This window comes from Magnolia sinica, chromosome 2 (genome assembly GCF_029962835.1).
Source record: "Magnolia sinica isolate HGM2019 chromosome 2, MsV1, whole genome shotgun sequence".
Taxonomy (NCBI): domain Eukaryota; kingdom Viridiplantae; phylum Streptophyta; class Magnoliopsida; order Magnoliales; family Magnoliaceae; genus Magnolia; species Magnolia sinica.
Window position 1 is genome coordinate 118,281,929 of NC_080574.1, and position 72,089 is coordinate 118,354,017.

Genomic DNA, 72,089 nt, shown 5'->3' on the forward strand with positions numbered 1-72,089 from the left:
AGGTCTCTGCGGGATGAGCTTCCTTGCAAACGGTCGCCTCGACTGTAGCTTTAGCAGCAACAGGGGCAGGCTTGGTAGTCATCGCCTCATCCTCAATCTCCACAATAGTGAGAGATGAAGGACCGAATCTCCCTTTGCTTTTGAAGGTCATTTTTGTCTTCTTCGTCTTCTTCTTCGACACAGTCACCTCGGGGAAAGGCGCCTTGCGCTTTGAGATGGGCTTTAGTGTGAGATGAGCTTTAGGCATTTCTACATCAATTAGAAAGAAGAGGGATTTAACTACAAACTCATAAAATTTCTAAGTCCTAAGGTTGGCCAAAGCTCTTACCTGTAAGCTCGATATCAAGACTTAACTTAAGCAGAAGCTCCGGGTGAAGAAGCCTTCTCCAAGATATGCTCTCTTCTCCTAATGACCTTACTCCATGAATTCGAGCAAGAGACTAAACCTCAAGTATGGAAGGATGTTTGGAAATGACTTCATCAAAGAAGGCATGCACAAATAATTTAAAACGCTAAAGATCAACCAATTAAACAATGATGAAAAAGAGTTAAATCCAAAGAAAGCTGACCTAGAGCAGTGAATGCGGTGGGGACCAAACCACGGCGCAAGGTTAACCCCTGCACTTCCCAACTGCTAGAAGCCCAGAACCATCTGTCCTTCCAATTTTAATTAGAGGTCAGGGCGTATGTGACCATACCCCCTCCGGTTCCCCTCAAAGCAGAAAGGTAGTACCAGCCTTCATGGAAAGGATTGGGCTTTAAGTGCTACATGTGGAGGAATTCATTGATGGTAAGCTCGAGTTGCTCAAGCTTAGACCAAAGGACGGAGTAGCCGATTAATGCCCTCCACGCATTGGGGATCAACTGCCTCGAGGCTAACTCTAGACGAGCGAGCACCTGTCTTACTATATTTTCTAGAGGGAGCCTCAGGTCGCACTAAAGGATGACCTAGAAAATAGCAACTGCTCCCTCTAGAGGATGGGTAGGAAGTTCGTCTGGTGAAGGGACTCGGAGGATCATAGACTTAGGTATATGGTATCCCAACCTAATCCGAACTAAGTCAGCTTTGTAAGTGCTTATACTCAAGCACAATTTAGTTTGTCAAATTTTGTAGTCCTGTAAGAATCACAAGCTCTCATGAAGATAAATTATCAACTCGATCAAGCATCTTAAGAAAGATTTAACATCTCAAGTCAAGATCGTTCGTGGTTCGAAGATCAGAACAGTTCGTATGAGTCAACCATCAGGTGGTATAACCCTAGATTGACCATAAGTTAGGTGTATTTCACACGCACATTATAATGATCATCTTTTATGTAAAATATACTCAAGTTAGGCCAACCCAACATTTAGTTCAGCTAGCCTTACTGACTTCGGTTAACCCTACAATATTCGGGCAAATTGACACATTAGAAAAGATTTTTCCGCCACATGTTCGGCGAGCCCGACCATGGGTTCAACCAGCAGAACATGACCATTTGGCCAGCCTGAGCTGGGTTCGGTCGAGTTTCCAGCAACAATGCTTATTCATATTTTAAGCATATTAGGCCAGCCGAACCCCTTGGTCAGCCAACTGAACCTGGATTTGGGCCAGCCGAATTTTTGAAAGATATTATCCCGCAAAATTTGAGTTTTGTTGGAATGTTATCTTTGGAATTCGGCTAGCCAAACTGACCATCAAGCCAGCCGAACTTCCAGAATCTTTGGCTATAAATATAGGATCTCTCGTACTCTTTAAAACACGAAAATTCATAGATCTATCTTGTGTTGAAAAGAGTGAAAGTCCAAGCCTCCTTAAGCTATTTGCACTGTAATTTTTATATTTATTTTAGCTAATTCTATTATCTCTCTCATGTTAGTTTAAACTATTTTAATAGAGTAATCCATACTCTACTTGAGAAATAGAGAGTCGAATTTGCAGCATTAGGGTATCATTCATTTCATTAAAATTATATTAGATCCCTTTATTCCTTTTTTGGTTGAACTCATACAAGACTTCATCTATATCCTACATTCAAGCTACAACTATGACTTCGACTCATCAATCGAAGATAAGTACTGTCTTTATATTTAATTCAGTTTGAATTTTTCTGAGATAGCCCGGAAATCTCAACGGGTTTGTTTGTGGCAATCCCGTGAAAATCACAAAGTAGGTTTAATTGTGATAGCTCGTGAAAATCGCAATATTGTATCAGGTTATTAAGGTGACCCTAGGAAAACCTTAAGATAGTGAGAGCCAAAATTGTGTGAGTAGTAATTTTGGGAGTGGAGTAGGTTGCGTTTATGCACCAAACCACTATAATTCTTTTATGCATTGTGGTGATTATTTTTTATTATTTATGTTTATTTTGTGCTTCATTTGTTCTTGCTATAGTTTGATATTTTGATTTCAAAGACGTCGTGAAATAAGGTTGTCCTGCCTAAATCCTTTAAGTGAAGGTTGTCCTACGAATTATTTAATATCAAGAATTCGATACTTTAAGCAATTGAGTTTATTTGATTTATTATTCCGCTTTGAATCGAAATTTTTAGCATAGTCCTATTCAACCCCCCCCCCCCCCCCCCCTAAAGACATTTATAACTCATCCTTTCAAGACTCCTAGAGAGTAGATCTCACGGGACCTCTCTCCTCTTCCTCTTCCTCCCCCTCAAGGGATTTGTCGAACTCCCCTTCGATAGGCAGATCGCGCTATCCCCTAATCGGTCGTTCTGTCGGGGACCTCTCTAACGCTCACGACGATTGCGACGTCTAAAAATTGGCGTCGTTCATCATCAACAATGGCGACGGTGGGCTTGACATGGGGAAAAAATTACTCACCCCACTATCGCCGCCAGATGCCCTCTCCCATGAACTTAGGCCTTGTTTGGTTTTATCGAATACCAGCATTTCGGGTGAAAAGGGTAATTATGACAATTCACACCCATTTGAATATCAACGTAATGGGCTGCATTTATCAGCGAATCCACTTTCGCTGGATTCGGCAATATTTCAGACGCCAGTCCCTGCAAATTGCAGGTACTCGATGAGAAAGCGCCTGACGCCCGTCTGAGAGAATGAAAACCATATGGTGGTCCGTGGGATACCACACAAAGGATACAAGGGGTCTCTATCACATTGTTCTTATATTTCCACAGGTAGCTTTTCATGTCTTCATCTCATTCCCACTGAGACTTGAAGTTCATTTCTACCAGTTGTCCGGTAAGATCCCACCCCATCCGATGACCTTTTCAGATATCACTATGCCAGAGATCCGGCGATTTTGTTGGAAGGTTGTCATGCATGGTTATCTTCTTATCTTCCTCAAATTATTTGGAAATGCTAACTGTCTCTCTTCCCCTCTTCTCGACAATAAAGACATGGAAAGATCTTGGTGGTAGACGATGTTTCATCTACCTTCAGCGCTGCATGATCTGTCGAGAACACGAATATCTTCTGTATTACCTCCATCCCTCTATTGAGGTTTCAGATTTTGGGTCGTCTGTACATGCACCTAAAAATATTCCACAACAGCCATCCCATATCAAAACAGGTACGCTCCGATTACTGGTATTTTACGTGCTTAAGAGGGTTTTTTGTAACTGTTTTTGAGATTTTCTGATGAATATCAGCAAATCTGGGATCTACTAAGTATATGTTTTGAAGGTGTTTTCTTCTATAATATAATGTTTGAGGTGCATCGAAGCCTCTATAGGATTTTGAGTATGACGGGCTTTTGATTGGTTGCATGGCAAGTAGTTTTTAAATAGACTTTGCCATTTGCGGACCACTTCGATAAACCGCAAAAGGCATATGATGCCAGAATGGGGTAGTCCTACGACCTCTCTCTCCTCATTACCAGTCGTGTAGATGGAATGTCTGATCGGACGTTCTGGTCCTCTGTTTACCTTCTGTCTAGCCTCTTTTTAACGAAAAGGCATATGATGCCAGCATGGGGGTGGTCCTACGTGCTCTCTTTACTCGTTACCAGTCGTGCAGATGGAATGTCCGGGCGGACGATGTAGTCCTCTGTTTACCTTCTGTCTAGCCTCTGTTTAACTTTATCTTGCAGGATGTTTATGACAGTTATTACTATAAATCCTCTCATTACCTTCTGTCGGATTTTCATCCCTAAATAGAAACATGGATGAGAGATGGCTATTTTTGGGGAGCTCGATAAGTTTTTATGGGCAGATACATATAAACAGTGGGGCCCATCTGATGACCAGCTTGCATCTCATACAGATGTTCAGTGAATATCAGATGGAATGGCATTTGTGCATGTGTTTTCCATGTATATCAGATGACAACTTCAAAACTTACGATCCATGTAAGTTTTGAACTCCCTTTATAAAAAAAATGATACTGTGGGTGGCAGCACAATACGCCAAGGAAAAGAAAAGATAGAAAATAGGCCCCACCAAAAGCTAGTGGGCCTTATTGTCATCTGCATATTACTCTACAAATGAGGAAAATAATTTCTGACTGCTGTTATTTTCATATATCTCTGTTGTGATCTTGTTTCACTATTGTGAATTATATGATATTATAATTTATTGTTTATCAGTTTCTCCATTGGTTTATGGCCACCACTGGTCAGTCCCATTGATAATTGGTGTAGATGCTGAAATTCGTTATCCACATAAACAGTAGTAACTATTAACATTGTTATATGTAATGATCGCTTCGTAAAATTGAATTTCCTGTTTGAGCATGCCCCATGCACAAGACTGATAAGTTGTTCAGTTTCGTAAAAAACTGACATGCTTGTAAAGGCATTGAGGTCCCGAACCCTTGCGACCAGTCAACACCATCAACATATTGGTATGGTTTATGAAAAAAATGGCAGCGACTCAAACGAACTTCGGAAATGTTGTGGACCAGTGTAAACAGGCAGGTGATCTTGGTTGCACTGGTAATAATCCCTTGTAAGCATCTGTATGTTTCTTTGGTCATGACTCTACAGATAGATAATGAAATTCTTTCTTCGTTTGTAATTGTTGGGTTCACTTTTGTTTTTTGCTGCGATTGTATGATGAGTTTCGACAAATGTATGATTTCTGCTACTAATGTCTGATGAATGGGTTCTGGATTAGAAGATGCAGCATGTGTTTGTTTAGTCCAGAAGGCATTGTTTTGGACCAAGTGCAAAGCGTTGACATGCTTTTCACCACTCATGGTTTGGATGAAAAATTACCAAATGATTATGTCTTCGATTCTTGAATGATTTCAATCTCACTCTTGTTTGGTTGGTTTTTCAAATGGATTGAATTACTTATGTTTCATTTCAGTGGAATAAAGACACCGTTGAGGGATGTTTCATTTCTTAGTTGTCTTGACATTTCATCTCTCGTATTATTGTGATTATTATTGTAATTTGAATTTAATAAGGTGTGAGATTTTCATAACAAGATGTTTGAATTTCATCTCTCATATTACTAATTAATATCATAGTTATTTATTTAGATTTTCAAAGCTGAAATGCATTTTGAATTATCTTAGGTATGACATTTTATATGTATTGCATATTCTACAACATGAGATTTTTTTATAAATTGGTTGTTTCATCACATCTTACAGGTAATTACTCGTAGACGCACGAGCCTGTCACAATAACTATATGTCATGTAACCTATTTAAGCATTGCCACTCCACTGAAAATGCGAGAACTGAAAAATCATGATATCTAATCATGCAGTCGGCAACACATAAATATGAAGGTTTTGGGTTGGTGTGGCCCACTGTAATTGACAACGTCCACCACCTAAAATCCTAATCCCATCATGGTGGCCCCCACAATTAGGTAGGAGAAAAAATATGAGGGCAACAGGTCATTGCACACTCAGGACATTTTCTCATATGAAGACTGTTTTCTACTAATCAGCAAACTTCAAAAATTACAAAGTAAAACATCCTTTCTCTTTTACTTCATGACAAAAACAATTAAAAAAAAAAAAACCTGACACCTTACAAAATTCAAACATCTTGTTATAAAAACCTACTAATGATCACCAATCTTCGTATTTCTATATATGTATCGTCAGCAAATGTATATATCAATACATAACACTAACTAATGTATATATCGAAGGGCATTTAATGCTACAATCACCTTTGAACACTGGTTTTTTATAACGACTCCTTAGTGCTGACTCCATTTCATTGGGTATGTTATACAAGAGAAAAATTAAAACATGGAGGGTCAAGGATGGATGGAAGAGGAAATGGCTGTCTTTGTAGCAACACTTGCTGCAGCAACTACTACTATTGGAGTAGGGGAATATTGCAGAAATATTTTATTTAAGTCATCCTCAAGATTTGGGGACGTTGAAAGAAAGAAGATAATAAATGCGATAATAAGAGCGGATGACCGCGAGTGCATAACACAACTCAGAATGAACAAGGCCACATTCTTTAACCTATACTCAGTTCTTAGGGATATAAATCTTCTTCCCGATGGGAAACATGTAAGTATGGGGGAACAATTTGTCATGTTTCTTCACACAGTAGGGCATAATGTTAGAAACCGTGTCATTGGACATAGGTTTATAAGATATAGAAAAACTGTAAGCTGATATTTTAGTAAAGCAGTCGATGCAATTGTCAGATTATATCCGGAATTTGTGACACTCCCAAGTGCAGATACGCCTAACAAGATCCTTTCCAATCCTAAATGGAGCACGTATTTTCAAGTACACTCAATTATAATCACATTAATGCAACATTCACTCTTATCCAAACTTTATAGTATATTTTGTTTTATCCTGATATTTCAAGGTGAAATTAGGACTGCATTGGTGCAATTGATGGGACCCATATACCCGCCTATGTGCCGGCATTGAAAAGTGCAACCTACCGTAACAGGAAATGGGTCCTCTCTCAGAACGTAATGGGTGCATGTACATTTGACATGAAGTTCGTATATGTGCTCGCTGGATGGGAGGGATCAACCTCTGACGCATGCGTGTTACTCGGTGCATTGACACATTCCACCGATCGCTTTACTATCCCCAAGGGTACTTCATGTATATTTGTATGATCAAACATCTTGATAACATGACTACTGAGTAAATAGATTGACAATCACTCATAATTATTTGTAGGTAAGTATTACATAGTTAATGATGGTTACGCTCATGCTCCTAGATTCATAGCTCCTTATCGCGGTGTACGGTATCACCTCGATGAGTACCGCACGGGCCGCGTTCCAACCAACATGAAAGAACTATTCAACTGTCGGCATGCTCAATTATGAAATGTTATAGAAAGAATATTTGGAGTATTGAAAGCTCGCTTTCCAATTCTCAAATCAGCTCCACTATACAACCTTCACACACAGGTGAAGATAGTCATCACATGTTGTGTGTTACACAACTTCATCCGTCTATCTGGAGGAGATGGTTTGGTAGAAGATGAAGTCTCATCTGCAGATGTAACGGAGAGTATAGACTTATCACCATGCTCAATTAATGTGACACAACGTGAGAAGGACGAATGGGCCACATTTCGAGACAATATAGCTATGAGGATGTGGAATGAATCTCATCCTGTGAGTCGTGGTGTTTGATAATCAGAGTATATTTTGTCATTTTGTAGTAGGTTATAATATCACATGATTTTACGATGATACCTACAAGCATGTCTTAGTCTCATTTTGGAAGTTTGGAAGAAGATGATCCTCACTGTCTTTTTCGTTTACCATATTCTAAATCTGTGTATTAAATCTTAGCTTTCTTCATTTTATTGCCTTCCCATGACTTATATGCAATGTTGTACTGTTAGATTAAATATGTCCATTGTAGTATTTGTAGATAATTGAAGTTAATAGTAACGAGAAAATGTCTCCAAAAAGGCGAAACAACCAGTCAACCCCCACCAAACAACCTGGCCAAGAGCAGTGTGTCACACCACGCAGGACACCGCGAAAGTATAAATCAAAATCACTCGATGAAAACGTTGTGTCTGGTGGTGTAATGCGGTGGACGGATGAAATGGATGACTGCCTCATTGATACCTTGATGGATGTTGTGGCGAATGTCCACAAGAGTGCAAACAGTTTTAAGAAGGATACCTATAAAACAGTTGTGAAAACTGTCAGGAGTGCCCTAGGGATATCAGTACAGGAAAAGCATGTTGGTAATCGCCTATGGACATTGAAACGATTGTATTTTGAGGTTCGGGACACCCTCAATGCCAGAGGGTTTGGCTAGGATGAGGACAATAAGCTAGTTACGGCCCCAGATGATGTCTGGGAGGATTGCATACGGGTGAGGTTTTTTAATTATTTTTGAACCAGTCTATTACTTTAGCACAATATTGATTTAAAGAATATCTCATCGATATTTCTGTTAGTAATACAGATTTTTCTTGGTTATTGTCAATAGTCACATCCCCATGCACAACACATTTGAGGGAAGGCGGTGCAAAGGTACGATGACCTCACCTTCCGATTTGGAAATGATCGTGCTACCAAATCACGTGCTTCCATTGGAAATATGCCTAGTACTACGTAAAAGGGAAGGTCTCGTAATTCCGATATTACGCTGGCAATATCGGTTGATCTGAACAACGATACACTCGTCTTGTCGAGTGATGAATAGGGGATAGTGGACAGAAAATCCAGAGGTCGTTTCACAGTGGTGACGGAGCTCATGCCGCCACCCGTAGTCCGAATGTCAATGGGAACAACTCGGTGAACACAGGCAGCACATCCAATTATAGGAAGAGAGCCAGACAGGATCGCCCTTGCGACGTCATTGGCAAAGAAATGAGTGATGTTGCAGAAGCTGTCAAGTCACTAGCTATAACCATACACCAAGGGAAGGATTTGGTACGTATGTCCCAGATTGTGCCTGCTCTGGAGCAAATTGAAGGCCTCATGAGTCACGAGATCGTACACGGCACGAAGATACTATCTAAAGATGAACAACAATCTGCCTTGTTCCTTTCACTCTCTGAGCATAGGAGGTTGGACTTTGTGCTGATGTTGCTTACACCAAAACAGTCATCTGACTGATTGCACTATCATCCACCTAACCGTTGATGGGTTTCTGTTTTCTTTGGCTTGTCAGCCAAGTGGTTTTTGGACAAAACTTAATTTTCTGGTCCAGGGCTAGTTTTCGTGACTAGCTGGAATAAAGTTTAATATTTTGGATGATATTTTTCTTTTTTCTTTTTTCTTTTTTGGATGTTGATGGTGCAGCTGAATGATGCCCATGTTGCATTACATATTGATGCCCATGTTGCATTATCTAATGTTTATCTCATTCATATATTGTTTGCCATATGACTATCTTGTTCATATCTGCACTTTCGATAGGAGTTGTCCAATTTTTTTCTGGTCAAGTCAGCACTTCAGGTATGTTCTCAGATTCTCAGATTTGTTACATTATCAGTTATCTATAGGTCCTGGTAAAGTATAAAACAATCATGATCGCCGAATCCGGCGCCGACAGCCTCCGTAGAACCCCATTCTCGGCTCCCAGCGCCCATTCGCCAGGTTCCGATCCTGGGATGCTACAAGGAGGATTTTCAACATCAGTTTGATTCGTAATAAGCATAACCAAAGGCATAACCCACAAACAACAACCAAAAACTCCATCACATTTCCACTATAATCAAAACTTTACAAGTACAATGAGCATAAGGGAAATACAATGAAGATAGACCAAAAGCTCCAAAAGAAGATCAGCTACGCGCCCAAGCCTCAGCGCTGCTGCGAACCAACGTCACCTGCACGCAACGGTCGTGCATAAGCTTATAGAAAGCTTAGAGGGTGGTGAAAGTGTATGCTTAAGGTGGTAATGTAGTTATGCAATATCAGAGTAATGCGGAATATGCTGATGAATGCCAGGAATACCATTGGCCGTACCAAGGCCATGTGATGCAAGAATGATGTCGGCCATACCAAGGCCATGCAATGCGAAATGCAACACAAGCATACAAATCCTCATCTAAGTCCACATGTCAATACGGCTCAAATCTGGAATATCACCGGGGTCTAGTACACTCCAAGCCAGATTGCCGCCCCATCGCGCGCAATAAGGTGAGTGGAAGAGACCTCACTATCCGCCTGCCAATATCGGGCTCGGCTCGTCGATAGCGGACCCATTCCTCGAGCTGGTCAAACTCAGCCTAGCTTTGCCCCCTCCTCTCAGGCGGGTAAGGTCGTACCCCCTTCCAACCGACTACGTCATAGTGGAAAGCGCGGCCTTCTGGTAATCGCCAATCGGTGCTCATACACCCACTCGATCTAGATGTTGGAGCAATCTCCTTGTACCATAAGGGTTTAGGAATTTTCACCCAAGGATATCTATAGCACCCCATGTAGAACAAGATTTTCGGTATTCAATCCTGCCAACCACGATACCCTGATGTCGCTAGGGCGTATAGTAATCATGTCACACGATGCGAATGCATGAATCACACTATTCAGTCATGCAGCAATCCTGCGCGTATCGTGCGCTCATGCAGGGCAACATCCCCTATACGGGAGCCCCTAAACAATCTGCCCGAAGGCATATGCGATGATCAGTCATTTCTCATATCAAGCATACGTATGATGCATATGGTCATGAATCATGGGACTAAACATGCTATATAGGATGGATGATGTGCATAACGAAGATGGGCCTAGACGGCCTACACATAACACGTACGAGCTTAACAATGGGCCCTAGGAAAAGTCATAATGCGGACATTTAACCACACTATACTTGCAATGTGGACGTCAAACCACCATTGCTCCCAAGGCATAGCCCGACGTAAGCATCATTACATAAATCATGTAGGGACTGCACATTGCAATGAACCTTAGGTATATCCCATTGGGCCCCCAATACATCAAATGGGCCGTATCATGTGGGCCTCATGTTTATCAAGTGAGTCACATCAATGGGCCACACCAATAGGCCTTATGTGCATTGCAATGGGCCATAACCCGTGGGCCTTAGAATGCATCCAATGGGTCTACTCACATGGGCCTTGTGTATATCAAATGGGCCTCGTCAATCGGGCCCCCATATGTACATCAAATGGGTCTAAACCCATAGGCCCCAAAACATTTTTAATGGGCCATAACCCATGGGCCTTAGAATGCATCCAATGGGCCTACTCACATGGGCTTTACATGCATATCAAAGTGGGCCTCAATCATGGGCCGCAAGTAACTGAGGTGGGCCTCCCACCAATATTATATTAAATATGATATAATATATAATATATATATACATAATATATATACATAATACATATGATATTATATATAATATAATATTATGTATATATGTATATATATATATATATACACACACGCACACACCACACACGCGCACACACACACACATGCACGCACCAATCCACACACGCACCCGCACACATCACAATGGGCTCCACCGTCCGCTGGACGGTGGCTTTAAAACATACACACCACTGAGGGCTCCATGTGGGGCCCACCATGATGTTTCTATGTCATCCAACCCGTTGATAAGGCCTCGTGGGCCCTGATGAAGGGTGAAAACAAATTTCACCTTGATCCCAAACTTCTGTGGGCCCAGAAAGGATTTCAAGGGTAAAGTCTAATTCACACTGTTTCCTTTGATGTGGGCCACCCGAGTCTTGGATGAACCTCAAATTTGGAGGGTGGTCCACTAACCTCGGGGTCCACCATATGAATGGATTGGATGACTCATAAACATCAAGGTGGGGCCCACGGCTACAGCCGTGGGTGGCTGTCCGCCAGCCCGTCCGCTGGACGCTGGGCGCTCCCTGACACAGCAGCGTTGCTGCTGTGTTGCCCTTTTTTTATTTTTTTTTATTTTTGGTTTTCTTATGGATTTTGCAGGTGGGGTCCACATCTTGTAAATCCACTCCGTCCAATGGCTCTCCATGGCTCAGCACGAGCAAAACAAGTCCAATATTGGACGTATTTTGGCGGATAAGAAATCAGGGAAGGTTTCAATGGTGAAAACCACCATTTGGTATGGTATGGCCCGCCCGAAGGTCTGATTAACCCCATCTTTTGGCTCAACGCCTAAAACAGATTTGGGAAAGGAATGGACGGCATGGATTTAATACATACATCAAGGTGGAGCCTACACAAGTGGGCCATCCCCAAACCAAGCTAATTTTTACATTTCCCATGAAACGTCCAGCGTCCCTGGACGCTGGACTCTGTAAATACACTAGAGGTGGGCCTTGCTTATGTGGGCCACCTCATGGAGGATGGTGTGTATACTACACACAAAGTGGGCCCTACTTATAGACGACTTGGGTAGGATGTATGCTTCAGGGTCTGATCCATCCAAGTGGGCCACACAAGCATGTCATGTTCACACACACAAAGAAAGAGAAATGGAGAGGAAGGGAGAGAGATGGAGAGTGAGACCGCGTGATGGAGGGACCCCGGCACTATGGGCCCTCCCTTGCACTAAATCATACATCAAGTGGGTCCCATTACATGTGGCCCATTAAAATAAAATCCAACGGTGGAGATCCTTTCTCCACTAAAACAAATGGTCTAGATGACCTTAAATATGCAAGAAAGTAAACATCATGATGATCCAAGTGGGCCATTGGCCACATCATACCGTCCAAAGCGAGATCCAAACCATTGATCGGTTGGCCTCACTTGGCCCATCTTAAAAACATCAAAAACTATCCTATCCAAACACCCACCACTTGATCTTCTTGCTCCTTTGGCTTCCTTAGCTCCTAGTGCTCCTCTTTGATGGAGGAAGATGGGAAATGGATGGTTGAGATGAGTGGTGAAGGGGTAGGAAATGGGCCACACTTGAAACTTGGGAGAAAATGGGAGAGGGTCTCATACGTATGGATTTTGCTATGGGAGAGTTTGAAATGAGAGAGAGACTTGTAAGGGAGAGAGAGAGAGAGAGAATGATGGGTGATGGAGTGATGGGGGATGGTTTGGGTTGAAATTTTGTAAAAAGGGGGTATGGTTGATGTTGAAAATGGGAAAAGAGGAGTGGTGAGGTGGAAAGAGGGTAGACTTTTGGAAAAGGTGGAGATGGGTTGTTGTACTTGAGGTATGGGATGCTTTAATGGTTGATTGATGGGACTAATTGTAGAGATTCCCTCGAAATCCGCAACGCGCGGTGTTTCTTCGGAATAAACGCTGATCGGCATCTTCTTGCCTGGGTAACGGATCGGTGCGCAAGTCACGGCGCTGATATCTAATCATGCATTATCTAATGTTTATCTCATTCATATATTGTTTGCCATATGACTATCTTGTTCATATCTGCACTTTCGATAGGAGTTGTCCAATTTTTTTCTGGTCAAGTCAGCACTTCAGGTATGCTCTCAGATTCTCAGATTTGTTACATTATCAGTTATCTATAGGTCCTGGTAAAGTATAAAACAATCATTGCATGTTTGTTAATGGTAATAATACATCCATCTGCAAGTTGTAATTATTGGTATTTCAATTGTCTGCAGATGGGCAAGAAAATGTATGTCGTCTTCAATGGACGTCGACCCGGACTGTATTATACTTGGGAGGAGTGCCGCCAATAGGTGGATGGATTTTCTATGGCCCGCTTCAAAGGATACAAGTCCACGTCAGAGGCATATGCTCAATGGACTGCTTTCTGTGAGTATGCGGCACAGCACAATGAATCGGTTGCCGACATCGGGAACAACCATCAAACGAGGACGTTAAACACTGAACGACCTTGCATTGGCAGTTGCAACAACCTTTTTATAGGGCACTCCCTGTCACCATCCCACTACTGTGCAAAGTGTGCTGGCATCGGCACACCGGCAGATGGCGTTGAACAAACGCCAGGGTCAATTGAGGCCCTCCTTAGGATTATCTTCGGTTGCTTGCTTTTAATCCTCACCATTTAGCTTATTGTGTGGTGCTAGTTTTTAGCTTTCTGGTTAATGGTTATTTTAAATACTGACTGTTATACAATTTCTGGAGGACTGTCGTTTGCTTTGAACAGGTTTTGTGGATGTTTAGGAATTTATGGGTTAACCTCTAGGTGGTTTTGGTAATTGCTTACTGACATGTTTTATTTACAGGAGTACAATATTATTTTCTTCAGTGGGGCCCATATTCCCTCACGTAGAGCGCTTGCTACTGACAATGGGTTACTGATCCCACACCCATCCATCAGTGGTGTGAGTACGCTGATACACTTCAATTTAAAATGTGAAGTATAACATGTACACCTTGACCTCTATATGTCTACTTTTGAATCATGTATCTATTTATCCATGTTTCTGCTGAATTTTGTATACGATCATCCATTACCCTTCAAATCCAAATTTGAAGGGACCCATGTACCCGCATTTATTCTGCCAGTATACTTGCCTACTAGATTCAATTCTTGCAATGTCTACCTCGAGACACGTCCGTTTGAAACAGGTGAACCAAATAGTACTGATATATGTTTTGGTGCATTTCGATATATGTTGTGGACTACACAATATGTCACAAAGATCATCATGTGGTCCACCACATAGTGCTGATATACGTTTTGGTGCATTTCAATATATGTTGTGGACCACACAATGTATCACAAAGTTCATCATATGGTCCACCCAAAAGTGCTGATATACGTTTTGGTGCATTTCGATATATGTTGTGGACCACACAATCTATCACAAAGATCATCATGCTGTCGGCAACACATAGTGCTAGATATCAAGTTTTACCATATGCGAAGATTGGGTCCATTGAAACCAGTCGTCCGGACGTTGACCAAATTACTGAAAGGGGAATCACGTATATTCAGTACTGCTGTAAAAATCAAACAACTGATTACAGTTGTTGTAGAGTTGAGATGGTGGACACCATACTAGGAAAAAATCAATGATGTGACTACTACACTGTCTATCCAAACAGGTTCCTATTGAATTTCCATCTACTACACCCAAAACATACCAAAAAACAAGCATGGGAAAGCAACATACAGGTATTCAAACAATCATTGCTAAGACATGTAAAGATGTAATCATGCTGCCTTTACACCCAACTACCATTGTAATTGGAAAACTAAACAGGCCCTTAAGGATTCCAACATGGCAGCAAGCTCAGACAAGCTGGAAATTAATAATAAAGAAGAAAAGCAAGGAGGGAGGGGGTGAGTTGAAGAACAGGGCTCACCAGAGGGAGAATGCCACCTTGCCGCCAGTAGCCTCATAGAAGCTAGTCGCCAGAAATCGTCGCTGCAAGCAATGACTAGAACGCGAGTGAAAGGGGGAAGAAGCAAACGGGCTTTGAAGACACGTTAGGGTTTCCTTTTATAGAGGAGCCACGTGGCTGGCATTTAAATGCTCTCATTAATGTTTTGTTGTACGGCGCTCCTTCGACTTCCCCATATCAACACATGGCACGGTTACGCATGTCGTCCGACAGTACTATCGAGAAAATGCCACGCATCCCCTTCTCATTGGCTCGGAACCGAAGAGGTGGCATGACATGTCATACAACCTCGAGTCTCGACACGCCACCTCAACATGCGCCGAATCATGATTGTGGGTACACCTCGACTCTCACGCTGGCTGCCGTACTCTGCATTTATGGTTACATAATCCGACCTAAAAACATCCGACCTACTTTCTGAGTCCGTGCTACCGACTCGAAAGCAGGGGAGGCTTACTGTTATGGGATAAAAAGGCCGATCCATAAGAGAAGGTCGGACCAGCAACCAGCACGATCCAATGGGCCAATGGCGAGGAAAGAGCCAAACCATTCAGCGAAAAATCAAGGCCATAGGTCGGCACGATCACAGGTCGGTATGACCTTCAACGAATTGTCCTGTGGAATAGCTTGGTAGGGCTATTAAGCCCCGCAAAGGCGAAGAAGCTAAGGGCATATAGAGTAAGTGATCACAAGGACATCACAAGCATGCTTTGTCGGTTTTATCACCGTAACGACGTCGACCTTCTGATAGCTCGATTAGAGTATCTCGGAGGTTTCGTTACCCATGCAATCCGACCTTACCTATAGGTCAGACGATGTTATCAACTCCCGACTGACGTCCAACCTTATTCAAGGAAACGACCAGAAGTTCTCTCCGAGGATCACAAGGGAATAAGTTCGGAATCCCAACGATCTAGGGAACCAAGGATTTCAAGAAGATCTCTGACATGTTAGCAGTTCTGATTTAACTACAACATGTACCTGCTAAACAGAAAAGATTGTTCATGATGTGATCTTCCCTCTCTTTTTTCTCTTTTTTTTTTCTTTTTTACACATGCGCACACACCCCCACACACTCACACCGTAGTGGGATTTCACCACCTATGGGTACTTGAACCCTTGACCAGGTGTTGAAACTCCTTAGAGTCTACCACCCGAGCAAGAGTAAGGAACCTCCACTATAAATAAGGAGCCCTCTAATGGTGGACGATACACACAAATAACCCTTTTTCTCTAAGACCATTTCTACAAAGACCCAAATCCCTGACTTTGGCATCGGAAGGTCCCTGTATTAGCCAGGATCTTCCTTGTTTACTTTCCATGCAGGTACACAAGGGTCTAAGAAAGGTCTACCAGAAAATTGCATCAACAAGCACAAATATTTAGTTCCACAATATTCTATTAGAAAGCTCATATTTAAGTATCTCAACAACCCAATCATCATATCCTGTAGAGTTTCATTGGGCTTTGTAGATGTTAAGTACATTTTAACTTTTTTCTAGCGAGGAAAACTTCTAATGGCGTTGCACATTGTATATAATTTACACCATTAAGCTTAGTTGATGTGATTCGAAGATTCAGAGGCTCATTTTGAATTAGATGATATTCTTAACATCACTTTTGAGATTCTAAACAAGATAGGGAACAGATCCGATACCAAGGGAAGAACTAAAACTCACCAAACAATAGCTTCAAACGACCATAGATTGATTATGAACTCCTCCAAAACCATACCAGATCATCCCCCAATTTGGGTTAGATATGCCAGATTCTACTCACACTTCCACCATACATGTATACTTAAAATTTGTCCATAGATGTATGAAGACCCACTTTGAACCTCTTTTTTTTTTCCTTTACTTTTTTTGAAAGGCCACCCTCTTTGAACAATCACAGCTTGGTTTAAGAAAACTAGGCTTCATTCACACTCACAATGAACAACACAACCCACCATAAGGTGCTAGGACAACAAACCGGTGAAAAAAGAAAAGGAAAGAAAAGAAAAAATCAGCCCCAACAAATAATGAAATTACATACATATCCTCTTAAGAATTCCCACAACCACACTAATGGTAGACACAAGCCACAATAAACATAAGAGAAACTACTACATGGACCACTCCTAACCATCTTATCATCATCCACTAATGAGATGGGCCACACACAATCATTACCATCCATCACAGTCCATCAACAATGATAACATATCTCTTGATTTATAAGGTGCATCGCATGCATCAAAAGGCAAAATATATGGCTGACACTATCTCACCATGTGCAGAATGAGGATTTATTTCTAAAGAATCCTTTTCGTTTTCCCTGGGGGTCATACATATGTCACCATCGCACTTAGGAATCCTGTTTCGCCAGTCAATCATATCTATGACTCCATCCGCGGTCTTCAATAGGTGGACTTGTGGTACTATATGCATATCAAATTTCTCTCTTCAAAATATAATGCATATTAAAATACGCGAAAACAGATTTCAAGTAACTATGGACAAAAGAACATGAACCACTTGCAACTGACACACAAGTGATCACCAGGAGTCTGAGAAACCATGGAGATGAAATTAATGACACTGATTGCCAAAAGGCTTATATCTTCAGAGAGGATCCCTTTAACAAGGAATACTCATTCATAAACAACTAAGAATTACAGTAACTCTGTAGCAATGAGTTATTAGATGTCTTAATAGCATCAAGCACCAAGTCATTATATACATAGTTCTGTATTACTTTTCTTTTCTTTTCTTTTCTTTTTTCTTTTTTCATTCCTATTATGAGCATCAATTTTGCAAGAGAGAGCCATAGAAGGAAATGAGTCAATAACAAAGTCAGGGATATGAATCAATAACAAGTCACCTGCATGTGTGACAATGCGAGTTCCTGGATATAGATTTCTGGATCCACGAGGATGATACTGAATCAGGTAGATCTTCCGAATCTGCAAAATGTAGCATGTCCTTTGCGAAAGGCAAGAATTGATAAAATAAATTTTAGGGAGATGTAAGTGACGATTTCTTTCATACTCTTTATGGATTACCTGTTGATATGGCCAAAGACTGATGAACTTTGGAGCAATTCAGTGCACAATATTAGTAAAATGGTTAAAACAATCATTAAATTACTGACCTTTCTATGTGAGAAACCCAAGTTGTAATAGTACCCAAACAGTCCATGCAAAAACAGTCTTGTGAAGATACGCATTTTCAGATACCGATGGATTATAAAAAGGACTAAATGTTACAAAGAATTTTATCTTATATAAAGCTGTTAGTGTTTCATTTACAATGAACGTGGATCAAAATACAACAAAAACTGGGCCAATGAAACCTATACAAGCCTTCCTCAACTTACACAAAATGAATGAATTTCACAATCCAATTGAATGGATACTGCTACAAGATAACTTACATGTATCAACAAACTCAGACCTGAGGACAATATATCATCCAAGTCAAACGACTGCTGTTGCATTTCCCTCTGCAAATCCACCTTCAACTGCTGTTGCATTTCCCACTGTAAATCCATCTTCCGCCTGACGACACATGCAATCTGGCATTGGAAAGGTGTATAGAGAGCCATTAGGTTTTCGCAGTTCAGTACCCTTTTCATCACTATGGTGAAGCATTTCTTCCATATGGTGCTTGAAACTATCCCATCTGCCAGAAGAAATCATGACAGCATAGTGAGATTACAATTCCCATGTACCTTTCAAATGCCAAAAGAATATTTGCAGATGATCAAAGCTTATCAAAACAATGAAGTAGAGAAATTCATAGTCAAACTACAATTCCATGTTTCTAGTAGCCATCTTATGGATTGTACTTCACAGGATATGTATGTAAATCATATTTTTCTTTGGTAGGTAAGCTGGGTAAACCTGAGACCCCAAATGTTGAAACATGGGCTGTCTACCACTGAACCACGGGCCCAAGACCCAATAATAATAATAATAATAATAATAATAATAATAAAGAAATAATAAACAAAAACTACTCTAGATAAAATATGTATAAGACTAGCAAAAACAATATAGAGAAAAATCAAAAGCTCATAAGAATTAGCAAGATACTACATACAACAAAATTGACACCATGACCAATAAATAGTGGATACTGTAGACCAGCTTCTTCTGCATATCAATTCAAAATTTGTGCATGGAACAGACCTTCCAAAACTACATCTAAATAGATACAAAACATGGCAAGCTAGAAATAACAAATTTTTTAAGGCAAAATAACAAACTTCGTGGATAATGGTCACCACCCACAAGAGCTAAGGGCCTGTTTGGAATGGAGGATTAAATGGTATGGAATTGCATTAGATGGAATTAACACCATTATTGCACAATGATTGCAGATCTGGAAATACCATCATATTTTGACCATCCAATCCCATGTTCGTGATCAAATTCTTCCTTTGAAAAAAACAGTATAAAGTGAAACCCGCGTTTGGTGGACCATGGAATTGTAATCAATGGACCAGATTTCACAACTAATGCCAGTCACCCGTATGCATATGCAACTTGAATGTCACGTGTAAAGGGCGCATATGGATGGACGGCATAGATAAAACATATGCATCAATGTGAGGCCCACAGATGTAGTGGATTTCGAAATCCAGCAGAAATCCTGCAGTATCTACTGTTGGGACTGGATGATATGATACTTGGATTATAACCCAATCCTTCCTGTCATTTCTAAACGCCAAATGGAATTTGGATGGGACCAAATGCAATTCCACAGCACCTAATCGCACCTTCCAAACAGGCCCGAAAGAAAATGTTTCAAAGCCACATACTTCTAGACCAGTGAATCGAGACCTAAATTGGAATCGCAAAAACAAGAGATGTTACGCTTCGTGTGCAGTACTAATGCAAAAGATAAAAAAGAAAATTACCTGATATTTGGGTTGTCAAACAATACTGCTAATTTCCTCTTATCAGGTTTGATTGTCTTTGAATGTCCTCTGTAGAGGTAACGCCTGTGACCCATCAGAAAGTGCGGAAAGTTGCCACCTTGAGTTGTAACAAATACTTCACTATGAAGGCAAACAGTATAATCAAGTGCAGCCAACCTGGACGAGTGACCCTACATCAGAAACTCAACTATTACACAACTTTTATCGGCTCCACATCGAGGAAAAAAATGAAAATAAATAAATAAATAACTCCATTGCTAGCACTAGAAGATGGCTTATGTTCAGAAAGAATGCAGCCAACACCACATGGATCCCACCAGACACTGTATAGTAAATGGATCTGGGAATCACCTTATGGAATTAAGCAATGTACCTGAAATGGAGCAAGTTCATCTGGTGAGGCTATAGATTCCTTCGTTTCTAAAAATGGAAACATTTGTCGAAGGGGGGCCATATATCTTTCCGCCTTGTAAATTTTTCCAGCAGCAACATAAACTGTGGTTGTATTGTCAAAACCCATGCCCCTAAGCATCATTCCCACCTGAAGAAACCAAATATATCATTCATTAAGGATTGAAAATTAGAGATATAGAACTTAAGCTTCATATAGCATGGGGAAGCATATCATGCTTTTAGAAACAACCATTGAAGTACTGAAAGAATCTTCTCTTCTTCTTTTTTGCCCTTTTTAAGGTATAAACAATCATTTTCAGCACAACTTTTCGTCTCGGGATTAGGAATCCTTTAAACCCAAAACAACAGGTCAAGATGAGGAGGCATAACATCAAGGTCTATGCTATATTAGTATGGCTTGATTTTGTTTTTGGTTTTAAATAGCACGTTTCAGTACAGCAGAGCCACCTCAGTCACAAATTCTTATAGACCACATAGGAACATCCCGTACAAAGAAAGACGCAGTACCTGGAGTCCCAGACACCTCCATAAGGTCGCTATTTCCATGTTAACACTATCCATGATGATACGTAATTGGACAAATTTATGCATAAATATAAATAAAACATACACATACGACCCATGTTGCATAAGACTTGTTTTTCAACATAAAATGACGATTGATAACTTAAAAAGGGCATTTTCATGGAAAAAGGAATTCATTGGGTTGACTAACATGTTCACATAGAGTTGGAAACTGTTGAATAAAACAATAAAAATCCGTGAATTGAAATATCAGAATTTGATCTACAAAGGATGCATAAAGGCATAAGACTTGTCAATACAAATCATAAAAATCTACTTATCTCATATTATAAGAAAACAATAAAAAAATAAAAAATAAAAAAAAAGGCTGCCCAAATATGTGCGTATGTGTGCATGTTCGTGCGGGTGCGGGTGAGGGCATGGCCATGTGTGTGTGCATGTGCACGTGTGTGTGTGGGTGTGTGTGTCGGTGTGTGTGTAAGTAAAGGCCCAACTGATTTTTAAAGTTATTTCTACTGAAATTCAATTATACCAATGGTAAACAGTGCCCATACTTTATTCTGAATAGATTATTGAGTTGCTTGGTTATCCTGCTTAACATTTGAATTTATAAAATTAAAAATTAAAAATAAATAAAAAAATAAAAAATTTACTTGTTTAGTTAATAATTCGAAGCAATTTTAAATATATAGCTTATTCGGGTCACACCAATAAGGTGATCTTACAGAATGATCAGGTCAGTCCAACTGATCATTAAATTGGACCGTCCATCACATAGGCCCCACCTTTGATGGTCCATGACTCCTAATGATCATTCTGACTAAACAATTCTAACCATCCTATAAATGGACAGAAAATGGACGGTCCAAATTGATCATATTGTAAAAGTCTGATCGTTGATCTAGACCATCCATCATGTGGGCCTATCTTTGACTTGCCCATCCCCTAAAAAACACTTTGATTGATTCTACCATAAAAATTCTTATTATTGATCTGGATTCTCCATGATGTGGACCCTACCTACCATTTTTCCTGACTCTTAGGAAATAAGAACCACTTCTATCTGAGGTTACTATCCATTAGATAAGTGGCCAGGAATCTGGATGCTCCTAATTGATCATATTGCAAATGGTCGGAGTATTGGTTTTGACCATCCACCATGTGGGCCTTCGCTCTTATGGTCCATGCATCTAAAAAATCACTTTATGGGATGATCCAGATCATCTGATGAATGTCCAAGAAAAAGGAAATAACACACTAATTATCTTGGAAAGGAACAACTATTAATTTGGATTGTCCATCATGTGGCACCCATCTTTGATTGTTTGTGCCTGCTAAGAATCACTTTGGATGATCTTAATCATCAAATAAATGGTCAGGAAATCAGATGGTCTAGAATGATTTTATTGCAGAAGGTCTAACCAACAATCTGGACCCTCAATGATGTGAGCCCACGTTTCATTGCCCATGACTCTCTAGAATAACTTTGACCAGACGACTCCAACAAGCCAACCAATAGCCAGGGAAATGAACACTCCATATTGACTATATTTGGGAAAAGTCCAATCATCAATCTAGATTGTGCATCTCATACACCCCAATTTCCATTTCCCATGCCTCTCAAGAATGTGTTAACATTACAATTCAAACCATCTAATTAACAGCAAAGAAATGGATTGTCCACATCAATTTACACAAGTCATATTTTGAAGATCCATCATCTGGGCCACTTATTTGATTGCCCACGCCCCTAAAGAAATTACAAGGCTCTCCATCATGTCATCCCCACATTTGCGAAAGGAAAAAAGTTGAATTGAAGAGAAAAAGCTTCCCATGCAATGGACTTGGATTATAATTCAAAGTAAATTTTTCTCTATTCTCTTTTTAACGAGTTTTTGGTATGACAATATGTTATATTCATAAATTTTATGACCGCGCCCTTCTGTAGGATAATTCATGAAATTATGATTTACTAAATTCCCAAGTCATTATTTGCCCTATAATAAGCTATGCAAATAGGGCTACACATCTGCAACCATTCATTGAAGAATAATCTTCACGAGTATGTCACATTGGATGCCCAAGATGCAAACGGTGTTTACAATTCAGAAAGACAGAATACAAGCACATGCATTCAAATTCTGAGAGGATCCTTCTCTAAACAATCTGTAGGACCATTTCTCCATTATTCTTTTTTTTATTATTATTTAAATCTGTTTTCCTATCCATAACCAACAACCTTTAAACCTAAACATATACTTCCTAGTAAAGTATCATACAATGATTGCCCTGAGTGTTTCCAAGGAAAGCTCAGATTTCAGTTTCTCCAAGTGACGCCAATGGGTTAGTGATACAAACAGTTCATATGATGGCTGATGCGGACATCAGTGGTGCACCCTTTAGAGTGTAGCAGAGGAGGAGGCGTCGCCGACAGAGTACCAGAGCGGGGGAGTTGATATGAATGGACGATGGGTCCATTGGACCCATTTTCTTATGCGCTAGGAGTGCAAGAGCGGCATGACCACACCCCGACCATAGATCCATGGGTCGGATTTCACACCCTACCACACGGGTGTTCACCCCGACCATAGATCCATGGGTCGGATTTCACACCCTACCACATGGGTGTTTTAGTTTTGGACTTTTTTGTTATTTTTCTTGTTTCAGGGGCTTTATTGCAACTTTCTTTATTTTTCGTCTTTTTGTTATTTTTCTTATTTCCAGGAGCTTTAGTGCACTTTTACTTTTTCCATAGCTTATATATACGTTATGAGGAACCCTATTTTCGTTATTATTGAATGAATAAGAATTCGCCTATTTTCTTAATCTTTATTCAATAGATTCGGGTTTCAGGATTGGCCCTTGGGTGTTAAGGATTCCACCCCGATTTCAGGTTTCCCTCTTTCTAAGATCTTCGAGGTGCAGGAAAAGGTAGGGGTGCACATTGAACCAGTAGAACCGTGGAACCGGACCAGAACTGACCAAACGGTCCGGTTTGGTCCAGTTCTAGAGTGCACCAGTTCCGGTTCCTGTTCCAAAAATTAAAGAACAGTTCAATTCGGTTCGGTTCCGGTTTGGGGGTATGTAGAACCGAACCGTGAATCCGAATTGTGGATCCGATTCGTGGAACCGAACTTGGAACCAAACCGTGAAACCGAACCTGGAACCGTAAGTTTACAATATATTTTAGTTGTATATTTGACTCATGATTTATGGCTTAACATGCACCCTTTGCTTGTTTTCATAAATGTATTTTTTCACACCATATACAATATCTAAATCATTCATCAAGTAGATCACAACACGAATGGACATGGGTTAAATTATAAAATAAAACATGCAATTGGGCCGGATTATAAAAAGCCCAGAACCGTGGAACCGAGCCGGAGCCGAACCGGTTTTCACGGTCTGGTTTCGGTTCGGTTCTAGGGTGCTAACGGTCCAGTTCCAATTCCAAAAATCCTGGAACCGTAAGGAACGATTCGGTTCCGGTTTCACCCCAGAACCGGACCGAACCGAGCCGTGTGCACCCCTAGGAAAAGGTAAGAATCATCCTTCTCCTTTTCTTTTGATGACAAGGGACCTATACCTTCTTCATCTCGAACCCCTCATCCTTTACCCTTTTCGTTTCTCTCTGGACACCCATTTCTAGTTTGAACGGAAAAGAAGGATGGTTAGTCAATAAAATCAGATCCAGGCTTACTCGTGGACTGACTTATGCTAGATCTGGGATATCCTCATTCCCGAGGTCCTCCATTTTTACTGTTTACGTGATCTTATGCTAAGGGGCATGATCTTGATGGAATAACCTCATCTTTGTGTTGAGATTTACCTAATCCCTTTGTTTGGAAACAGTTAGTTAATTGGTGTATTTATTTGAATATTCTTTAACCTGATTATACATGCATTTAGGGTTAGATTATCACATGTCCCTGCATCAATGGCCTTTACCAGAGATGAGTCATTCACTAAAAATCCCTTACACTGGAAGATCCTAGCCATCGAACCTGGCATTTTAAATTTTTTTCAATATGAACAGTTGAGGTATTTTCTTAAAACCGTTCCTTCCATGGCCACCAATCAAAGGGTTAGGATTTCCATCTTTGAGATTTTTGGTGCATGGACAATCCAGAATAGACCAATCAAATCAAAAGTTTGGATCACTAAATAATGGCCACTGTACAAAGTGGAAACAAAAAACTCAAGTGTGCTGTAGAAATTGTATAAACCTTAGTACTACTCAGTGGGATATTTCTCATTCCATAAAACCCAATTTGTGAAATTTTACTTACAGAGGAAAGATTCATCTAAAATGAGACTTGATTCATTATCTATCTAAAAGCAAAATATAGGAATTCTGAAGGATGAAAAAATGAATATCCAAATGCCAGGAGAACATTAGGTTATATTATGCAAAGAAATAGTTACTTGTGGCCTCCAGCATATGGATTAACTGCTTGAGCACTAAACATCAATAAGAAGAAAATAAATGAAACTGACTTTAATTATTTTCAATTTTTTAAGCAATGAATTTTCTGGCAGTAGAATTTACCTGAGTTTTCTTCTTCTTTGTTTCTTGTTTTCTTTTTTTGGCAATTAAAAATTCAGTTGCCAGAGAAATAATTGGATACAAATTTGAAAATAATTGAACTTAGATGATATTGTTGTATCCTTTTTACCTGACCCTAATTAGTTGGTATAAGGCTTAGATGATGGTGACAATTTAAATGAGCATTTGGAACAAAAATTAATATGAAAAGTAGGAAGCCACTACTTTTCACCATGATGGATAGATACACTTACCTTTCTATTTTTTGTAATACAATAGCAGAATGTTGTGCTATTGTATTATTAAAAGTAGATGAGGGTCCCTCTATCAATCAGAATGGGTGTAGATGGCAATTGCCCAAGAAATGCATCAACATATTTAATGGAAAGTACCCATCAAGATCAGATCAGGCCCCAATACCTCCAATGGAGTTAAAGGGCATTTCCCATCGCTTCGAATTGCACCAGGTCTTATCACTCGGCCAGGTTTTCTGAACTTCCCCCTCCAACTCCTTTCACGAGCCTTATCCATTTCACGTTTCTCTTCCTCACCACCATCATAAGTACAACATGAAAAGGCTACCATATCCTGCAATGAAGATAATCAGCCTCTTAGAAGAACTGGATATACTCAATAAAATGAATGAAAAAGGAGATTTATTTCCTCAAAAGTGGAGAGACAAAAGATCACCTCTTCGAAGCGGAGATGCACTGAGACATACTTCCCACCGCTATTAGTGCTATTCTTAACCATTCGATCAACCATATTTTCTGCAAGAGTTCTTATAGGTTCTGAAAACCTTAATGCTTCATAATTAGCCAAGCATCTCAAACCCTGAATATATGAGGGAACCGCATGAGCCAATCTATTGGAGAAAGGTGCAATACGTACAGCCCTGCATTGTTGAATAGGAAAACCATATGGAAGTTATGGTAAAGCTTCAAGTCTGCAGCGGTCTGTGCCTCAACCATGAGGTTGCAAGTCCAACCCAGCTTATCAACCAACAACAACAACAACAGAAAGGAAGAAGAAAAGAAGAAAGAAAGAAAGTAAAATGATATGTGAAGCAAAATAATGCAAAACTGTAAGTAGTAGAACAAAGTCAAAAGACTGCTCTAAACGTCTCAAATGGCAAAGGGACTGCCTGGATGCACCCCAAATAAGGTCTGGTAATTCACAACCATTTGGGGTGGCACAAAGCCCAAGCTCATACAGAAAGGCATGGGTTTTGATCCTTTTCTACCCCGAAACAATGGTTGATGCATTTGAAGTACTGACCATCCTTTTGGGTAGAAAGGCATCCTGTCAGCCCCACTTCCTGAGGTATATCCACACATGCTCTAGAGAGGAAACAGAATCATCATCAGCCTAGTAGTAGTTGAATAAAACTATAGAATATCTTGGAACGTTACCACACTAGATGTAAAAAATCCAATTCAGGCTATTTCTTGTATACAATTATGTGTAAGCACTAGAGCCATGACCAATATCTAGAAGTAAAAAGACAACAAGATAATAAAAGAAACTACAAGAACAGGCACACACTAAACTATACCTAAACCAATGTTTTCAGTATCAATGGCATCGGCCGATATATCCCACGATATATCTTGTATCCCACCTGTGCGATACAAAATGCACAAGCAGTGCCAATACATGCACTGTTCGAGTTGTCGGAGTCGCTACAAGTTTCATTGGCCGGAGATAAAGATCTAATATCGTTATCGCCAATAACTCAAAATTTGGGGGAAAAAAAAATACACATATTTGCATATTTAAAAATAAAAAATTACAGAAAAATGCATTACATAACTGTGGGGCCCACTGTGATGTATGTGCCTTATATCCAGACCGTCCAACAAATATGACAGCTCCTTTTAAGGCATGATCTGAAAAACGAACAAGATCCAAATCTTAAGTGGACCATACCACAAGAAACAAACCGTCATGATTAAATCCCCACCAGTGAAACTTCATGGGGTCCACCAGAATGTTTATTTGCCATCCAATCTACTGATAAGATCACAAAGACCAGGATTAAGAGACCACACAAATATCAGCTTAATCCAAAGCTTTTGTGGCCTATGAGAAGTTTTATTGGTCGATTACCACTGTTTCCAAAATTAAGGTCCACCTGCATTAGGATCTACTTATTTTTGGGAGCATGCCCTAATATGAGTTTTCAAAACAGATGGACGAAGTGGATATAAGGCACATACATCACAGTCGGCCCCATGATCAAGGATTCCACCCACCTCAATGGATCCACGGATCCACTAAAGTTGCGCCCCAAAATCCATAAAAATTGGAGGTGCAACTTGGGTGCGACCCCGGAACCAGCGATGTGGGTGGGACCCTCACCATAGGGCCCACCTTGATGCATGCAGTGTATATCCATGTCGTCCATCTGTTTTTCCACCTTAAATTAGGGTGTGGTCCCAAAAATGAAGAAGAAACAATTTCAGGTGGACCATACCACAACAAACAGTGGTCATTGAACGTCCACCATTAAAAACTTCCTAGGGTCCACCGTAATGTTTGTGGACCATCCAACCTATTAATAAGGTCAAACAGACCTGGGTGAAAGAAAAACAAATATCTACTTGATCCAAAACTTTTGTGGCCCACGGAATGTTTTTAATGGCCAATAACCACTATTTCTTGTGGTGTGGTCTACATGAGATTTATATCTGCTTCCTTTTTTAGACCGTGCCCTAATTTAATCTGGAAAAACAGATGGACGGCATGGATATACAATGCATGCATCGAGGTGTGCCCTACGGTAAGGGTCCCACCCACATCATTGGTTCAAGGGTCACACCGAAGTCCGCTCCAAAATTGGAGACAGATTGCGTGGTGTGCCGCACCACCGAACTCCTTGGTGTGTTGACGTCACCAAGTTTTGTGGGCCCCATCATGATGCATGTGTTATATCCACACTGTCCATTCATTTCATTGACCAAAAAATGAATCATATTCGAATCTCAAGTGGAGCATACCATAGAAAGCAGTGAGGACCGAACATCTACCATAGAAAACTTCTTAGGGGATTTCAGATTTGGATCTACTTAAGATTTCGCATCAATTCATAAATTGATCTGTAAAAACTGATGAACGGTGTGGATATACAAAAAACACATCAAGGTGGGCCCCACGTTAAGGGTAACACCCACTAAAGCATTGTCCACGTAACACCTAATCCACTTCCCATAATAAGGAAACAAATTGTGTACTCAGTATCTTAGAGCGTACTGAGTTAATTCTATGGGGCCCACCTTGATTTGGATGTCTTATCCAAACCGTCCATCCTTTCTAGAAGGAAATTGTATGGAATAACACCAAGAGTTAAGCATATCAAAAGCTTAGGTGGACCACACCATAGGAAACAGTGTGAATTGAACACCTACCATTGAGACTTCTTGGAGACCACAGAAATTTTGAATCAAGCTGATATTTGTGTTATCCCTTCACCCTTGCCTTTGTATCCTTATGAAAAGGTTTTGATGACAAATAAACATCACTATGGGCCCTAAGAAGGTTTCAACAGTGGAAATCATTATTCTCATTGTTTCCTTTGGTGTGGTCCACTAGAGCTTTGGATATGCTTCAATTTTGAGCTTAACCCCTAAAATGAGTTGGAAAAAGGGTAGACGAAGTGGATAAACCACATAAATTCAAGGTAGGCCCAAGAGAGTTTACTCAGTACAATAAAGCGTACTATGTATATTAGTACGCAATCCGCTTCCACCCTTCGAAGCTTAAAAAAATCATTAATGGGGGAGGGAATTTCGCCAAAGAAAGGGGGATTTTTGAAAGGGAGATTTCATTTGCACTGAAAACTCTCCCATCTTAGAAAGGGGGATTTTCGATTGAGGGTTTCAAAACCCTAAATCCAACCCAAATTGGGAAGAAATCCCCCAAAATCGCGGATTTTTCGTCAAAATCATCCATCTTGCAACATCGATCTTCCAATTGAAAGAAGAAAAGCGAAATTTTGAGATTTTTCTTACCTCTATCGAAGAGGGAGCTGTCGATTGATGCAAGATTCTGCTCTTCCGAGTTCCTATCAACCAAGTATTACCGAAATCAAAACTTTTTTGTTAACTTTTTTTCCGATTTTTACATATTTACGCAAGGCTATAGTTGATATTCTCGGCGAGAATCCAAATTATTGATGATAACGAAAATTTCGCTAATGTTTCATCGATATTCTATAGAGAAACAACAACTTGGGGTCTCGATGTCGCCAATGCAACAACACCAATATTATCAGCGATAATTCGATAATATTGCCGATAATTTAAACACTGAATACATCCCAAAGATTTGGCATAACGAGTCAGGTTGTTAGTGTTACACAACCGATTTGGCACACATTGTCTCAACCTGTCAATAATGACCCAAAGATCAACCCTCTCAAAACCGATCTCAACCTATGAACGAGGACCCTCAACATAATTTTGTACGAATTGACAAGGAAACAAATGAGTTCGAAGTCCCTCAAATCCTCCACCCCTACCTTTTCCAGATGAGCAGAGTGAAAAATGCACCCAAGTCCTTCGAAAACCTTCCTCTCATATGAAATTTAGAAATAAATTCCATAAGATAGCATTTCAAAACTTCCTAAAATTAGCAAAAGAAACTCGTCAAACCTTGGAGCTTTATCTCTACCCAGATTCAATACTATGTACTTTACCTCTTCCTCCTCGATAGGGCATTTGATGCAGGACATGAAATTCAAGTATGATATGCAAGATTTCAGGCTTTAGATCACACTAGTTCAGAAACAATTACACAAAATTCCACATCCCACACAAAAGTTCAAACACTCAATCAAGGGGAATCTTATGCGGGTCCAGGCGCCTACACATGCTAGGGCGGGATCAATCAAAATTATAGACTAAACAAGAATCAAAGGAAGGTAAATTCATCCACACATGCACAGAAATAATTCCCCCAATCCAAGGGATTCAGAAATTTCAATTCGGTAAACCCTAAGATTGAAGAAAGAGCATAAAATTGAAGATTTGAGTAATTTAGGGTTAGGTTTAGGGATTTTGGGTGAAAGAGTGAAAGAGAGGAGAGAGACGAACCAAAGAAGTACCGCACGTGTGGACAGCAGCAATGGCTCAAATGCACGTGCGTGTGATCCCGGCCGCACGTGTGAGGCCCACTATTTAGAAAAAGGTTACCTTGGCCCTGGTCGGCCAGGGACGGACTCTAAAACCCCCAAATCTCAGCTCGATCCGATGCGCGGTTTGTGCATGGTGCTCCACCAAAGTTTCAGCCCTCCTGCAGGGCCAGATTTTGGATATCTGCTGTAGAGAGAAAAAAGGCTGCAATAGAGGATGGATTTAAAGCGTAGGTGATTGTAGGAAAGGAGAAATATGGATGGAAGAAGGTGGAGGCGAATCGGGATAGGTGTGGCTTCGCACTACGGTAGTCAGCCCTTCGAGGAAGGGAGGGTTTCGCACCCAATTGAATCTCCACAACTCAAAAATTTAGAGGAACGGAAAAACGGAGCAATTTTATTAATCTTCATTGAGAATAAAAGACTACAAGGGGTGCCTATTTATAATAAAACCATATACCTCAAAACTCGAACCACGTGCGCACCATTACTTGGAGACGAAGTAATCAAAAATAATAACTAATCAAAGCAATCTAAACCGTCCATAATATTCTTAATAACAATAATAAGCAAAATCCAAAGTACAAGATAAATTAGAATAGTGGGCCACGATCATGAGAACCCATGGTGGGATTCACATGACTATTTGGTCCACTCCAACGAACCAAAACGTAATCCTTTAACTAGGAGGCCCTCCCTGGACGCCGTCATTGATCCAGATCGATGGTGGGGCCCTCCTCCTTGCATACGTGCGTAGGGGGGGCGTGCGTGTGCGTGTGATATCCCCATCGGCATCCCAGCTAGATTTGCTTCATCCTAACTAATAGGATCGAAATGAAGGTTATCAAGAGAAGGCCAACTCCCATCCTTTATACCCAACAAGTTGGAATAGACATTCACAACTTCATTACAAATATAGTTTATTTCAAAAACTCTTTTGTAGTCGACTAAACATTATGTTTTATTTCTTTTAGTATTTGCAATCAAGGATTAAAAAATGGTTATCAGTGTAACTTATTGGTCATAACTGAAACCAGTATTGTATCAATCATTACAGGGCTGATACGGCCAGTGTTTGAAGTATCAGTATCACTACAAGTTTCACAGGCCGGGGATATGGAAACAATATCAACTTCGCTAACAACCGAAAATGCGGGAAATCATAGGGAAAATGGTGGAATCTTCCAGTGAAACTTCAAGAGATGCTAAAATACACATATTTGCATATTTAGGAATTTAAAAATAATAATAATATTTTAAAAAAAATTGTGAAAAGAATGCATACATAATAAGTTCTCATTTAATGGGGGCCTAAAAGAATGTGATGTCATAAGAAATCGATCCATCCGACCATCCAACATTCCTTTCAAACGTCCATCAATATTTTAGAATAACGACAACACACGATATTTCGTTGAGAAATCATCGACAATTGGAAAGGAAATGAAAGACTATGGCCTTGATATCATCCATGTGATATCGATAATATATATTATTGTCAAGAATTTGAACATTGCATACAACCATGCGCTCATTAAAAAAAATTTGAAATGGAAAATTTTTTAATAAACTGATTTTTAGTGATATTGATACATTGGCGATATTATCAAAGTATCGGTGATACAAGTGACACCTGGAATTTACAGAGTTGAAAATAATGGCGATACATTGTTAATATAAGTGATACCTAGATTTTACACAGTTGAAAATATTGGCTGAATACATTGGTGATACTTAGCAATACATCACCGATACCGGGAACTTCTAATGTACTACCAGTGTTATCAGTATCGCTACTGGTGTTGTTGATATTGTTGAGCTAGAGATACAGATAATATCAAGGATAATTTGATAATATCAGGAATATTCCAAACAACGGATACAACCCATAGTAAACCTTTTTTTCTTAAGCCCCAAAAGAACTTCGATACTCTAGCTAAATCTGGTGGTTCATACTCATGCTCTTAAAAACTATATATGTGGCAAATATGAAATCAATATAAACCATGGAAATCATGGGTTCTAATTTACACAGGTCTTGAACCAATAAGCATTTCCTAACTAGCCGATCAATGAGCATCTAATGGATGGTTAAAAGAAACAGCCAACACTTGAATTCGACCAATGGAATTCGGAGTTTAGAAGTATCCAATCAATCTGAAAGCAATTTCATCTGGGTTACCAAAAGTAAAAATTTCTTCATGCCCATGTTTGAACCATCACACTCTTCCAGAGAATCAACTTGCCTTTTCTTTTTGCATTTATTTTTACATTATTTGATTAATTTCGGGGTATGTGGAGTAGTGGACATTAAGTTACCAAAAAAGTGTGTTGCTGAGATCCAAAAGTTTTGGCCATGACCTAATAGCTTTAGTCTCAGATGCCCATGCCCCAAAAATATCTGAAGTTGGGAATTCCAAAGCCTTCAAAATCTTTTATTTTTTATGGTTGAATTTTGATTGTTTTTGTAAATTTCTTGACCATCCATTTCTGTGGCATTGATAAAATGGCCAAGCTCTTAATTGTGTGCAGCTCTACAAGTCGAACAAATGTACATCAACCCATTGTACATGTGTCGTGATCATACCAATGCCATTGTTGGCTATCAAATGGGCATTCAAATTCAATGAACAAACATCCATCCTTATCAATCCGATTTTGCGGCTAATCTGAATTGGGTCTTGCAATTTGAACAATTTGAATTATATAATTTACAAACAAAAAAAAAAAAATCATTACAAAGATGTTATATTTGCTAATGTTAAGGCTAAGTACCCATATTTCTTCTCCTAAATTCAAGTAGTTACTCTTTACTTTTTCTTTATCTTTCCGAGTAGTGAATTTCTCTTTATAAGGAAGAAAGAACCCATTCAAGAGCCTTCCATACCCTCCCTCTATTAAAATTACTCCTCCCTCTTTCACTCTCCCCTCTAAATAGGGTTCCCATCTATCTCATCTCCATCCCACCATTCTCTTTAAATCCTCTTAAAACAAGTAAGACACCACCTGTATCGATCCAAATTAGTATAATTCAGAAAATCCGCACCTAGTTGACCAAGTCAGCGACGATTTGATCAAATTAAGCAATTCCATGAAGGAATTTTGTATTCTAATCACACTTTTTAAGCCAAAAGGCCCCAAACCTCTAGCATATTTTAACCTCTTCCTCACAAACCTCACTTTTAACTCATTTAAGGGAATCCCTATTAATGTTTTCCTCTATGGTTAAGTGGCAGGCCTTTTCTTTGTGATCGAACTCATAGGTACAAGAAGAATCGCATCTTTAACTTCTTGAGTCCCAAAATGATCTTTTTCCATCCTTTTATAAATCCCTTTATTCAGCTTAATCATTAACAAATAGCTAGCCCACCCCTCTATGACTCTCGCCAATCCTTAATCTCGACGAATTTGTCCTCCTCAAGCCACATTAGTTCAAACCAAAGCATGTCAGACCCCATGAATCCTCAACAATTTAGAACATAACCTGGCAGTGTTCAACACCGCCTTTAGCAAGCCACCATGAGGAACTCCCTAGACACGACTTTCCCAATCCATAGAGATCAAATATCTATCAAGGCAAGACATGACCAAGTTCAATTGTTACTCAACTATGTAAAATCAATGTTTTTAGTCTCGACGATATCGGCCAATATATCCCATGATATATCTTATATCATGTGCGATAAGAAACGCACAGGTAGTGTCTAAAATTTTTCATATTGCAGGATATATTGCATGGTATCACGACATATCGTAAGATATTGCAACCAGTCCCTTACAAAAAATTCTTCATATCAACGATATCTATCAATATCGAAAGATATCACATGAACGTGTGGGAAGTCTGGGTTTGAGGCCAGAAAATAAAAATAAAAATAAAAAACCATCCAAACCCATTCGATCATCGGTCAATTGGCCCCTATTTTAGAGTATTTAAAAGTGTTTGATGAAATCATCATCACATACACTCTAATTTTGGGATTTAGGGAAGGGCCAATTTGCGAAAGATTAGGGAAAACTAAATTTTTTTTCCAAAGTTTCTCAAATCGAAGAGGATGAATATCGGCGTTATGTTGGAGTGTATCTTCACTAGTATCATTCTACTATGACTCAAGCATAGTATTGTCAGTTCGTGAAGCAGCAATATTATGCCCAACCCCATCAAGATGGAGATGATGATTTTGAGCCACCGCACAGCGTTATGTATACATGCTTTCGGTGATGTTTTGACTTCTAAGTGTGTATTAAAGTCCTTTTTAACAATCCATGAAATCTCATTGAAAAATTTGACCAATTTCCCAATGTTTCCCCTTTTTTTCAACAAGAGTGATAAATTATGAGATACAACCGATATATCCCATGCGATAACTAATATGTATCCATAATTCCATATCCCAAGGGCATGATGCATTGCACGATAATGATACGGAAAACATTGTGTAAAATAGCAGCCTCTCACTGGCATATCAATAGGCTCATCCAAATCAACCCAATCAAAGAAATCGTCATACATTTCAAAAGAAATGTTGTTTCCATTCCTCTTTTCATAGGAACAAACCAAGTTGAAGTCACCACCCATACACCAAGGCTCATTCCACATTGCTTTAACTCTATTGAGCTCACTACAAAAAAAAACACCCCTTGGACTGATCACATGGTCCACAAGTAGTCATATAGATTGTATTAGAAAGCCATGAAGCAAATCCGAAACCAAAAGCAACCAAAGAGGAAGTTCAATTTTTTGGGGGGAAAAACTAGTATCCAACCAACTGTAATTCCCCTAGAAGCTACCATTGAATTTAAATAGACTAGTCAAATTAGTGAATCTCCATTCTGCATTCTTTTATTTAGGCGACCTCCCCCCCCCCCGGGTCCAGTGGATCCAACAAAAGGGTAGATTCGATCGTTACAGCAAGCCCACTGCTTCCAGAGATGAGCACTAAAAAAAAAAAAAAAAGAAGACAAACCAAGGTAGAGAACATGAGTAACCCTTTAAACATGTGACATCCTGTTGAAGGTGAGACACAAGAAGTATGAGCTGAAGCCATGACTAACCTGCATGTGCCCGACACAAAGTTGCAGGTCCAATTGGAAATTAACAGCAGGGGGTCCATGTGAACATAACACCTCTTCAGGCACCTTAGTCTCACAGGCTCACATAAGGATTTGAAATTCAAAGAACAGGAGTTGGAACCAGCTATTGAAACACCATTATTGGCCCCAATAAAATGATATAGAGTGCCCTAGCCAACTCTATGTCGTTCGATGCATCACAATCTATGGAAAATGAGCTCCTAAATAATGCCCTACTCATAGCATTGTCCTTAAACATCTAAGTTGGTTCAAATCGTGCATTCTCTTAAGCACCTTCTCACTCTTGGCATAAGACAATTTGCATGGTGCAATTCCATGTGTTTTGCCATACTATTTGAATTTTCACCAAAAATGGATATGTTTTGTAGTGTAGGAGCTCTTCAGCAAGACATCCTTAACAAACCTAAACGCCCTAGAAGAATTGCCAATAGAATTGTCATGTTCCTTTTCTCCCTTGATTAAAAAGCAACGATACTCGATCCAAAGATTCAAGAGTTTAAGACCCTACCAAGATTGCAAACCATGTAGCTTAACACATGTGAACGTCATCTCCTTCAAAGAGGTACACTACAAATCAATTTCTTCCACCATCCAATCTTCAACTTCATTAACGAAGACTACATCATTAGCAAATAAGCACCAAGGAATTAGATTCTAATTGTCCTCCTATCTCTTACAGCATGGTTCCCTTAAGCTTAGCTAGGGGAAAAAATGTTATATAGTATCCTAAAGGAGAATCAAAGCTTGTCGCCAGCCCTCACCCCAAGGATAGGGATCTATTTGCCCTAATAAGATTTAGACTACCCTTAAGCCCTTTACCTCAAAAACCTAGAATCCATGGTTTAGGACAACCCTAGAAGACAAAACCTTGTTGAAGAGTCTTGGCCCCCTCAAGGAGAAATGAGCATCAACATCTAGGAGAGCCAAGCTCCTAACCTAAGAAGACACCCCGTGAACCTTTAGTCTAACGGATTTCCCATTGAACTGGCCATGCAAGGAAGAACCCCCACTCCACCAAATCCGGATCTTCTCTTAGACACTAACACCAAACCAAATTTGACTCTCTAAGAGCATTTCTTCCCCAAACCACTATGTTGCTTTTGGAAACCACCTTTTTGACAATCCTCTTCTGATGTCATCCTAAAAGCTAAAATGTTGGATTTGCCTAAGTTCCTTTATGGGGGGATCGCAATCTCTCCCACTAAACCCACCATTTTAAATACATTTTCAAGAACCAGCAACAAAGGACTTTGCAGGAGACTGACAAATAATGTTGCCCACCAGTTCAAAGCTTGGAGGAAGAGGCAACCATTTTACCTTTCTATCTAAACTCAATCCAGTTGCCACCACCAATTGTGCCGCCAACATTCTTACCGGCAAAGTTGCAGGAAATGTTGCTAAGAGCCAATGAAGTTGTTAACAGATGTGATGTGGATACCACTATTCGGCCCACCTAGTCTTTGATACTAATCTTTTTCCTTCATTAATTAGTTGTTATGCTAGTTAAGGACATAATAGGGATTTTCTTGAGAAATTTAAAAAAAAAAAAAAAAAAACTACCAAATTAATATGGAATTTACATTCCGGTACCTTTTTCAAAAAGGGTTTTCAAAAAGCTACATTAATGGATATAATTATCATTCCACTACCTTCCATGATGGAAACCTTGAGAGCAAACAAGTGGGTGGGGTGGCTCAGGTGGGTACCACCATGATGTTCATATAAAATCCACTTGACCACTAGGCACATCACCCCATGTTAGGCTAAGAGCCCAAAAATCAACTCCATCTATGATGTAGGTGGCCCACAAGATTAGAAACAGTGTAACAGTGTACAAGGCAACATCCGCTATCCAAAATGTTTCCATTGGTGTATCCCGCGTGAATCACGAATGTGTATGATTTTCTGGACACAAGCTTAAATGTTTGTGTAGAATCTAATGATGGGAGTAGATTTCATATAATTATCATGGGGGGGAACGTAAAAATCAAGGATGGGGGTCCATCTTCCAACTGTTTCCTTTGGTGTAGCCCACCAGAATCACAGATCAACCTGATTTTATGCCTTTGGGCCTCGTATGGTACTAAATATCAAATGGTCGGAGTGGATCTTACATAAACATAAGAGTGGGCCTTGTCAAAATCAAAAGTGGAGTCAACGCAAGTGCCTTTTTTTCTTAATACTCTCTGCTCAGTTATAAAGGGATGCACGGGACTTTGATTTTTAGCAGGGCCCACCATGATGTTTATGTAACATCTACTCCAACCATTAGATGCGTAATCCTAGTTTAGGTCAAATCCAAAAAATTAGGATGATTTGTGTTTTAGGTGGGCCACACAAAAGAAAACAATTAGCAAAGAGACGTCCACCTTGATTTTTACAGGGCCCATTGTGATGATTATATGAAATCCACTCCAACCATTAAATGCAACACAAATATTTAGGCCTAGAGCCTAAAATTCAGGCTCATCCATGATTCAAGTGAGTCGTACCAAAGGAAAAATTTTGGAAGGTGATCATTTCCCTCTACACTATTACCAATCATATGATCCCCCTGAATCACAAATGGGGGTGATTTTGGGCCCTTGGCTTAACATGAGGTGATGTGTGTAGGCCAGTTGGTCATAAGGATGGATTTTACATAATTATCATGATAGGGCCCATGGCCCACCAAAGCAACCGACACATTTGTAGGCACGCACACCCAACCAGCCATTTAAAAAACTCAACGAAAGGTAGTGGGACGAAAATAATACTGATTAACGAGGTAGTTGTTTGAAAACCTTTTTGAAAAAGGTAATGGAATGTAAATTCCATATTAATTGGGTAGTTCTTTGTAAAAAATCATTTTTCTTATGTTACTTAAGGGTATTTTTGTCATATCCTTTTTATTGAATAAAATAATAGGGGAGAGAGGGCACGTCCAACTCTCTCTCTCTCTCTCTCTCTCTCTCTCTCTCTCTCTCTCTCTCTCTCTCTCTCTCTCTCTCTCTCTCTCTCTCTCTCTATATATATATATATATAAACTACTTCGTATCAGACCATCCTTGTCTTTGATCTAATCCATCTTTCGCCCTTCTATCATATTATTTTTTTTCCTTCTTTTATTTTTGTCTCTCTATGCTGAAAATCTTCTCTTGTTCTTTTTGTTGTGTTGAGCCTATGTAATGATTTGTGCATAAGAAGGGGATGGAGTGTCCTTGATCATCACCTCTAGTGTGGAGACGTGTAGGCTGATTGCCTTCATTGGATGCCATGTTCGTGATCAATGACCCTCATGATTAATTGGAACTTGTGGACAAGTCGGCTGGTTATTCTCCTCAAGTATGGTGTGCATAACGCATGAAGTGTAAAAGTTTGGTATTTGTTGGTTGCAAAAGGCCAGCCCGTATTTGTATAAGCTTGAGGTATAGATTCTAGTCCCTTGTCCCAAATGGAAGTGAAAAGTGATTCGAGAACTAGATACATAAATCCATCTAATTTTTAGGGTTCCAAATAACCTCTATTAAATCAAATGGAACGAACTAACTTCAGTTGTCCAAATCCATTCAAGTATTTTAAATTGTCAAAGGCATTAAAATATTTGACCACCGAGAAGCCTGATGGAGTACTAGTACGTATGATTAATATGGAACCATCCGTCAGGGTGAACGTAATATTTTTGGATATTGCAAAAGGAAGTGTGAGATATATTACAAGAGATATATTCATCTGACAAAAACAACTCTCATATATACCAGCCATTTGAAGAGATATTTGGATTTCAACAAGGAAATATATCCTTGGGTGAATAGTATTCAAAACTTCAAGGAATGTGGGAAGAATTGAACGTGTACCAACATCTAACTACTAACTTAGAAAAGCAATGTCAACAACATAAGTAGTTTTAAGTGGCAAAGCTTTTATACGGTTTAAAACCTGAGTATGAACCAGTTTGTGCACAAATTTTGGGTGGCGAAGACATGTCATGTATGAAAGAGGTATATTCATGCCTCCGTGCATCCCTTCGGTCTACAAGTGGAGCCAATAATCGCTCTACTCTTGCATTTTTTACTACACAAGTCAGAGGAGGTGGTCGTGGTGGCATAGGTAATCAAGAAAAGTAGAAGGTCGTGGTAGAGGTTGACCTAGGAAGTACACCAATTGTAGGCTTACAAATCATTCAGTTAAAAATTGTTGGGATCTTCATGGAAAGCCAACACGAGAAAATCAAGCATCTCATATTGGAGAGAGCAGTGGGTCTCATCCGGATAGTTCTACTTCTACAATGCAACATCCACGTATGTCTAGAGAGATGGTTAAACTCGAGAGGAGTATTCCAAGTTGCTGAAAAATCTACAGAATCCTGCTATTCCGCTCCTATGGCTACTTTTGTGACCTTAAGTATGACTGGTTTAGGATCCAAGGTCCCTACTCCATAGGTCATTGACTTCGAAGCATCTAACGACGTGACAGATGAGTCAAGTGTATTTTCCAATATTAACACATTGTTAATGGGTTTATCTGTCACTTTAGTAGATGATACCTAGTACAAAGTATGTGGAATGGATACAATTTATCCAGATTATTTCCTCTTGTTGTCATCTACTCTCTCTATACCTAAATTTCCTTTAACTACTCTATCTATTAGTAAGCTCATCAAATTTCTTAACTGCCCTGTGACTTTCTAACATTCATATTGTGTTTTTTTGAGATTTAAGACAAAGAAGAAGATTGGTAAATGACATGAACATGATGGGTTATACCATCTTAACTGTGAAGTAATTGGCGTAGCAACTCAGAAGAACATCTCTCCTTATCAGTGTCACTCCAAGGGTATCTGACATGGATGAAGTTATTCGGATAATGCAGTATCTTAAAGAAGCACCAAGTCAAGGAATTTTGTACAGACGAAACAATCATCTGCAGATCATAGAGTATTTTAATACAGACTGCGCTAGTTCTTTAACAGAAAGGCGGTCTAGTGCGGGGTATTGCACATTTGTGAGAGGAAATCTAATCATGTGGAAGAGTAAAAAGCAGATTGTTGTGGCCCGACCAAGTGTTGAAGCAAAATATACAGCAACGGCTCATACTACTTGCAAGTTAATATGTATCAACAAGCTATTGCCTACCTATGCAGTTGTTTTGTGATAATCAAGCATCATCCCACATTGCAAACAATCCAATCTATCATGAGAGAACTAAACATATTGAAGACAACTGTCACAAACATCAACTTTCTTAAGGGATTGAATAACCACTAGTTCCTCTGAAGATCCATGATCAACAGACCTCTCAAAGCTTAGAAGTGAGAAGCAAACCCATGAGAGATAACTTAATGTTCTCCTTCACCACTAAAAACACAAAGGTTGATAACTCTTTCTCCAGGCTTACATAAGTTCCGGAACCAAACTTGAAGGATCCATGAGATCTTCAAACAGAAGAAGGTTGACAAAACCTCCCTAAGCCACTTCACTATGAATAAAATTATAGTTCACCAATGCCATCTCCTTCATACATGAAACAGATATTTTGAATAGACATATTTCTTCTCTAAAGAAAATCCATGATCAGATTTTATCTGATACAGCTATCCACCAAAAATCTTCCATCAATGGGGGGTGACAACATGCCCCATACTCATATAGAGAGGTTTAAAAGGACCAAGGGCACAAGACCTTGTAAAAAAAAACTTCGAAAGAAAAAGCACCAACCGAGGAGGGAGCCAAAATTATCTTAGCAATCTCGTTAAGAAGAACAATGAAGCCCAAGCAGCTCTTCCATCATTTCCACTCCAAAGTACCAACAGTTTCTCATAAATCTCGAACTCCATGATACCTCTCACGTAAAAGCAATTTATCAGAACTGTCACTCTTGCAGTCAAGAAAAAGTCACTTTTGAACATGGTTTAGTAGGATGCACCTTAGCCAACACAATCCAAGAATTGATCAGTGGTTGAAGGGGCTTCTTGGATGCCACAAAACTGAGAAATGAGTGGAGAAAAGCCCCAGTCAGCATTGTTTTATCAATATTTTTGTGGCAGTGGTAAAGGCAAACCAAGGCAGGTGAAGTTCAATAGCGTCTTTTCAAATGACAAGAAAGAGGTGGTTCTTTTTTTTCCTGTGGTCTTGCAAGCATCACGAAGCAAGAGACTGAGGTCTTAGGGCTACTGGTTCCTGAACTTGTTTCCTAGAGTAGCAACAGTGACTCGGATATTATAAACATGTGCATTTGGCACCCTGTGTCACTGAGCTGTGTTGCCTCACTAACATTGGGAATATTGGATCATGATCATTAAGGAACATGCAGTTTATCCCACAAAGAATTCAAGATGAATGATGAGTTACAATATCGCATAAAAAGCAGCACAATTTTGCAGAATATAACTCAGGTTTATTTCCACATTCCACTTCTAAACAGAAGAATAAAGGCAATAAATTTTCCAATCAACCCATTCGTTGAACAAAGATGAATGGCTGGGGCAGATCATGAATTACATTTTACAAGATGCAATGAATCCATTCGAAGAATAGCAACAAAACATGTCAGTATGAACACTTGTCAGGCGCAGAGAAGTGCTCAAGTAAGACCAGAAGAAAATGTTAAGAAAACTTCAAAAAGATTTCTTAGGATAAGTGGATTGAAATCTACAGAGATCTCTTACGAAAACTGACAGCCCACATAGTGGTTACTATAAAAAATAAATAACTCCGTACCCCAGCTTCAACAGCTTTGGAAGGACCCTTTGCAAATAGTAGGTTGAACTTGACCAGGCTTTAACTCTCAGATTCACAATGTTGCTAATATTACTATCAAAGTGTTTCAGTACGTCTTCAGGGAGTTCTTTTACCACTTTCACGTCTTTTCTAAGTGCATCAATGAAGTAGTCCTCGTCGAAAATGTCCCCGAACTTGCTGCAGAAAATTGCAAACATCAAGATTCTGAATCTATGTTCAATATCTTGCAGCTGAAATAAGATAGCAGGGTAAATCGGATGCAATAAGAAAACCACAATATGGAAAAGTACATGCAATTTTGAAAAATGGATACCTCAAAAAGAAGGCAAATTTTGAAATTTCTTCAAATTAATTTTATAAATGATTGTGAAACCTATTCCTACTCCATGGTGTATGAAAAAGGCAGAAGGTTTTTTTTTGCTTGTTTAAAAGGCAGAAGATTTATCCCTAACAGGGAAAGGGCAAGTCCCACTAAAAAAATACAGGTAAATTACATTTCTTCTTTTTTCTTTTTTTCTTTTTTAAGCATGGGAAATTACATTTCATCTATTTCCATTGTAGATTGATAATTTCAATTAATTGGCAGTTTCCAAATGCATCCCCTTCAGCACTCCAACAGCCTATTAGTACTGAACTAGTAATGAAACACCAAAGGAACTCATAATTAAGGAAAACCTCAAGCAATTTTTCTTTCTAATCAATAATCAGAGTATAGTTCATACTGTATAGTCCTATTGCCTTTATATAGCCTACAATTCTACTCTAGATTATTCTAAAAATTTTCTAGAACATCCCTCTTGCTTACTTCTCATTGGAACAAACGCACTTGCCTAATCCAATTCAAACTTGTAAGAAAAAAGAAAAATATATGGAAACTGTTAACAGATGTGGGGATATGAGCCGTATTTTGTTTCTTCTTGTTACTAGTTGTTTATTTGGTCTGGGACGTGTAGGGCATTTTTTTTCTTTGTTATTAAGGGTATTTTTGTCATATTGACTTTTTATTATTAATATAAAGGGGAGAAGGTGGTCATCCAACCCAAACTCACATTTCCTCTCTCCTCCCAATTTTCGTTTCTCTTTTCTTTTCTTCTCTTCTCTCTTTAATCTATAACTCTAAATGGTATCAAAACATCCTTATTTCTAATCTAATCCATCTTTCTCCCTTTTATCCTATAATTCTTTTTCCATCTTTTATTTTTTGTTTCTCTCATCTCTCGTATTGAAATTTTTTTTTAGAAACCTTGGATTTCTTTTCTTTTTATTGTGCTAGAACTTCATAATGGTCCATGCATGAGAAGGGGATAAAGTGTTCGTGATCATCACCTCTCGTGTATGGGACATGTAGATGTGTGGGTTGATTACCTTTGTCGGATGTTGTGTTCATGATCATCAACCCTCGTGATTGGTTGGAACATGAGGACATGTGAGCTGGTTATTGTCTTTAAGTGTGGTGTGCATGCCATGTGAGGCGTACAAGTTGGGTGTTCATTCGTCACAAAAGGTCAGCCCATGTTCATATAAGCTTACGGTATATATACTAGTCCCTTCTCCTAGATGAAAGAGAAAAGTGATTCAAGAACTGGATTCATAAATCCATCTAATTTTTTAGGGGTTCAAATAACCTTTATTAAGTAAAACGGAATGAACTATCTTTAGTGGTCCAAATCCATCCAAGTGTTTTTCAATTGCCAAGGGCGAATTAAAATACCACTAAAAAGCCTGATATGAATGCTAGCACATATGATCAATGGATTCGGAAAAATGCGCAAATTATGATGTGATTGTGGAATAGTGTGGAACCTTTTATTAGTGTGAATGTTATATTTTATGTATATTGCAAAAGCGCAAGATGCATTACGAGGATGTATCCATCCTACAAAAACATCTCTTCAGCATATTAGTTATTTGAGAAAATATTTAAGCATCAACAAGGAAGTAAATCATTGGGTGAATATTATTCAAAACTTAAAGGAATGTGGGAGGAGAAGAATGTGTATCAACCCCTTACAATTGATTTGGAGAAGCAATGTTAGCAATGAGAGGAGTTTCATGTGGCCAAATTTTTATCTGACTTAAAACGTGAATATGAACCAGTTTGTACACGGATTTTGGGTGGCAACTAGCAAGGATGGCCTATCTCTAAATAACGCATATGCTAAACTCCAACGTGTATCTCTCGGTTCTACAAGCATGATGTGTCGTAACGGCCCTAACGGGGTCATAAAGGCCGTTACATAAAGGTAACGGTGCAATCGTTACACGGGGTCATAAAGGCTGTAATACGGAAAAAATGACCCGTTGTAACGGCCCATTACACCCCTCGTAAAGGCCATAACAATCCATGATGTGGCCAATACAGATTTTTCAGGTTTTTTGTTCAGTTTATAAAAATAAAAAATAAAAAAGACCATAATGGCCGTTACGAGAGTCATAACTGCCCGTATCATAAAAGTAACGGTAGTGGCCGTTATAGCCACTGTTACCGTTACAAAATACCTTGTCTACGAGTGGAGCCAATAACAACTCTACTTTAGCATCCCTTACTAGTTGAAGCCGAGGTGGTAACTGTGGTGGTAGAAGCAATCAAGTTGGTTGTTGCGAAGCAAAAGAATGTCGTAGTAGAGGTCTTGAACCTAGAAAATATGCCCATTGTGGGCTTATGAATCATTATGTTGAAAAATGCCAAGATCTACATGGAGCGCCAACATAGCTAATCAATCATCTCACATTAAAGAGAGCAACAAGTCCCATCTAGCTAGCTCTACGTCTACAACTCGACAGCCATGTATGTCTGGAGAGACAGTTACACTAACTCAAAAAGAGTGTTATGGCCATCTCTTTCTCATTGGACTCACGTATCTTTAATAATTGGTCTCATTTCTCTATTACTAGTTATTTAAGACATGTTGGGAGTTCTTGCTTTTGTCATTAAGGGTGTTATCTTCATTATTGTATTTATAACCTAAAATAAAACAAAAGTGAGCAAGGGCATCGATCCTAATATCTATTCTCTCTCTCTCATTCTTTTTTCTCCCGGCTTCTGAATTCTATGGAACCAGAAACTAGTGAATGACTTTTTCTATTATCTACTACCAATGAAATTTGGTTATCAATCCTAATATCTATTATCTCTCTCTCATTCTTTCTCTCCCGACTTCTGAATTCAATGGAACCAAAAATTAGTGAATGACTTTTTCTATATCTACTGCCAATGAGATTTGGTTGACAACTCATGAATTATATGCCGATCAAAATAATATGGCTCGAATTTACAATATTTATTAAGAGATTGGGAATTTGAGACAAGTAGAGCTGGGCAAGATCCGACCCAATCGAACCGATCGGATCCGATCCGACCCGAATTGAAGGCCGGGATCAGGTCGGATCGAGTAGGCCTACTCAGATCCGACCGTACAACAAGTCGAGTTCGGTTCAGTGGCCAATCTGTACCAATCCGATCCGGTCAAGTCCTATGTAACATATTTTAACCTTTTTTTTTACTTTTTTACTATCCTCTACCCGAACGAAAGCCCTAAGTCCCTAACCCCTCTTCTCTACCCGATCGAAGTTGTTGTAATGCTTGATGCCTTCCTCATTCACTCCCTCACTCAGTCTTCCATGAGGCAATATTCTGGTCCAAGAAATGGAGAATCTGAATGCATCCAACCCCATTTCTTTCATGATCTTCACATCTTCCTTGTAGCAATGATGCAAATCCATAGCTATATCTCCATTGTTGTCGTCCTCTATTTCTCCTGAGTATGTGTGAGTGTAGAAATCCCATATGTTGATGCCTTTGTCGTCTTCCTCAGCCGCTCCTTCATACTAATAAGCAAAAGACAAGGTTCCAAAAATGAAGCCTGGCGGGAAGGAGCTCCGGTTTATCGGACGTCCGTACTCATGTGCTGGGGCACCTCTAGCACATGACATGGAGCCCTACAGAACAAGGAGTACGAGCATGAAAGCCACTCCTCCATGCTTCATTCCCAAAATCTCTCTCTCTCTCTCTCTCTCTCTCTCTCTCTCTCTCTCTCTCTCTCTTCAAGAGGACTCTGAGAACACCTCTCTCTCTTCAGGAGGACTGTGAACACCATAGGTTAGACTCCTAAGTAGTTCAGTACCATTTTGAAAATGGTGGTGACTCATCTTCCTCACACGTGGAAACTGACCTATAGCTATCCAAACCATCCAAATTGTGAGTCCCATCATGGATGGAGCATATTTCTAAAAGCACACTGTTCTAGCATATTTCTAAAAATAGAATACTCGATCCGAACCATACCCAACCCGATCCGACTCGGTTTCCCTAATCGAGTCGGACTCGGTTCGGGTCAAGCCAGCAGTGCATCGGATCGGATCGAGTCAAATGACCTAGACTCGGTCCCGGATCGGATCGAGTTCGGGTCAGTTCATTGAAAATTTCGGACCGAGTCGAGTTGGACCCAATCCGGTCCGACTTGACTCGATGCCCACCTCTAAAGACAAGCGAAGCATTCAATTTCTGATAATTATGTTAAGAGGCATGCTCTGTTGCAGAAATTATTTTTCATGGATGCTCTTCAATTTGTTTGTGCCACAAGATGCATAGGCATGTAAATGAAGTTTTTTTTTTTTAATATTGTGTATAAACGAAGTATTAAGAGAGGGGGTGGGGGGGAAGAAGAATATTTGAATTGTTTTTTTTTTATATTTTTAAGATTGATGGAAAAAAATTTTCTTGAAGGCCAACAAGCAAAGCAGGAACAGAATACAAAAAGAGGGACCCAACAGTCACCGAAAAGACAGCCAACAACTAACAATTACAACTTAGGAGCTTCCCTTTGAAAACCAACACTTTTCCCACCTCCATAACTGCCTCAACTGATCAAGAAGAATTCCAGAATTGCCAACTATTCCTTTCTCCCCAAATCGTTCACCATAAAGTCTGCAGAGTCAAGAGCCAATTTGAACGATTTATCTTCCCTCCAGAGCACCTGTGTCAAGCCCATAATAGGTCCTGGAATGAGCTCAGCATGACCCAATGCTCCCCAAAAGCTGCTATGAAGAAGTCCAAAACTTTGAAAGTAAACGGGCAAAAGATGAACAAATGATCAATGGATTCAGCAACCTGAACACTCATATTGACTTTTTGTTACTAATATAAAGGGGAGATGGTGGGTGTCCAAACTTAACTCACCTTGCCTCTCTTCTCCCAACTTTCTTTTCTCTCTTTTCTTCTCTCCTCTTCTTCTCCCTTTAATCTATAACTCTACAGAAACCAAACACGAAGTCTCTAATCCAACTAAAATTCCTTATTTAACAATCATATGGGATGTAACACAATTGTATGGTGTGTGTAGGTGTCCAACGATTCATGTAAAAACCCAAAAGCAAAAAAATTTAATGGTTCATAGGTCCATAAATAACATCGGGACTTGTAGGCCTCAAAATCTAACCAGTTGACTCGGCCTATAGAGCTATCCAATTGAATTTGTGGGCCAACAGTCCAATCAGTCCTATATATATGGTGGTCTAAATCAAATTCAATGGAGAGATACTTCATTTCAATTAAAAACATTTCCTTGAAGAGAAGTTTTCAATAGATGATTCCCAATGTCTATGGTCCAAATCTGGAAAGGTAGAAAAGGCCTATAGGCTGAACTGAAAGAGAATTGTTCCAGATGGGACCTCCCCTAACTCATCAAAGGCAATTTCAATGTTATTCGTCGACCAGAGTGAAGCTTAGACATGCCCTAACTGAAGGAAAAAAAAAAAAAAAAACTGCATTCACTTGAAGATTGGAACTCATTGATCTCTCATTGCATTATGCTTCCTTCACCTAGGTCAAACAATCGTAACCTTATCTTAGTTGCATGACTCAGATTTACGGATTATGTATCGCCAAAAATAAGTAAGCCCTATCTTCGATAAGTGATTCAGACTGGACTCATTCTCATGATAGCTTGGTAAAAGTTCAATGACCAACAACCCACCTCACATTAACCCTCCTTTACTGGTGCTGGGGACCAGTAGGTGCAATTTCTACCGGGCGGAATGGTTAAGCACCCAAGGGTAACTTACACAATTTGCATTTTTTTAAGAATTAATTTTCTTCAACAACGAGTATCTCTCACTAATGCAAGGGCATTTTCACACCGGGCTCGAGTGGGGTCGCCCGTGGGATGCAGAGGCACACTCGGGGTGGGTGACCCATGTGATTTGAGGCCCACGGGAGAGGTCTCATGTTCGAGACTCCTCACCAGGGGTGATTAATGCGCATTTCACACTGGGCTCGAGTGGGGTAGCCCATGGGATGCAGGGACACACTCGAGGTGGGCAGCCCATGTGATTTGGGGCCCACAAGGGGGGTTCAGCCGAGGTCCTAACCCATGAGATGTGGGGCCTGGGCTATGAGATAAAGGGATTAATTCGCCATACTCTAACAGTTCAAGCTTTTAGAGCAAGTGGTTAATTGTCCTGCATCACTCACTTATTGTGAATAGTTTTGATCTCTCCGAGGTCTCAAAACTCACCTAATAAAATCTAAAAGCTTCCACAACTTTCTTAAACTCAAAGATTAGCTTCATATCGTTAGAGAATAAACTCAAATATTCATGAGATTTGGGCTTGTATGTATATGTCAACTTGGCGCCTCTTTAAGATGCCATATATTTTTTGCTTTATGGTTTATTATAATAAAATAAGGATTAGAGAGAGTTAGGCTCTCTATTTCTCTCATTTTCCCTCTTCCCTCAATCTTCTGTTCTTCTCATTTTCATCTTCTTCATGGTATCAGAGACATCAAATCCGTGACCTAAAAGGAAAGATTCCCTCCTCTCTTTCCCACATTCCTTCAATTTTTACTCCTTTTCTTCTTTTTTCAGTCAACATCACCAGCCAACCCAGGACCGCCCAGCATCACCTGAACCCTAGCCAGTCCATCTAGAGTTGGCAACGACCCTCGTCAACTCATTTCCAACACCATCCACACTCAATCATGCTTATGTAGGCCCGGCCAACATAGTCAGCCTCTCCAAGAGGGCCCATCATCGCTGTTTGTCTCTTGCATGCTGCCCGACAAAGACCAGTGTGTTCCAGATTCCTGCCCGTCACCATACAGATTGTCTAAGTTGATGTAGCTTCGTTGGATTTTCATATGTGATGAGTTTTCAACAAAAAAAGTTTATATATTTGTGTGTTCAAGATGGGTCATTAAAAGATGAGTATGACTATGAGGCACTGAAGTCAATATCCTCACCCTGCACTGGTTATTATGATGGTAAAATTAAATGGAAAAAATTACTTGAGATGGTCGCATTTGGCCAAGATCTTGATCGGTCATCATCATGCGCCTTATGCCAACTAATTAGGGTTGGCTACATGAATCTTATTCCGTCATTGTTTGGATTCATGATGTAAGCTATGCCATAAGTTTGAGACCGACTGCCAACCTGACACAACCCTCTTTTATCCGGGCTTGGGACAGGCAACAAGAGCATAAACCTCCCACAGGCACAATGTTAGGCTGATCCAATGTTTTAAGTATCAACGATATCGGCCGATACATCTCATGATATATCTTGTATCCCACCTATGTGATACGAAACGCACAAGTAGTGAGATATATCCCAAATGTTCGATTCGATGAGCATTTTCGATTTTCGATCCTTTTTTCTATAAATCATAACAAATCAGTGTCAAATTGCATGAAAAATCATGGATTGAGAGCTTCGATTTCAAGATTTGGAGGAGATGAGCCAAACTACAGAAAATTTATTTTTAAAAAAAGTTCAAAATTTCCCAATTTTTGCAAATCGGTTGCAATCTTTATGTCCAAACATTAAATCAAACATGTATGTGACCTGATCTAGTGATTCTTCTTTTGCTTTTGAATGTATTTCTTGTGTTTCCACACGTCTTCTTACATTTATAAATTATATAAATAGACTTTGAATATACTTGCATCAATTCAGTTAGACAGCGCATAAATTAGGACCCCATACAAAGAAAACCTATTATGTGAACTTGTTTTTTGTAATGTTTTGATATATAAGTGTATTGATGTATTTTTTAACAATCACTAAAGTTTCATTGAAAAATTTGACCAATTTTCCAATGTTTTCCCATGTTTCCAACAACAGCGATACATTATGCACTACAACCAATATATCCCATGCGATAATTGATACGTATCCGGGTGCAATACGTAACACAATAACGATATTTCAAACATCGGGTTGATCACAATCAAGCATTATCTAACAGTCTATTATATATAGGTTGATTACAATCAATGATGTTTATCAGTGCTCAAAAGAAAATAGGCTACATAACTGGTAGCAAAAAGGAACTAAACACAGATGATCCATCCCATGAAGATTGGGAAAGTAAGATCTTACTTACTGTTATGGCATGGTTGCTACATTCGCCAAGCTAACATATACAAGCAAGCCCAAATCTCATGAATAAGTCTATGTTCTCTACACATTTCTATTAGAAAAGAAATTAAGGATAAACAAACAAACCAACATTTGAAGGCACGAGTGAAACTAACATTAACAATAAAATTGAGAGAAAAACATAGTGGAAATGGGAAGCACATAGGATAAGGGTAGCCTATCACACAATAATAGTTGCAACTTGCATTGTGCGTCTCTCTCACTATAACAGATGACCAAACAATGGGACCTAACCTCATATGCCGAAACAATCAAAAAGGAAGTGGGCTACAATTCATGAAAAAAAAAAAAAAACTCCTATATAATGATTGTAAATAGAAACAAGCTTGATCTACACTTAAAAATCAATACAGGATGGTTACTCAACTAGATTGCCCTCACTAATAATACAATGCAATGCTTAGCATGCCCTAGTAATAACCACTGAAAATGAAGAGAAGATGCTCAACTAGTTACAACCAGTAATTTCAGTATCGATAGTAGTATCAGCCAACATATCAGTCGATACTATCGATATCGTACAATGCCAATACAAAACCGGGCAGTAGTTGGAAAACTTGCCAGTATCTATCGTTATATCGCGATATATGGCAATGTATCGACGATATATCGATACATTGTGATATTCTGAATATATCATTGTCATAAGTTCCCCAATATCGTTGATACGTATTGCGCATATCAATGATATCACAATTGCATAAGCCCCCTTCCAAAAAAGTTTGGAAATTTGGCCAAAAAACTTATTTTCTTTGAAATTTTTTAATGGGATCACATTGCTAAGGGGATTTCGACCAATCCTTAGAAAAGGGGATTTGGATGCAAAATTTTAAATAGGAGAGCGTGTGGTACTAACACAATTGATGAGTTTTTGCTAATTTAATTTCTTTTCTCTTATATAAATTGCTTGGAATCTATGGAATGAAGTCAGTAATCCATGATTTTGCATATTTTGCATGCTCAATCATGCATTTTTTACATCTTCGAATTTGAGGAAAATGGAAATTTTCATAATTTCACCCATTTAACTTATATAATTAGAGTGTGGAAAAATCATGTGAGAATGCTTGGAGGTTAATCTACAGATTTTAGGAACATTTTGGAATTTTCGATAAAAAAATATTTTTAATTAAAAATATCAAAAAATAAATAAATAAATATTTTTTTTTGAAAAAAATTACATTGAGCAGCTGTTATTTATGCCTTACATATAGGCTTTTATGAGCATATGTTGATCTTAACATCAATCACACTCATATTTATTTTCAAAAATTAATTGTAAAAATTAGAAAAAATAATTTTAAATAAATGCAATGTAAATTGTAGGACAGCTTTTGCTTTTGAATGTATTGGTTGTGTTTTCATACACGTCTTCTATGATTTTTAAATTATATGAACTGATTTCGAATATAGTTGCATCATTTTTGTCAGACAACACATTTTTTAGGATGTGTATTGGTTTTTTTGTGATCTTTTGAGTTCTAAGTGGGTATTAATATCTTTTCAAACATCCTCTGAAGTTTCATTGAGAAATTCAGCAATTTCCCAATGTTTCCTGAAAATAGTAATTCATTATATGATGCATGCAATGTTTCTAATGCGATACCCATTTTTTAAATATCGACGACATCGGCTGATATATCCCACGATATATCTTGAATCCCACCTGTGCGATACAAAATGCACAAGTAGTGCCAATATATCCCACATGTTCGATCCCGTAAGCAATTTCAATTGCCAATCCCTTTTTTGTTGAAATTATGTTAAACTAGTGTCAAATGGTTACGAATCCATTGGTTCTTCATATTTTTTCACAAAAAATCATGGAGTTGGAGCTTCAATTTCAATTGTTCTTCATGTTCTTCATGTTCTCCATGTTTTTTAACGAAATTTTCCTTCAACCAGTTGTCAATTGAGAATAATTTCAAAGTATTTAGGAGTATTTGATGAAATAATCATCACATACAATCTAATTTTGAAATTTGAGTGTAGGTGGTCTGATTTGAGGCAAAATTGGGGAAATTTCAAAATTTCCCTAATTTCTCCAAAATTGCTCATAATGTTACACTCCAAACATGAAATCAAGTATTTTAAGGGCTGATCTATTGACTTGTTAAGTCCTAGTCAATTTTCGAAAAATAAAATTCATTTTTAATTAAAAATATTATTAAAATGTTTTTTTTTTTTTTGAAATTTCACTTTAACCAATTGTCAATTGAGACTAATTTAGAAGTATTTAAGAGTGTTTGATGAAACGATCATCACATACACTTTAAACGCTGTGCATTCAATTTGAATATAGTTGCATTAGTTCAATCAGACAGTGCATAGCTGAGGAGTGAGGACCCTATACAAAGGAAACCTATTATGTGCACTTCTTTTTTGAGATGCTATGATTCAAAAGTGTGTATTAAGGTCTTTTTTAACAATCCTTGAAGTTTCATTGAAAAATTTAACCATTTTCCCAATGTTTCACCATGTTTCCCAAAAAGTGCAATAAATTACCCGATACAAACGATATAGACCCTGCGATAACCGATACGTACCTGTATCCCAAGGATGTGATACGTAATGCGTTACCGATATTTAAAACACTGGCGATACCCAATATGTTTCCGTATCCCAAAGGGTGCAATACATGGGTCGATACCAATACTGAAAAGACTACTTGTGATCAATATTCATTAAACTATCAACCAGATATAGCAATTAAATTAAGTCTTTACCTGGAGTCCCGCCAAACACTATTCAAATGAAATATTGGGACAACAAGCGTTGCGTTCAGTAGTTTTGCCACAGCAACTACATCACATATCTGCATTGAATGCAAGAGCACACATCAGATATACTAGATGTGCAATATCAAGCCAAACATTGACCAATTATACAAGTGGCCAAGGTGACATGGTCGTTACAAGGCAAACAGGAAGTAAGGTCACTGAAGACAGTTATGAGCAAAAGTAACCCGACTAAAAACATGGAGATTATGGACATATGAAATACCATTTTACTCTTCCAAACTTCAAACAAGGCTTGAATTCTATTGTCTAAAATGGAAATTACCGATATACGTTGTTGATTCAGACCACCATTTGCTTCAATTATAAGGAAACCATTAGAGCTTGGCAATTCTGAGAACCAACATAGCAAGAAAATCAATTACCTTTCAGCAGTGATTTTAACAAGCACCAAATAACCAGATACATTCATGAATATGACTGTTTGATAAACAATTATCCCTAAGACCAAAGAAAAATAAAGAACATGGAATTAAAATCAGATTTATTTTGGCAGTTATAATATACATCAGACTATCGATTGGCAGAAAAGACAACTGGTATCTAAAGCCTATAATTTTATATTGAACATCAAGAACTCCAAAATGTATGTGTTAACAGAAAACTACCTGAAATGAATAATCTAATCACAACAAATATCATTATTCTTTATGTATAATCAGAAGATTCAGAAGACCAATTATATGTGGACCACTTGCAAATGACATAAGGACAAGAAGCAAGGGGCACTATCCTGCTGCTTGCCACTGGTTTGTGTAGGTACATTACTAGATGAATCTAAGAATTGTAAAGACCATGATTTTAGAACAAGAATGGGCAGTTATAGAGCCATACATTTTCTATTTCCTTTTCCATTATACATGTGAAGTTTAGTTTAGTCATTTGATATAGGAAGTCGAAGGTACTTTTGACAGTTTATACTTGTCAACTGTAAGGATAAAAGAAAATGTTGGTTGTTTGACATTGTATAATGCTATCATGTGTTTCCTCTCAAGTTTTCGTGGGCAAGAACCCAAGAATCAGGTCTGCAAATTCTTGAATATGTTGAATTAACTAAGGTACTTTGCAATGTCAGGACGTTACTGCCAATCATGTTCCAACCACTTGTTTGTATCTTAGTAGATGATAGAGATTCATTTCAAAACTGTTCAACCAATGCTGGTCCCTACATTACCAGTGCCTACAAAAAGTTTGGACTATTACTTCTTCGCTGCCTCTTGTGGATTTAAAATCGTTTGAAATGGGTCATTCACCTTAGACAAGTATCCAATCTAGCCGTTGATTTTCAGTATGGGACCTATCATCTCCAATTTCACCACAGTCAGACCATTCATCTTCAATATCAGTCCAATTGGACCTTTGGTCTTCAAATTAGACTAATCAGATATCCATCTTTTTGACATCGCTTAAATTGGACTGTTCATCTTTGATATCGTTTAAATTGGACCATTCAACTTTAGCATTGGTCCAATCAAGCTATTGGTTTCAATATTGGCCCAATTGGACCACTCATGTCCAACGTCAACATAACTGGACTGTGCATCTTCAACAACAGTCCAATCAGACCGCTGATCTTTAATTTTGGACTAATTTTATGTTCATCTTTAATATAAGTCCAATTGAGCTATCATCTTTGGTATCCTTTAAATCAGACCTTTTGGCTTCTATATCGATCCAATTGATTTGTTGATTTTCTATCTCAGTCCTATGGAACCAAACATCTAAGATTAGTTCTCACAATGGCAGGGCGGAAGTTCAATAACCAGTAGCCTCAATATCACCCTTCCTCTGTACCTGGCTGGGGACAAACTGGCCCATCACTAACAGGAGTGGAGTAGTACATATTCAATAAATTTCTGTTTATGATACATGCATTTACCTGAATACAGATGTGGAGTAACCCAGGAAAATGGTAATATCATTTAAATCTATTTGAGACAAAAGCACTAGTGCACACATCCCATGCACTAATGAGCACAACAGTTTGTCACTCGTCCGAAAAAGACAGGTTAATATGTCTTTTCATGGTTAAAATATGTTATAGTCATCCATCATTGGATCAGTTTTAAAGCCACAGCAGAATCTTCACTGCAGTGTTTTTGTTTCATTCGCCATGTCACTCGATAAATTCCACTTTTTCTTGGAATTGGTGCTTCTCAAGAGAGAGGTTCAACAGCTTTATAGGTGGAGCTCAAAATAAACCAAAGCGATAAGAATTCGCAACCTCCCTAAGCTATAAAACTTGCAAAACTAACTGGGAACCATGGATCCAAAATCCAGGAGGGTAAATCCAGCCAAATCTGGTCCAAAATCCCATAACCAGCACAAGAGCCAAGGTATGGTGGGATAATTCCTGCTTCCAAGACTAAAGTTAAGAAGTAAAATTCACTCCCAAAAATGCAGTTTGACAATATAAGGCACGAGCATAATAACATATCACAAAATATATCCAGTTATGTTCTCTTTGTAAAATTATCACAAGCTAAGAATATGACACAAAGTCAAAGTTTACAAGCTCAAAATAAAATAAATTGAACTCAAACCTGCTTGGGAAAGACTCCTTTTGATGCAGGGCTTCCAACTTTGACCTACTTTTGGGTGCCATGCATTCATCAACTGCACAAACACAACTAGTTTTAAGTGGCTTTGATCTGTCTGAACAGTTGGTATCAAAATTACTCATCATATTGTGGATCATTCAACTCAGAAATTTTCAGTTTGGTAGCTGAAATATGATAATATCAAATGAAGACTATGGGAACTAAAAACAGGATTGTACCAAGTGACCAATCTTTTTGCAAGATACCCATTATAGAGAAAACGGTAGGACTAGTATATAATTGAAATATTGAATGTAAGTGATTGTAATGGACTAGAATATAGCGTTTGTCACTTTTTTTGCTTACTTCATCACTGACACATGGCAAACGTGTAATATCTGAACAAATCATCACCTAGGCTACACCTTGTCTCGGCCATACCCCAAAAAATCACACCAAGCTGACAATCCGAACTATTCTATAGCAGGACTATGGGAAAAGAAGATAGACTGATATACAGCTATAAAAAAATAAAAGATAAACAAGCAAAGTTCCTTTGACCATCCAATTTTCCTTAAAAATCCATCCAGTCCAAAGCTTAAGATTGTCAATATGTGCAAATTTTGGTATGAGGCCATGGAAGGCAGGGCCTACATGATGATTGATTTGGATCTGGTACACATATGCCCTGTGTACAGAAAGTCAAAAAGGGAAGGAAGGCAGAAAGCATTCTAAGTTTGCTTGATTGTGAATAGTGGAACTTTAGCAATAGCAGTACAGCTAAGCATATACATTTCACCAGGTTAAAGACCCACGGATAGTCCAGATCCACAGTTTCGGGAAAAAAAGCCAAATACCAGCTCCTAACACAGTGATTCACAAAGGGACAGAGCACATTGATCAAGGCCCATTATATAAGGGATCAGGTAACATCATCAGCTTGTAGAAATATTACGAAGACCATTGTCTGTAGTAATTGAGTATATTGGTGGGCAAGCTAAACATCTGGGATATATATGCACCAGCTTGAGGGGGGAGGATTTAAAGATGTCATACTCCTATCACTTTTTATGATTTTCCTCTCTAACTAATTAGGGGAGTTGTCTATTATTTACCCATTCTAGCTTTTTTCTAATCAAAGCTAATACGAGTGAGGTGGACTGCATCCCGTCATTCCAGAGTGTGGAAATACCCACATGCACTCTTAGATTCATGTCCAATGCAATCCAAAACATATCAAAACCTAATCTACAATGGTTCTCCTCTCCTCCTATAATTGCATCTTTGACTCTCCCTCATTCTTTTAATTTTTTCTCCTTTTTGTTGAACCATAGTTTCTTGTCATTTCCTCTTCTTGCCATCTCAATTCTCACACTGTTCTAACTATACTCAGTCCACATTTTCCAATTTAACTTCCCTATACCTGCACACTTCACCGAATAGTTTTACTACACATCAACACCCCAAACGTACCTCAAATGGAGCCCAAACAAGATAGACTTAGTCGACCCTCTATCAAGTTAAAATGGCAATCTTGAACCAGCTGCTACCAAGCCAAAACCCTTCACATAATCATTCGAATTTCCAAACCAGTCTTTGTAGCTTTGTCTTGTACCCATAACACTGCCTAAAATGGTGCTTCAATTCAACCATTTGTAACCATCAAGTCACACTTCAAAGTCCAGTTGATAGAAAATGGCAAGTTATCACCTTGTTTCAAAATCAGTTCTGGCTTGTGTTCCTCTCTTTTCAGTTAATACAAGTACTTCTTAATATCTCAACTAGAGACCCATTGACAAATAGTATTTCATGAAATTCGATAGAGGCTCGCTAGAGAGGCTAGTGATAGCCTTGTTGGGAGATGGAGGGTCATAAGTCAATAGCATATCCACTGACACATGGCAGAATTTTATGGCAATTGGAACTATTCATAGCTGGCAGCCATGCCAAGGGGTTATTTTACTAATATATCGATCAAAGAGTATACAGTCTTCGATGTGTATACTTTGCAGTATATTTGTGTGAGTGCAAATATATTCAATCATCCTGAGGTGCACATAATGATGCATCTTTTCTAACTTATTTAATGTAGAGTTATCTCTTGTAGCTAATTATCATTATAAATAAAAGATTCTAGAGGAGGAACAGAAAATTCTCTCCGTTCTCCTCTCTCTCTATTTCTACAATCAAAAATTACAATAACTGGACGCGGCTAAAATAGGTTGAGCAAAACCAGTATCAACTGTCCACATTCAAAAGGCAAAATTACACAGGATGTATGGTATGGATAGTCAAATCACTATGATTTTGAGGCTATGGTCTATCCATGCAGTGGACCACCAGATCAAGTCTTAATTACATATACATACACCATGTGTAAGGTGGAGATGGGAGAGGAAACAAGCCTCCATCTCCAAGAGGCTCTGGACAACATCTCCAGCTTTTCTCAATTAAAATTTAAAATTTAAAATTTAAAATTTAAAAAAAAAAAAAACACACTCTGAACTCAAACTGCTAAGAAAATTTGGTACCAACAAGAAAAGACTGAAATTCAAAGCCCATTTCAATTTGAGGTATAATACAATGATCAGCCCAAGAATGTCTACAGTACATGATACTGGAACCATCAAGGATACCATGCACTAAAAATCTCCCCAATATCAAGATCATGAGCATTGGATCTTTGCCTATTTTTCAGCAGTGTATGCCACCATCGGTTTTCCTTAATCATTTGTTTGCTGGACACCAATTTAAGTGTTGGGATTTTCCCATAGTGGGAGATTTGCACGACAGGCTATCCACTGTAAACACCATCATACCAAAAGTTTCGATCACATGGGCCCATCTAGTACAAACTAAAAAACCAAGCGTAATGCAGATATTTTAGAATCAAGCATTTTACAATACCTCTCCAAATTTTCCTACACGGATGGAAGAATTATCCACATCTAAAAAGGAATTGCAGGATTTTCTATCACAAGATAAATTCAAAATTAAAATAAAATAAAAACGACTTGTTCAACATACCACATTGGATCTGTTCCCATCAGCCTCCATGAACGGCCATAGTTTCTCGAACACCTGCGGGCTGTGGTACGTAGACCCCAGCAGCGGGCGCCGCCTTATGGCGACCCCACCAGGGACCTCGAAATCCAGCGTCCCCATGTACATCAGCATCCCCGAGATGTACATCAGCGGCGCGAAGAGAAGAATGCCGCGGCGCCTGAGGACCACCGACAGCAGGACGTAGATGACCCGCTCTGGGACCGACTGCAGCTTCGGCGAGCCGCGGCCGGAGCCGATCTTAGACCGTCCGTGGCGGAACCTCGGGGAGGATGGCGGGGATGGGGTCGATGCCGGGGAATTCCCGTTCGACCGCCCGCTCCCGAGCCTGCTGTAACCGTGCATGCTGTGGAATCGGTGGTGGAACTCAGAGATCCGATCTTTCAGAACTCGGTAACGATCCAAATGCCATTCTTCCAAGCAGCAGCAGCAGCAGCAGCTAAACGGGCGAGTCAGTTCAGATCGAGAACCGGTCCCGGTTTTCTGTGAACGAGTCAAGAAACTCAGTTGAGAGCGTGAGGAGAGAATGGCATCGGATTTAACGAAAGTAGCTTTGTATTTAAGGAATTGCCCGCTCTCTTTCTTACTTCACTGCCCGACTCTTTAACGCTGCGTGTAATCGCTCGCGTGAGAGATCTGACAAAACAGGACGCGGTTTGGCTGGTTACGCTGCCATCAGCCAGGTGGCTAGCAGTCGGTGCTATGTGGACTCCACCATGATGTATTTGTTTTATCCACGCCGTCCATCCATTTTGAAAAATAATTTTAGGTTTTATTCAAAAATTAGGTAGATCTAAACATCAGGTGGACCATACCATGGGAAAACAGTTGTGACTGAACGTCCACCATTAAAAACATCCCAGGGCCCACTGTAATGGTTATTGGACATCTCACCAATAAAAACATCCCAGGGCCCACTGTAATGGTTATTGGACATCTAACCTTTTGATTAGGTCATAAAGACTTGGATTAAGGGAAAATTTATATATCAGCTTGATCCAAAACTTCTGTGGCCCCTAGGAAGTTTTTAATGGTGTCCATTAAATCAACACTGTGCGGTCCACTTGAGATTTGGATCAACCTCACTTTTGGTCTCATGGCATAAAATGATATGAAAGAATGGGTGGACGGCATGGATGAAATAGACATCATTGTGGGGCCCACAGAGCACCGACCACTAGCGATTGGCTAGTGACAGGGTGAGTAGACGATCCGTTCCGATAGAACACGTGTCGATGTGGCATCCGTGTGAGAGATGTGGTGGGGGCAGCTGGGGTTATGCCATGGCCCAGAGATCAGTGGTCCACCCATCACGCTCCACACATTTGTGGCGGCCAATTCATGAGACTAGACTCCATGTTAGTTCTACACGCACCTCAGATCGGGTACTGATGTTCTGGACCGTGTAAATGTGGGTCCCATTCTGAATAGAGCAGATCTTTGAAATAGCAGTGATCGAGCGATCCTAGCCATTCAATTAATGGATATGAATGGTTGGAAGAAAAATAATTTGTGATGAGATTGGAAGAGAAAATCAGATGTTAAGATTATTATCTCTTCGTTGCAATTTACGGGATGCGGATTTCGTGGAAAGCCTTTGGCAGCATGTTCCTGCACAAGAATGCTGGGTGGGGCCCACTGTGATGTTCCTGATATGTGACTGTAAATGAGGTAGATCTAAAACTAAGTGGGCCACACAAGAGGAAACAATGGGGATTCAATGAACACCATTGAAACATTTTTATAGTCATGAAAGTTTTCCATCAAGGTAAATTTTTTATGTTTTCACTTTATCCCGGTGGGAATGACCTTATAAAAGGTTTGGATGACATATAAATATCAAGGTAGAGCTCAGGAGGATTTCAAACCTAGACATTTCTTTTACCAAAATTTTATCTCATGTGATCCTTTTGAGTTTTGGATATGGCTCATTTTTTTGTTACATTGCCTAGGAAAGAAATGGATAAAATTGATTTCTCAAAAAGATCACAATGACTCCACCCATCATCCGTGTGCAGGATTTGCAATTCAACCCACTTAATTAGATTGTAAAGACATAAAGTGAAAATATGAATATCAGCTTGATCTATAACTACTGTGCCCCCTAGAAAAGTTTTTAACATGGGAGTGTTCAATCACTACTGTGTTAGATGTCAAGAGGGGTCGCCGTTTAATCTATCCCTACTGGGTTTCGGTGGTCTAGATTGCCATATAGCTACACCACATGTATGTTTCACCATCACTTTTTGAAAGGTGGAAACTGAAATCAAAATCAAGCTAATGTCATCCATGTTCACATCATCCAAGTGTGTGGTAAGTAGTGGTTGTGATTTGATTTACAAAATCTATTACATGATGAGCGCGGGTGTGTTAGAATTAAATGTGTGACTCAATTTAAACCGAATAATTATAACCCTAAGCGCTAAGATAGACAGATACATAGTATGTGATAAAGATTGATTGCTTATTTGACCAATTGCACATAATGTTAAAATAATTAGGCAATAGTCAGATAATAAAATTTGTCATCTAATAATGGGTTACACATTTACCTTTTATATGAAATGACTTTTTCAATACTGATAAAAGAAAAATAGGAAAGGAATTCTTAATTATAATCAATTGTGGAGAACAGCTGTAAAAACATATTATTGGATGGAGAACTCTGATTGATATTTGAACTAATTATAACATATCAGCGTACATCTGAATTACAATTAAAGTTAACACCTACTTAATTAACAATACGAATTACACTAATAAATGTAAACCACGGGCAAAAGTAAAGGATTAAACTGCATGACATAATTGACAAGTAAAAAAGTAAAAGGATTATGCAAGAAAAGTAAATAACATATGATTGAAAAATAAATTTTATTTGATTGGATTCCTATGAGATAATTTAATTTGTTAAAATCATTTACTATTTATAGCTTTAATTTGGACATCCAGATTCTTTCCATGTTTGATGGTTGTAATTTAACTCTTTTTGCTTTTAAACTTATTATCTGTCCTCTAACCACTTTCACAAAATCACTATTCACTTAACCATTACAAAATCACTATTCACTCAACCGATTAATAAATGACGGTGACGATAAAATCTTCTTCATGTATTTTGAAAACTCTTCTAAAATATTATGTAAAATCATCCAAATTACACCCAACCCCTTATTGCCTTTAGAAACTGGAGACAATAAAGATGAACAAGTGGATGTGTCCGATTTTTTATCAGGGCATGCTTGAAGTGTGCCCTGCTTAATTAACAACCTGCCTCTCAGACACGCATGCCTTGTTGGCACGTGTGGCCCGAAGGCCATTCTATCTGAAACAAGCGAGTGCACGGCATTCTACAAAAGAGCTCACTGATCCGTTGAGCCAAAAAAATATATCTTTTCATCCATTATTGTAGAAAGCTATAGGCCCTCGCCCTCACACGGGCACACGTGGCACACGAACGCAAGATCCGAGGCATTCGTTAATCAGTTTTCACCAGCAACATCCCTTCTTCTGAAAATGAGACTTGCCTGCTCATTAGGTGGGACGCACATGTATGAATGAAATGGATGGTTAAAAAGAAGAACGTAGATTGCATACTTGAGTAACTCACCGCGTCGAGTAAACTCGGTAGAGCCCTTTATGAGCCTCAAATTGAAACATATCCAACGCTCAAGTGTACCGCATAACACCACTTGAGCTTAGATATACTACAATTTTGAGGTGGTGCTCTAAAAAGCGCCGGAAAAGAGGATGGACACCGTGGATAAGAAAAAAACGTTCTCAGAGAGTTTTACTCAGTATGATAGAGCTTACTCGGTACGCAATCCATCCCCTCAAAAGTAATTGGCTGGCGGCCTTCAGCATCCATGTGTGGCCCACCAAAGGAGCGGGCCAGCCTGACTTACACTGGGGAATCTATGCCGTGGAGCCTACTTCATGAGCCATGTGGTACACGTGTAAATCGTAAGGACATGAAATTTCCCTGGCAATCTCAAAGTTCTCTAGACAAGACAGGTGGGAATTATAAATGAAAAGAAACCTTTTCATTGGTGGGATTCAGTAGGGCCCACAGAAAAGTAAGTCATCCATTGCTCGTGAAGCTTGATCACATCTCGTCCATTTTTTTATTTTTTATTTAGTCAAGATCGGCTATGATCGGAGCGGATTGAGTGTTACCTGGGTGTGTTACCCTCACTGTGGGGCCCACCTTGATGATATATTGTATATCCACTCCGTCCATCCGTTTTTTCAGCCTATTTTAGGACGTGGTACCAAATATCAGGCAGGTCCAAATCTCAGGTGGACCACACCATAGGAAACAGTAGTGATTGAATGCCCACTATTAAAAACTTTCCAAGGCCCACTGTAAGAAGATCAGTAATGTTTATTTGCCATCAAACCGTTTAATAAGGTTAAACAGAACTGGATGAAAGGACAAGACGAAGATCAGCTTGATCCATAACTTCTGTGGCCTATAAAAAGTTTTTAATGGTCACTCATTACGTTTTCCAGTGGTGTGGTCCACCAGATGTTTGGATATATTTAATTTTTGGAAAAACGTGCTAAAATGAGCTGAAACAACGGACGGACGGCGTGGATATACACGAAATATGTCAAGGTGGCCCCACAAGGTAAGCGTAAGGTGTTACCTGAGGAACACCTAATCCACTCCCGCCTCTGATAGCACACTCCGCAATCGTTGCCGACAGATGCAAGACCCCTTTTGATTTTTCCGTCCAAATTTCTTATATTTTAGTAGTAAAAACAAACAGAATACTCGTGTGGGAATTACGTAACAGAGAAATGATTATATACAGCGGCTTTCTTTGAACTTTCCTGTACAACCATCTCTTCCCCGCGTACGTGTCGCACATGTAGGATATTCTATCCGTGAAAAAGGTAGGGCACATCACGATGATGATACCTGCTATTGAAAGCAGGCCGATCCACTCATCGAATGGATGACAAAGTCGAAATCAGTCGACAACCGAAGCTATGAGTAAGAGTAGCGGTTTGGTCCACCTCAACGAGTGGATAGGTTTGATTTTACATCAGTTCGTGGGCCACCTTTTGGATGGATCAGATCTTCTAGAACGTGATATGTTGTGATAGAAAAGAAACGGTCGTACTTTTATGAACTTACGTGATCATTCCTCTACGTGCTTGTTCGCGATCGGGGATCGGTCCCGGATTCAACAGAAGTTATAAGGATGCGAATTGCGGTGAGTAGACTTACTTGCACTCGCCTCTCTCACGTGGGAAATTGAATACGTGTATAAGATCTAAGCCGCTCATCAGAGAGGCCCACCACGTGGAATCCTGGTTTAAAAATCGCGTAGCTGTGAACAAAGGAACCAGATTCGATGAGGCCAGGGAAACAATGAGTTCATGAGGCCCTGAGGTGGCGAATTTGATTGGTCCAACACACGTGTGCCCAGCACATGTTCCAATTAATCAAATCTCAGCACGTCATAGCCTCACGGAACTTCGTGTTTTTTCCTACCTCTTTGTATCCTGTTCATAAATACAAGGTTGGTGAGACATGAATCCCGGTTCACCAACGTAAGGTTGGTGAGACGTTACAGATGAAATGACAACTAAGAGAAATCACCGTCCGTATCAATTTGAGATTGATATGTTGTCCATGTGATAAATCCCATCAGCATGATTTTTCCATCTACTGTGGATGTGTCTGATGAACAGTTCTGCTGCTGGAGTACAATGCTAAAATACTCCCTCGATTACAGTCATTGTCCATGATCAAACTTTGATGGAGAGGGTGGCCGTTATAACTAAAATTGTGATTACAGCATTGCTTTTGCTAGTTAACTTTGAAAATTAATGTGGCCAAGTTAAGACATTCTAGATAATGGATCTAGTGCCTCTAGAGCCATGAGGTTTCCATGCCTCTAGGTCGTGTATCATGCATTACTGTTCGCAAGTGTAATGCTAAATGTCGTATGAAGCCCGTTTAAAGCATTGGCAAAGCCTACTACACACACACGCACACACACAAAAACACACACACACACACACACACACACAGAAAATGCTATTAATTTAAAATTTTTATCAATGCATAACCACAAATATCTTCTTTGATGAATAGAAACACTCATGGAGAGGAAAGAAAGTCAGCAGGTAAATTCTCAATAACGAGGAAATAAAATATCTTAAGATCTTTACACTTGGTGGACTTGGATTTATAAAAGAGAAGATATTTCTCTGGGGCCATAAGTGAAAGGATAAAGAAGTGTCTCAAATTAAATTCAAAGAAAAATCAAGGTAGAGCAGGCCATAGTACTTGCTCAGCCGGGCTTTGTTTCCCTTCCTTTTTTGTTGTTTTTTTTTTTAAAAAGAAATTTAAAAAAAAAAAAAGGGAAAAGAAAGTGTTCATTGTTAAATTGCTAGGAGCCCTCTTTTGTTCCCTCCTCCACATTAATAAATGTTTTTCCTTTCCATGTTATCTTCTTAATCATGTTGAATATTTTAGTAGTAAGGACTTATTAATGCTAATATTTTTTACTTGGCCTGTCCTTGAACTGCCTCTCATAGATTGGGATAATAGGCTTTTAAAAAAAATTCATTAATTGGAACTTTCATGACTTTTTCCTATATACCCGAAAGATATAAGATTCATCTTAGAGAACTTGAATGATAGTGGATGACCCATCCCAGATGAGCGACCATCTACGAAAAACATTGTCCTTAGATCCCAATGGCAATACCACCTTTCAGACCATGTGTCATTCTTTAAAAGATTTTCTTTTAACCTTCTAGACCATGTCTCATTTGAGCAACCTTAGCCTTGTTGGCTATAATGAAATCCAAAGCATTTAATTGCATATCATCTAATGCTTTCAACTCAACCAACATGGCTTCAGTAAACCCAATAGGGGTTAAGCGAGCCTGATATGCAACCCTTAGGAATTGCACAATCACTTCTAAAGGCAGAAGTACATCGTGCCCATAATTAAGTGTAAAAGGTTTTATCCATGTACTTGTTCAAGGCAAATTTTGGTAAGCCCACAAAGCTTCGGATAACTTAGTGTGACATTCACGCGGATTATCATCAATTATCTTTCTCAAAATATTTATTATAACTTTGTCTAGCATAAGCTTGGCCAATTGCTTGTGCATAATAAGGTGTTGAATGCAATATCGTAATTTTGTACTATTTCGCCATCGCTTTAACTTCTTTGGATGAAAATGTTTTACTTCGATACATGGTAATGGACTCGGGAATTCCAAACCTATGAATAATATTATGAGTATCAATAAACTAAAGAATTTCTCTGTCGTCAACTCCATTCGTGGGCTATGCTTCTACCCATTTGATATAATAATCGGTAGCCACTATGATAAAACTTTATAATTTTGATGAAGGTGGGTGGATTTGACCTGTTAAATCAATGACCCATCCTTGAAAAGGCCAAAGCTTAACGATATAATGTAATTCAGTCACAAGCACATGTTGTATTGACCCATGCTTTTAACATGTCCCACACACATATTAGATATAATTGGTCATCATTTTCGGGTAGAAATAACCATAACACCTAAGTATGAGCTTCATTTTCCTTCCAACTTGGTGTGCTCCACACAATCCTTCATGTACTTTGGCCATGGAAAATATGGCCTCATTTCAATCTACGCATCGCAACAACACACCATCAACCCCTTTTTTATACAACTCACTGTTGACCATGACATAATTATGAGTTGTTCTTTTAATATCCCTGATGGTTTTGGCCTAAGGACATTGAAGATAACTCAAGATCGGAGCTCTCTAATCACTTTCGTCTATCTTGGCCTGACAAATTTCCAAGGCTGGTTCTCTCTGAAAAATTGATGATAGAGATCCATTCTGCACAATAAGCATCCTTTCACTGGATCCTTGGCCGATTTGGAGTCCAGTTGTCAATTGTGTCATCTGATTGGCGTCAACATTATGTTCTCGAATAACATACATCAATTCGACCTCATTGGAATTATCCATCAACTGGGTTGCCAAGGCATAATATGGAAATAGTGTAACACTTATACACTTAAAGAAACCAGCCACTTGGTTTATTACTAGCTATGAATCGGCAATTGCCGATATATTCCTTGCATCTAATTCCATTAACATTTCCAAGCCGATTACCAAGGCTTTGTATTCAGCCCGATTATTCATGTACTTGATTCTATTTGAAATACAAATTACTGTCTCTTCCCATTTGGAGGGATTAGAATAATCCTTGCTCCTGATGATTTGTTAGTTCTCAAACTGTCAAAAATCAATTTTTAGGGCGTCAAATATTCCCAATATAAGTCTACCACTTTTGAAGGAAGTTAACTTTCTATGTCGAATGGATGATTGACCAAAAAATTTGCTACGGCATGTCTTTTTACTGCTCTTTAGGGCATATATTTATGATCAAATTCGGACAAAACTAATACCCATTTGCCAATTCGGCCATTCAAAATTAGAAGATTTAACATATATTTTACTAAATCAGTAACTATAATTACATTAATTGATTCGACCAATAAATATTTTCTCAAGTTAGTGGCCACAAAACATAATGACAAGCACACTTTTTTCTATTATAGAATATTGCCTTTTAGTATTTAGTAGTGTCTGGCTAAAGTAGTAGGTTGAACGCTCTTTCCGATCATCATTGTATTATGCCAGTAGGGCTCTAATTGATTCTACAGAAGCCACGCCATACAGCTTGAGTGGTTGACCTTTGATTGACAGCATCAACACCAGTGGCTTCCTCAAGTATTCTTTAATTTTATTAAAATCCAACTAATGTTCTACTTCCCATTTGAACTCATCTCATTGTTTTAATTTCACCAACGGAGAAAACATGTTACTTTTTCCTGCACAATTGGAAATGAATATGTGCATAAAATTAAATTTACCGAGAAAACATTACAACTTTGTTTTGTTCATCAATGGCTGAGCATATATAATTGCTCGTACCTTATTTTGATATATCTTGATCACTCGCTGATCCACAACAAAACTTAAGAACTTGCCAGCCAAGAGCACAAAAGCGTACTTAATGGGGATCATTTTCAACCAGTGGACCCTCATTCACTCAAATGACTTGTGCAAATGGAAAAAATATCCTGCAATATTGGTCAACTTGACTGCCACATCATCAATGTATATTTTCATAAAATGACCAATCATATCGTGAAAGATAACATTTAATCTTTGATAAGTAGCCCTTGCATTTTTAAACCCAAACGACATAACCACCTAGCAAAAAGTCCCCAACAGTCCAGAGACATCATTAGGTGTTTATGCTTATTTGTTTGTATCTTGAATAGATGTCTATAAAGAAAACTATTTGTTGCCCCACTGCTTGGTCGATTAGCTGATCGACCATTAGCATCGGATATCATTTTTAGGTGTAGCTTGATTCAATTTTCTGAAGTTAATATATACTTAAAGTTTACCACTTTTTTTAATGACTGAAATCACATTGGAGATCCATTCAGCGTATTTGATGGGCTTGGAAAATTCTGCCCTTAACAACTATTCGATCTCCTCTTTTATTTTCAGGTAACCTCTATTATCATTTGTCTGAGTGATTGTTTGCGCAGTCGATACCCTTCCTTTATTAGTAACCTGTGTTCGACTAGGCTTCGGTCTACACCAGGCATCTCGTGGTAATCCCACACAAAATAGTACGTAAACTTTCTGAGTAAGCCAATGAGTTCGGCCTGGACCTGTGGTTCCAATAAATCGTTAATGAAAGTTGGCTTGGATTTTGCTCTATCTCTAAATTTGCTTTGACCTGTGGATCTTGGATTTGAGCTTGTGAATCCTCTAGGTTTTTTGGAGCCTTATTTTGATCCTTTAGATTTATGTCATCTTTAGCTACCTTATTGACCGTTATTACAACTTTGGCCAAGTTGACAAGGCAGCTACTGCAATACTCTCTCAAGCTCTCCTTGAGCTTCTTTATTCTGGCCATGAACTCAGCCATCCTCCCATTGAATGATGGTGCACTTTTTATGTGATATCTTTTATAATATAATGCGGAACTACCCAACAATGTACTATAGCCTTCAACAGCTCATCATTTAGATGTATCACAGTAGCGATATCTTGCATTATGTTATCCAGGTGAATTATAATAGATATTCCAATTGGGTGACTATATTTATTACTTCCAATAAAACGTATCAGCCCAACTTCATCTATATAGAAAAAAGCCTCAGCCACATTAGATGTAGCTAAGAATGACTTGTTGTTGGCCAACACCAATTCAACATTGTCTTAGTTTCAAAATATTATGAATTGGTGCAAAGAGGATTGATGCATGAAAAAGAGTATATCTAATCTCTCCCTATCAAGGCATTGTAATTAGATGAGGTATCGACCATGGAGAAAGTGGCCAACACTTTCTTAGTTTTACCATCAATTCAATAGGTAAGATGTCATGTGTTTTTATTATTCTCCTAGCAAAATTACTCATCGAGTCTTCGATTGAAATTAGATTATCCTCGATCTTTCCCAACTTTTCCATCATCTTAGCAGGGAGGATGTTCACAGCTTCCCCATTGTTGATAAGGACTCTAGTAACTGGACATCCCTCTAAATGGACTGATATATATATATAATAGCTTCAGGTGTTAGGCTGTGGTAATGGCATGTCTTTCTATGACCACTTTCTCAGAAGGTGTACTTGGCTCAACAGTGATGGTCGATACTTTTTTATTCATTCCTCCGAGTAGAAGGAACCGTGCTGTATTATCACCAAAAGACAAAGTTCTTCCACGTCTCCTACCATCTAGTTAGGCTAAGATGGCTTAGCTTGAAAACTTAATGGGAGTGTGATCACCATGTTATAGTCAACCACGACTGGTGGTAGTGATCTAAACTTTATTTTGGAATTTATACATTGTCCTCCCAGGCGTTTTTAAATTCTATTGCTCCTCAACACTCTTCATAATAGATACAATACTTAGGCAATCACCATTGGAACCACCCCTAACTTTTTAAGATTATGTGGGATTTCTTCTAATAACTTTAGGTCGTCATCTGAGAAATAATCATCGCTAAGGTATCTGGTCGAGTCTTTAATATCTTTGTCGTCTTTCACATTAATTTGTTGGGTTTCTGCGGCTGAACCATCCCGGAGATGTTTTACGACCAAATCGATCATGTTCACATCTAATTGCTCATCCCCTAGCTGGGGAATCCTCAACGTCTGACGTGGTTGCATGGCCACTAGCTGATCCTCATTCTTCATGCTGGCCAATTCTCTTTACTTAGTAGCTTGTTATCTTTGCCAATGCCACTTTGAAGTGTGTCATCCCTTCAGGTACGACCAAAAATTTAGGGTGATTCACTCTTCGCCAAACCTCCCCCTGAGTAAGGCGAGGATTCACCATTCTATGCCATGGCGGAGCTAGTCGAGATTGGTCAATATGAGGCTGATATGCTCTCTGTTGCTGATAGAACCCTGCTCTTTCGAATCTCTATGAAAACCAAGGTTTGATCTAATTAGCCGAGTTAGGGAATAACTTGGTCAGTCGAATCACCCTTTTGCATCAACTACACAGGTGTGGCTTGTGGTCAATGTGTGTTGATACTCTTGGCCACACTTCTTCACTTATGAGCACTTGGTAAGATGTGTATCACCTCTTGCACGGTTATCACACCACAACTTAGTGATCACAAGGGCCAAGGTCAACCTTATGTTGCAGTCGATCCAACTTCTTAAGATTGACCGTGGCCATGTTAATCTCCAAGTTAGGTGAAAACAGATCAACATCGATCAATATTGTCACCTAATCTTTCTCAGGGAGGGCGAGGATTCACCATTCTATGCCATGGCGGAGCTAGTCGAGATTGGTCAATATGAGGCTGATATGCTCTCTGTTGCTGATAGAACCCTGCTCTTTCGAATCTCTATGAAAACCAAGGTTTGATCTAATTAGCCGAGTTAGGGAATAACTTGGTCAGTCGAATCACCCTTTTGCATCAACTACACAGGTGTGGCTTGTGGTCAATGTGTGTTGATACTCTTGGCCACACTTCTTCACTTATGAGCACTTGGTAAGATGTGTATCACCTCTTGCACGGTTATCACACCACAACTTAGTGATCACAAGGGCCAAGGTCAACCTTATGTTGCAGTCGATCCAACTTCTTAAGATTGACCGTGGCCATGTTAATCTCCAAGTTAGGTGAAAACAGATCAACATCGATCAATATTGTCACCTAATCTTTCTCAGGGAGGGCGAGGATTCACCATTCTATGCCATGGCGGAGCTAGTCGAGATTGGTCAATATGAGGCTGATATGCTCTCTGTTGCTGATAGAACCCTGCTCTTTCGAATCTCTATGAAAACCAAGGTTTGATCTAATTAGCCGAGTTAGGGAATAACTTGGTCAGTCGAATCACCCTTTTGCATCAACTACCCAGGTGTGGCTTGTGGTCAATGTGTGTTGATACTCTTGGCCACACTTCTGCACTTTTGAGCACTTGGTAAGATGTGTATCACCTCTTGCACGGTTATCACACCACAACTTAGTGATCACAAGGGCCAAGGTCAACCTTATGTTGCAGTCGATCCAACTTTCCAAGTTAGGTGAAAACAGATCAACATCGATCAATATTGTCACCTGATCTTTCTCAGGGAGGTTCGGTAATCTGCAGTCAATGTTGTCCTAAATAATATTCCTTAAAACCATGAAATTGTTAGTGGAGTGGGAACTCACACCACTTACAATG

The 72,089-nt window shown here is 39.1% G+C and overlaps 1 protein-coding gene across 4 annotated transcripts; it reads right to left on the bottom strand.

Moving 5' to 3' along the window:
- Positions 1–18,392: 18,392 nt before the first annotated feature.
- Positions 18,393–59,940, bottom strand: LOC131237464 (O-fucosyltransferase 9). Of its 4 annotated transcripts, none has more exons than XM_058235240.1 (11): positions 59,311–59,940; positions 56,287–56,359; positions 54,009–54,076; positions 53,672–53,760; positions 42,484–42,681; positions 26,839–26,898; positions 26,251–26,455; positions 25,981–26,148; positions 20,446–20,613; positions 20,052–20,242; positions 18,393–18,704 (listed from the first exon to the last, which is right to left on the bottom strand). In XM_058235240.1, exons 1-11 carry the CDS (start codon positions 59,689–59,691, stop codon positions 18,647–18,649), a joined length of 1,659 nt encoding a protein of 552 aa, XP_058091223.1. In that variant the 5' UTR covers positions 59,692–59,940; the 3' UTR covers positions 18,393–18,646. The 4 variants fall into 4 exon arrangements, with proteins under 4 accessions (XP_058091223.1, XP_058091221.1, XP_058091222.1 ...); XM_058235238.1 differs by having other exon boundaries at positions 18,393–18,811; positions 59,311–59,939; XM_058235239.1 differs by lacking the exon at positions 26,839–26,898 and having other exon boundaries at positions 18,393–18,811; positions 59,311–59,938.
- Positions 59,941–72,089: the final 12,149 nt, after the last annotated feature.

What these genes read in the sequence shown, in the direction of transcription:
- LOC131237464 (XM_058235238.1), bottom strand. Translation starts at nt 59,691, where the DNA reads ATGCACGGTTACAGCAGGCTCGGGAGCGGGCGGTCGAACGGGAATTCC. An exon ending in AAGGAGTCTTTCCCAAGCAG is followed by an intron (nt 54,077 to 56,286) that starts GTTTGAGTTCAA and finishes GTTGGTTCTCAG; the next exon opens with AATTGCCAAGCTCTAATGGT. An exon ending in GCCCTTTAACTCCATTGGAG is followed by an intron (nt 20,614 to 25,980) that starts GTATTGGGGCCT and finishes TGGTTTCTTCAG; the next exon opens with GTGGGAATGATGCTTAGGGG.